We start from the raw sequence: 72,089 nt of genomic DNA, 5'->3' as shown, positions 1-72,089 counted from the left end.
GATGCCGCATCACCGGAACTGACGAGGTCCTGCTTTCTTGCATACAAAACACCTGTGAGTATCCCCCTGCCCAGGTGCAGCACTCACTGCTCCTTTCCCAGAGGGAACAGGCACATTAAATAAGGGCAAAACAGGCTTGGATTTGAGGAATAGGGGGGTCGCACATCAGCTCCCTTACAGGTGAATGGCCCCTAATTAAAGGCTTTTTTCCTATTCACTGGTGACTTGTTAGCTGTGTAAAAATCTGCCAGTTCACCCGCCTGCAATGCTGTTTTGGGCTTGCAATCTAGCTCCCACTCTACTACTGCTGGGCACAGCTGCATAAATTGTTCCTTAACAATTTGTTCTTCCAGGTCCTCCATAGTGGCAATCTTTAGCCCTCTGATCCACTGCTTGAATGCTGTTGTCAGGCTTCCCACAACTACAGTGTTGCCTTCTGATTTTAACCCTCTGCAGAGTATGGCATTTCTTTCTGTGAGATTATACCTCTTCTGCAGTGCAGCCTTAATTGCATTTGTAGTCCTGATCAAACTCTGGAGGCAGTTATGCAAAAGCATCCAGAGCAGGGCCTTCCAGACCAGAGGTGAGATTCTTTGCCCACTGGTCCATTGGCAGCTGATACTGTCTGCAAACCTTTTGTAAAGCTGTACAGGAATACTTCTTTGCAGGGACATCCTCTTCTTCCAACAATCTTCGCGGGACCTTCGCAGACCGCTTGGACCTCTCCATGGTGTAACCTGCAAGACAAAAAACAGGTTAGTGGTTTACTTTCAGTTCTGCAGCTCTAATTATTAGCTCTGAATCTCCACCCTCTCAAGTTCCCCCCTCCCTGCTCTGCAGGGAACACTCCCCTCTTTTAACCCTATACCTGCTTTCCTTCCTTCCAAAAAATTACCCCTTAAGCTGTTACATCCCTAATTAGGTATTCCACTTTCCTAACATTTCTAGATCAGTCTATGCACATGCGCGAAACAGCACTGAAAAATGCAGTTTGCTGATTGGCCGACACTGTCTTTTAATATTATACTTAAAATATTTGCTGATGTTTACTATGTAGTATACTGTGTAGTGTACAATCCAGCCTGTGTACCCCTTGAGTCTAGACAACTGTTACATTTTGCGGATCTACTTGTTTATCTTTCATTGCCCACATTACACTGTACATCAAGTTGTTAAATTGAAGTCCCTCTATGCTGTAAATGTTGCTAATTTTGGCTTCACATAGGTTCTCTGTGGGGGGTTTTAATGGACGGCAGAGCGCGCATGCACACTGAAGGTAACTCGCCTGCAGAAATCTTCAACCCTCTGATCAGCTGATTATGCAATGTTGGCAGAGCCGGCTCAACCATGGAACCAAGTGGGTCCAACGAACCCAGGCAGCACTTCAGTGACTGAGTCAGTCACTGTCAGACTTAGACCCCTCCTGTCCTCTGTCTCTGTGGGAGAAGTGACAGACTCCCAGCAGGATTATATCGTGCACAAAGACACAGAACTGGTCAGGGGCAACATTCAAGGTGCAATTGCATTCTCAGACCCAGGCAGCACAATACCTTGAGCCGGCTCTGGCTGTTGGGCCGTGCGCATGAGCAATGAGTGCCGCACACACCAAACAGCTGATGCCGCATCACCGGAACTGACGAGGTCCTGCTTTCTTGCATACAAAACACCTGTGAGTATCCCCCTGCCCAGGTGCAGCACTCACTGCTCCTTTCCCAGAGGGAACAGGCACATTAAATAAGGGCAAAACAGGCTTGGATTTGAGGAATAGGGGGGTCGCACATCAGCTCCCTTACAGGTGAATGGCCCCTAATTAAAGGCTTTTTTCCTATTCACTGGTGACTTGTTAGCTGTGTAAAAATCTGCCAGTTCACCCGCCTGCAATGCTGTTTTGGGCTTGCAATCTAGCTCCCACTCTACTCCTGCTGGGCACAGCTGCATAAATTGTTCCTTAACAATTTGTTCTTCCAGGTCCTCCATAGTGGCAATCTTTAGCCCTCTGATCCACTGCTTGAATGCTGTTGTCAGGCTTCCCACAACTACAGTGTTGCCTTCTGATTTTAACCCTCTGCAGAGTATGGCATTTCTTTCTGTGAGATTATACCTCTTCTGCAGTGCAGCCTTAATTGCATTTGTAGTCCTGATCAAACTCTGGAGGCAGTTATGCAAAAGCATCCAGAGCAGGGCCTTCCAGACCAGAGGTGAGATTCTTTGCCCACTGGTCCATTGGCAGCTGATACTGTCTGCAAACCTTTTGTAAAGCTGTACAGGAATACATCCCAATCAAGGATAGGAAAATTCTCTGCACCTAGTCTGAGTACTGAAGAGTCTTTAGATTCACCAATATCAGGTGAGGTAGTTCCTCTTTCCAGTCCCATGTGTGCCAGCTATAGCTGATATTCTCGTTCAGCTTGTCTTTCAGCTGCAGCAGCCTCTCTGCTGCTAGAGCCTGGCGTTCAGCTGCAGCATCCTGCTGTTCCTGCATCCTTAAAGGGACAGTATACAGTAAAATAGTTTTTCCCTTAATGTGTTTGCAATTACTTTTTTTTTTACCAACTGCAGAGTTTAAAATGTATGAGAATTTGCTTTTTAAGGTTTATTTGTGTATATGAACTGGCTAATTGCGGGTTTTGAAGAAACAACCTTATAAAATTGATTGAGCTTGTAAGTATAATCAGATCTCATTACTTTATCACGGTAGTTCTTCACTCGAAAATGTAGGATATTACCTCAATATTTTTTCATTTAGACGATACATATCCTGAAAAGGTGAAACAATATTGTCCATTTCAAAAATTAGGCAGGAACTATAAATATATAAAGTTTATTTTTTTCAGCATCGAATTTGTTTCAACAGATCGATATTACTCAACACATTTGATGAAGATGTCACAGAAATGTCTAACCTCACAGTGGATAAGTACATCAGATGCCTTACATAAGTACAAGTTGTTTTCTTTTTATTACTTTCACTATTTGTATATGATTGTCAAATCATTATAGTTACACATATCCATATTATACAATGATACTGTTTCATGGATAATGTTTCCTTCTGACTATGGCATGTTAATGTATGTATAAATTCAGTAAACATTTTAAAATAAATATAATAATGAAAAAAAATGTAGAGGGGCGGAGCCGGCACTGGAAGGAGATGGCCGCACATTAGGTGAGCTCCGGTGCTTCAGCCCACAAAAGTGCATCTACAGTTATTTAAGACCACATGAAATAGCATAAAATCACTGATCCAGTGTTCCGGACCAGGAGCTGAACAGAGGCATATCAGTGGAATGATGTTATTGCGTGATACATGCTAAACCAGGAGCCCTTTGCTTATATCAAGTCTCAAAGATGTGAGTTCCAGCTACAGACAGGCAAAAGACCAGCGCAAGTCACTGTATGTCCGACCTGAACTTACGATCTATGAGGATCGCACACAACTGGTAAGGAGCACTATTGCACGGGGTTCACAGCCTCCGTCACTCACTGGGGAATTTACATGTTGGCAGCGATCGCTATTTTGGAGTGACATACGCACTTCAAATTTAACTGACACACTACATTACCGCTCAGAGTGAAAGCCGAATAGAGAGCAGAGACAGACAGTGTTGAGCTCGGAGGTACACAAACTCACAGGGGACATTATAAAAGAGAGAGTGATTCATGGGCACAACTAATAAAGTAGCGGAATACAGCTGAGTTTAAACGGTCATTTTGCACAAGCAGATTATCTTTAATGGAAGCAGTGGAAACTTCCTGCCATACCGCATGTACAGTATCCTCAAACACAGAAAACTGTTAATTATGCAGAGACAATAAGAGATGATAAAGTGAAAATAATAAAAGCAACAAATCACTCTCCTGGGGAAAAAAAAAAAAGGATGAACATTCCTGCACTACTACTAATGTGAGTAGCAAAAGAGGGGACTAAGTTACAAGAATGTCATAATGAGAGCAAGATCTTCATTATCCCTTAATTAACTAAATATATAGCTGCTCCATTATAGGCATATTATTGGGGCCTAAACCACATCACAAAGCCTGAAGGGGAAAATCCCGGTCATAAGAGGAGTGGCTATATAGTCAGTGATTATTTGTAGTACAGTTCTGGGATTTCAAACGGTATCATAGTACAGAGACTCTCCCCAAACACATGGGATAAATAACCTTTGACACACAACTGTATAACACAATACTGTCAGATAAATAGAGATCTCACTTACGCGACTTCACTCAAGAGTTCAAAGCCTATCACTGGAGATAGTTATCCGTGCTTTTTATTAAACCATACCCAGAGTTAACTAACTACAAGATGTCGCCTAGAAAAAACACGCAGAAAGGAAAACAAAACAAAAGTGGAGGACAAGGGAATCCATCAGTGGATAATTATTTGAAGGCAGCTGCTTTACTGACACCAAAAGAAGCTTCGATAATACCGCAAGGATCACAACACTCATCCAGTTCCTCAGACTCAGGATCAGATGGAGAAGATAATTTGGTTTCTATACCACAGTCAGTGATATCTTCCATTCCCTCAAAACAAGATTTCTCATCACTTATTATACATGTGAAACAGTGCATCAAGGACGAGATTTCTGATCTGAAGAGAGATATCACCGAAATTGGCAACAGGGTGAACACCCTAGAGGAAAATATTCAGGAGCATGATACATGTATAACAAAAGTGAATGACCAGATGGAACATCAAGACCAAGCTATTCGACAGCTGGAAGACAAATTAGAGGACTTAGAGAATAGGTCCAGAAGACATAACATTAGGATACGAGGTATCCCAGAAGAAATAGACGCTTCAGTTTTGCATGAATACCTTCAATCTTTATTCTCACAGCTTAGAAATCCAACAGATACTACTACAGTGGGAAAAGATAGAGCTCATTGAGCTCTGAGGCCAAAACCTCCCGAAACAGCACCCCCCAGAGATGTGATAGTAAAAATTACTAACTACCAGATGAAGGAGCAACTCATGGCGGTGGCAAGAGAAAAACGTCCTATACAAAAAGATGGCATCACTCTTCAATTTTTTGCTGACTTATCAGCTAGAACCCTAGCCAGAAGAAAAGAACTTTCTCCGCTCACAAAACACCTACAAGCTAGAAGTATAAATTATAGATGGGGTCACCCGTTTCAGCTGATAGTTATATGGAAGAACAGGAGGGTGAGTTGTTCCTCAGTTATGGAAATTGAAGATTGCTGTAGGAAATTGGAAATCCCTCCCCCAACATTGGATTTGGAAATAAGGCAAGACTCTAATTCTACACCCAACCCCGGAGCATCCCCTTTGCCACAGCGTAAAGAATGGCAGACTGTCCAAAGTAAAAGAATGAGAAACCCCTCACCCTCGGACTCTAGGGCCCAAACAGGCTGAAAATGAACATTATAAGATATCCTTTTCAGGAACTTGGTAACCAGAGTGAGTAAGTTAACTTAACTGTTGAGATAAGATATTTGTTGACAAATCAACAGGTCAAATAGTATGACATAGGTATGTTATGTACTTAGTGGGCTGAATTAATTCCAAATGGGATTTCTCAGCCATTTCCCTCTGTTATTTTTATAAGTTAAAAGTTACATATGTTAATATTGTTAATATTGTTAGATTGTATTTAGGAGTTTTATTGCAGAGACACTACATCAAGCAAAGGGTAATGTAATCAACAGGCACGGAGCAGGAGTGACAAAGGTAATGAGATAACAGACAATTGTATTCAGTTTGTATCACAAAATGTGAAGGGTTTTAATGCTCCCCACAAGAGGTCGCTAGCTTTAAGAGACATATTGCAAAAAGGGGGGGGGGGGAATAATTGGACTTCAGGAGACCCATTTTAAAAGAGGGTCCATCCCTAAGTATATACACAGCAGCTTTTCTCAACATTATCATAGTGCACACAACAACAAAAAGATTAACGGCGTAAGCATCCTTATAAACAAAACACTTCCATTTAAACTAATAGACCAGAAAAAGGATACAGAGGGCAGGTTCCTAGCTGTTAGTGGTATTCTTTATAACAAACCAGTGACATTGGTGAATATCTATGCACCCAGCCACAGACAAGCAGCCTTTTTTTTCTAATACCTCAAATTCAAGACATACAAAGGGGTCAATTGATAGTCCTGGGAGACTTTAATCTACCCATCAATCCCAAACTTGATAGTTCAAATCCAAACATACAAGTAGCAAAAACTACACTTAAATCTATGTGGAACTTTGTTAGGATATTTGGCCTTCACGACCCCTGGAGAGTTTCGAACCCTGAACGGAGAGACTATACATTTTTCTGCAACCCGAATAAATCATATTCGAGAATTGATTTTATTCTACTAGACCATTTAACTTTGTCACATGCCATTGCCTCAGGTATCACACATACAGCATGGTCAGACCATTCCATGGTCAAGTGTTCCATCAACTGGCCTTCAGCCCCGTTAAGGGAGTTTACGTGGAGACTAGATGAGTCTTTATTACTAGACCCATTGGTGCACGAGACCATGGAATCGTAAATAAGGGAATTCTTTAACAGAAATGTTCAGGAAGACATGGCCCCATCCACAGTCTGGGAAGCACATAAGAGTTATATAAGGGGAATATTGATTAAAATTAGAGCTAATAGAAATAAACGACAGAGAGAAGAGTATCAGCACATAGCCAAGGAAATTGCACAATTAGATTACCTACATAAGCTCCATCCACAAGATGAAAATATCCTGCATCAACTGAAATTTTATAGAACCAAAATGACATCACATCTACATATAAAAGCCCAAACAACAGCATATAAACTTAAACAGAAATTCTATTGCGAGGCCAATAAACCGGGACGCCTATTGGCCAGATCACTAAAAACCAAACAGTCTAAAACTTACATATACTCAATCAATAATCCTAGGGGGGCGAAAGTTGAAGACACAAAGCAAATAGCGGATACTTTTAAAAATTATTACCATGCATTATAGTCTTTCCCCAACAGGTCACAAATAGATCACAAACTCAAATGTATAAAATATCTAGATAGTGTCCAGGTTAGCGAGATGTTACAAGCCCTGATAAATAGCAAAGAAGTTAGCGAGGCAATTAGTTCATTAAAATCTGATAAAGCCCCAGGACCATATGGATTCTCTTGGTCATACTACAAACTATACACCCAGCTTTTAGTGACACATTTACTAAAAACTTTCCACCAGATTGATAATGGAAGCCTACTACCGGATTCCATGCTACAAGTGTACATAACAGTCCTCCCTAAACCGGGTAAGAAACCTGACACACCAGCTAACTTTCGTCCAATATCCTTGTTAAATATAGATCTGAAAGTGTTTGCTAAGGTCTTGGCGACCAGGCTTAATAGACTGTTGCCGACACTGATCTCCCCAGACCAGGTGGGATTTGTACCGCGGAGAGAGGCAAGGGACAACACCGTCAAATTATTAAACATTTTGAATATATAAATAAGAATAGAGTCTCTTTGGTATTATTATCTATGGATGCTGAGAAAGCGTTCGATAGACTAGACTGGACCTTTCTCAAGGCTACACTCACCAAATGTAATCTTCCTCTCCCCTTTATAAACAGAATAATGGCCCTATATTCCTTTCCCACAGCCCAAATTAGAGTAAATGGCACACTCTCCGAACAATTCGAAATACGAAATGGCACGCGACTGGGCTGCCCGCTTTCCCCGCTCCTGTTTATCTTATCACTAGAAGTACTAGCAAGCAAAATTTGGTTAAATGAAAATATAAAGGGTATAGTTATTAACCATAGAGAATATAAATTATCCATGTTCGCGGACAATGTTTTGCTGTCCTTGTCAAGCCCCTTGGGATCTCTCTCCGTGGTGCAATCAGAATTACAAGACTATGGGGGGGGTATCAAACTTTTTGGTAAACACCAACAAATCAGAACTGTTACCACTACACATATCTGCAATTGGCATAACTAATATCTAGAATAAATGCTCATTTGCGGTTTAACAGAAATCCATCAAATACTTGGGTATATATTTATCGAGCAACTTAGACTCAATTCGCACAATTAATTACTCCAAGCTCTTGAATGCCATCTCTAATCAGGCTTCGTCTTGGCTGTCGAAAAATCTATCCTGGATAGGGAGAATAAACACGGTCAAGATGGTGCTATTGCCAAAAATCTTGTACATCTTACAGAGGCTACCCCTCCCAAATACCCACATATATATATATACAGAAATTACAAAAAGTGATATATAATTTTATTTGGAAAAAAAGACCGTCAAGGGTGAATAAATTATCCATGTAAGCCCACAAAGATATGGGGGGACTAGGAGTACCTAATATATCATTATATAAACAGGCTATTTCATTACAAAGAATCCTAGAATGGAGCAGGAATGACCCGACTGAACCAAAACACTGGATACAATTAGAACACGATATATCGGGCATACCGCAACTAGGTGGGGCATGCTGGTTACCCAAATTTTTATCCAAAACTCAGATTAATTCTACTTCCACAATAATTAATACTATATCAGATTGGAAGTTCATACGTGACAACTTTAGGGGCATCTCTAGTGCTCATTCCCCTTTGACACCAATCTTGGCAAACCCCGAATTTTCGGAGGGCAGGGGGCATCACACGGGAGGTGACAACAGTATAAGAGGATATGTTCCTATGGCATCACTAACTAAATTAGGTAAAATGTTACCTAGTACCAAATTGGGAGAGGTGGGAAACAGTTTTTTTGACCAGTGGCTGCGATACCATCAAGTTAGTCATTACGTTACAACACATAGAAATAGGTCAAATCTATTGAGGTCACCAACACCTTTTGAACAGATGTGTAACTCCCAATTCCCACAAAAATTGATCATTTCCATCATCTACAAGCTATTACTCACAGCTACATCCCCCAAACCGCATAACTATGTGAAGGGATGGGAGAGGGAATTGTTGGGGAATCAGGATCCAAATAATTAATTGGGAGGACATTTTTCGTAGTATAGCTCATTCTGCACACACAACATATGCATTAGAGACAAATTACAAACTACTGTTTTGATGGTACCTAACACCAAATAGAATGAAATTCCTTTTCCCAACAGCTAATGAAAAATGCTGGAGATGTAAGCAGGAAGTGGGTAATATGGGCCACATTTGGTGGTCATGTACGACGATAAATGCCTACTGGGCGGAGATAATAGAAGAAATAAAAAGTGCCTTATCCTGTAATATATCTCTCACCCCACAAGTATGTTTATTCAACTTGTTAAAAGAGATTAAGTGTACCATCAAGCAGAATGTTGGGCATATTATGCTAAACACAGCTAAACAACTCATAGCTTCTGCGTGGAGATCCAATAGAGTTCCCACGATTGATACATGGAAAGAGAAGGTGCGGGGAGTTTTGATGCTGGAGAGATTCTTTTATCTTAAAACTAAAAATCCATGCTCGAGATAGGTAATAACATAATAGAGGAGCCGAAATTGATTACATAGACTAAATTACCCCATCACTTCACAATATCATACCCGTTAAAAGTAAAGGAAGACAGGCACTGCAGTAAATGGTTGTTATATTTGTTATTGTTAATGTTTATTCATGTTATTATTATATTGTAGTATTTTTTAATCTGTGATCTCAAGATTCAATATGCATATCATCAGAGTAAGAATGTATTAAATATAAATCCAGAATGCAAAAGTGCAGAGTAGGAAACATTGTGGACTTAAATTTGTTAAGGGAAAAAAAGAAAATACTATGCAATGACATTGTGTAACTACATGGATTATGTGTATTGTACATTTTGAAAATTCAAATAAAGAAATAATAAAGAAAAAAAAAAATGTAAATGTCTGTAATGTGATCTTCCAAGAAACAAAAATCCAGAAAAACAAAACCATAATTATTAGGAGCATTGTAACCCCTTCGTTATAGGGAATTTTAGAGATAAACTTGCTCAAAATACCAGATCATTTTTAGCATTTTAGCTATCACACCATTTAAACAGAAATATAGCCTCATTTTTCATTAGTTTTACTTGTCAAAATAATACATTTATTTTTAGTAGACAACCCACGGTATTGATCTAGGGCCATTTTGGTATATTTCATGCCACCATTTCACCGCCAAATGAGATCAAATAATTTATTTTTTAACTTTTTCACAAACTTTGGTTTTCCCCCTGATATTTTTTACATACCGCTTGTGCAATCATGACACAAATGATTTAAAAGCTTCTCTGGGAGTGGGATCCCCAGAGATTTTATTACAAGGACAGAGACTCCTATTTTGCATAACCTTTCACTTTACTACTCAGGCAGCATTTAAAAGAAAAAACATTTGAATATTAACAGAAAAAATATGATAACAGAGATGAAATGTAAGAGACCAATGAGAACAGTCCTTTAGTGGTCAGGGATAACAAGGACCAATCATATGCATCATAGTAACCATATAATGTCCAGAAAGTAGCAAACCCTCCTCTTTTCTCTTTGCTGCTCAGGAGTTAAGTACAAAGTTATTTATCAACATAAATAATTTTATTAATTTCGTTTTGATCTAATTTTATTGTTATTATTGTTATCTTATTACTTGTATACTAATTTTGTTTATACTATTATTACTTTGCTCTTTGTTTTTTCTATAAATTCTTTTCATTTCTTTCATTCTTTTATTCATATCTATTTTATGATTTCTGTTTTCATTTTAAATTTTTTCATTTCATTTTGCTTTATTATGTTAATTTCCGTTTTTGGGAATTAGCTTTCTTATATTATTTTGCGCTTTTGGTGGCTCTTTATTTATTAGCTTCTATTTTGTGCTTCGCTTTTGTATTCCTTACTGTTTATTTTCCTTTGATTAATCTTCGTCTCCTCTTAGTTTCATCTCTCTGGAGCGTCTGAGCTCCGTGCTGTGCAGGCATCCATCTTGTCCGTGTGGGTTGCTTTCAGGCACGCCTCCATTTTATGACTCATCACGCAGTCATAATTCTCTTTCCGCCCTCACTCGATACTTGCTCTGCTGTCAGTCAGACAAGTACCGCTTTGACCGCTCAGCTGGAAATTTGCAAATATAGCAACATTGTTATATTTACATGTAACATTTCTTTGATTATTTCATTGCATTGTTATTCAACGTTTTACTTAGGCTTTTACATGTATTATTTGTAATCGTTTTGCTCACACAACAATTAGATATTTACAACAGTTATATTATTCACTACTTGAAAAAACTCTTTGGTTTTTTAATTAGTTTATAGCATATTTAAATTAATTAGTTAGATAATATTTTTTGTATTATCCTAGTTTTTTGAAAATGTCAGAGGATCCTAAACAAATGTCAGAGAAATTTGTACAGAACCTTATTAATAATTCCTTTGAGCCTTTGAAACTACAGATGGATCAACTCCAATCTGTAATTTGTAACTTTAATGAATTACATGGTCATATACTTAAAAAGACTTCAAGTAAATCTAAGCAGACAAGCTCTGAGGGAAAACTTTCTTCTGAAAGGAAATGTATGAAAGATATGTCACGTCAGCTCAGTTCTGACATTTCCATACCTGCCCAAAAAGGCAGAAGTGAAAATATTTCTAGTTCTGATACAGATTCAGAGATAATTGCTCCACAAAGTCATAAAATATCCCGAAAAAGAAAATTTAAAATTGTCTCTGATTCCTCAGAAAATAATGATGATGAGGATAATTTTAAAATGGATGTTAATTTTGTGAATTCTGACAATGAATCATCTGAATCTTACAAATCCAATGCTACTGAAATTAATGTGTTTTCCCCTTCTTCCTCTGATGAGTCCCCCAAACCCAAAAGAAGGAAAAAAGTTTTAAAAAATAAAAAACCTTTTTTGGTTGATAATATGGGACTCCCATATACTGATCCTAATGATCTTCATCACCCCAGATCCTCTCAATGGAGACCTTCAAAGAGAGTCTCAAAATTAATTGATTTTTATATTAGAAGACCATTATCTAAGAAAACTAAAAATACCCTTAAAGCTGAATGCCCTAGACCTGAGTTGCCCCACAACACCCATTTAACCCCTGAAATTGACCAAAATCTCTTAAAATTTATTGCCACAAAAAAGTCCAATCTTAGATCTGGCCCAGACAGATTTTTAAAATCCTGCCAAGATAAGCTTTTAGACACCTTAGGACCTGTAACCAAATTGTTTGAACTGTCCGAAAATGCTATTTCGGAAAATGATTTACTAGATCCTATCACAGTAAGAGAATGGTTACAAAGAACCATCTATTTTTTAGGAGATGCTAATACTTCCCTTGCTTCTCAACGTAGAAGACTAGTTTTACGTTGCATAGATCCAAAAATAACAGATTTTGCCTCTACTGAGATGGGTCCTGAAGCAGATGGCCTTCTTTTTGGAGACTCTGGTCTAAAACAACTCAGTAGTTATGTTAACACTTTTAACTCTCTGAATAAAATAAAAAATAATACAAAGAATTTTTTTTACCAAAACCAACCTCAAAGAGTTTTTTCAAGGGCTGGAAAAGGCAGAGACCGCTTTTCCAGCCGCTATTCAGCCTTATCAAGATCTCAATTCCACAATTCAGCTCCGATCTCCACCTCCCATCAAAACTTTTTTCCCTCACGCTCAAGGCAGAGATTTAACAGGGGTTTCAGATCCAGGATCTTCAGAAGACCCTTCCAAGGTAAGTTTAACCACCTTTTCCTCCATTCCTTTTTTCCAACAAAAATGGCAAAAAATATCCTCAGACCCATGGATTTTACAGACAGTCACAGGTCTTCTTTTAGAATTCTTAGAAGTTCCAGTCCAAGTTTCTTTACCCAATCCAATAAAATTTTGTCAAAAAGATCATTTACTCCTAGACAAAGAGATCTCAGACCTAATATCAAAAAATGCGGTAGAACCTGCTCACAATTCTACAAACTCATTCATAAGCAACATGTTTCTAGTACAAAAGAAAGAAGGCAGTTACCGCCCGGTTATAAATCTAAGAGATCTAAATTATTTTCTAGTTTACAATCACTTCAAAATGGAAGGCATTCATTTCCTCAGAGACTGCCTCTACAACAACGACTGGTTGGTAAGGTTAGATCTCAAAGATGCTTACCTTACAATTCCAATTCATCTACATTTCAGAAACTATCTCAGATTCCTTTGGAAAGACAAATTATGGCAATTTACATGTCTTCCTTTCGGCCTTTCCTCGGCTCCATGGGTTTTCACAAAGATTTTAAAACCTGTAGTAGCCTGGCTTCGGAAAAGAGGAATTCGTCTTATCATTTATTTAGACGACATTCTTCTCATCCACCAATCTCCCTCTACTCTACAAGAACATCTTTCTCTAACTATTTCCCTTCTTCAGAATTTAGGTTTCATTATCAACTTCAAGAAATCAGCCTTAGTTCCATCTCAGAATCTGACTTTCTTAGGTTTCAACATAGACACCATCTCAGCATCTTTAAGTCTTCCATTAGACAAAATAAAAAGAATAAAGAAAGAGATTTCTTATGCATTGAACAAGAAATATTTCCCACTTTGTCTTTTAGCCAGAATTATTGGTCTCCTTTCCTCGTCTATTCAAGCAATCTTTCCTGCTCCTCTACACTACAGAGCTCTACAGAGGTTAAAGATTTTCTACCTCAGGAAAGGTTTTTCTTATCAAAATATGATTCATCTTTCAGAAGAAGCTATAGAAGAACTGAACTGGTGGCTTATCAATATAGAAGCTTGGAATGGCAAAGCCATTTTTGGAAGCTCACCAGATATAATCATAGAATCAGATGCGAGCAATTCTGGTTGGGGAGCAAGATGTGGTTCACAAATTTCAGGAGGAAAATGGTCCACTATGGAGAAAAATCTTCATATAAACTGTCGGGAACATTTGGCGGGAGCTTTCGCTGTCAAGAGTTTCATCAAACATTCTCATCCTATTACAGTTCTTCTCCGAATGGACAACATTTCGGCCGTACGATATATCAATCGTTTAGGTGGAACAACTTCAAAAATGTTATCGATTCTAACAAAAGACTTTATTCATTTTTGCCTTTCCCAGAACATATCTATACAAGCAGAATATCTGCCTGGTCTCAACAATCAAATGGCAGACTGGGGTTCCAGGTACCTTACGGATTTCAGCGACTGGATGTTGAATCCTTCTCTTTTTCAACGAATTCTACAGATCAGAGGTCCATTCATAATAGATCTTTTTGCCTCTCGACTGAATCGTCAGATTCTTCCTTTTTTCAGCTGGAAACCAGATCCAGAGGCTCTAGCAATAGATGCTTTCCTACATTAGTGGCCCCCTCAGGGAGCTTATGCATTTCCCCCATTTTCTATGATCCTCCGGACTCTCCTTTTTGTCAAGAGACATCAAATTTCCCTTCTGATCATGACTCCGTTATGGCCGAATCAAGTTTGGTACCCATACCTTCTGGAAATGTCTTTCCTTCCTCCTATTCTTCTTCCCAATATTCCAGATCTTCTTACAGACCCAGGAGGAGAATACCACACCCTAGTGCTTCAAGGCAACCTTCAACTAGTAGCTTGGATGATTTCAGGGGATCCTGGTCTTGCAATGGACTTTCGGAGCACGCTAAACTCCTCCTTCAAGACTCTTGGGCCCCTGGAACCAAAAAGTGTTATATATCCGCTTGGACTAAGTGGTCTAGCTGGTGCTGTAACAAACACTTGGATCCCGTTTCAGCACCTTTAAATGAAATAATCAATTATTTATCATCTCTTTTTATGGAAGGTTTAGCTTATAGATCTGTTAATGTTGCTAGATCAGCCATTTCGGCAAGCCATGAATTTTTTAATAATCTTCCAATTGGCCAAAACCCTATTATTTGCAGGTTATTAAAATCTATTCGTCTTAAAAGACCTCCTTCTTCTAAATACTCCTCCTTTTGGGATGTAGATTTAGTCATTTCTCTTTTTCAGAAATGGCCAAACAACGACAAATTATCCCTTAAACAACTTTCTTTCAAACTTGCAACTCTTTTATGCTTATTATCTTGTAAAAGAGTTTCAGATGTTAGGGCCATTGATTATAATTCAAAAATGTTCTCCCCTCAAGGTGTAATTTTTACCATTACTCGTAGAACTAAAACTCTTTCTTCTACTATCTTTTATCCATATTTCTTTGAACAACCGAAACTATGTATAGTTCTTTGTCTTAAAGAATATGAATTAAGAACTTCTCATCTTAGATCCCCATCATCTAAACAACTTTTAATTTCTTTTGTTCCCCCTCACTTACCAGTTTCTTCACCTACTATTAGTAGATGGGTAAAAACTATTATGCTAGAAGCTGGTGTGGACAATGTTTTTTTCTTCACATTCCATCCGTGGAGCGTCAGCCTCTAAAGCTTTTTCTAAATCTGTTTCTCTACAAGATATTTTAAATGCAGCAGATTGGTCTGATGATAAAACTTTCAGGCAATTTTATTTTAAACCTATTAATTCTATCCCTCAACAGTTGGTTTTGTAATTATTTGTTATGTTAGTATTTTGTTTATTGTATTATTTTGCTTTAAACTTGCAAAATAGGAGTCTCTGTCCTTGTAATAAAATTCCGATTATCCTATTTTATGACGGAATAATCTAGATTTTATTAAAGAGACAGAGACGAGTATTTTCCCACCACTGTTTTTTCTCATGTGTTTCCCTCCCTTTATATATTTATTTAACTTACTTACGTTATTCTAATGACTTTTGTTTGTCTTTCAGTTCCAAATCCTTCCTCAACAGGATTTTAAAAATTCGTCTACAAGTTTGAGTTCGTTGAATGGTTCTCTTCAATCAAGTTTGATTTTATCTTCTAGCAAGTTTTTCGTTACTTCTTTCCGGAAGAAGTTGACAAGTTCCTACAATCAACTGTTTGGTCTATCAAGACTTCTGTTTCCTTTATGGATTATTATCTGCGGACTGTTCCTGATTCTATACTTATCTAATGGTTTTTGTTTCCTTCGCTTCTCTGAGAAAAGAGGAGGGTTTGCTACTTTCTGGACATTATATGGTTACTATGATGCATATGATTGGTCCTTGTTATCCCTGACCACTAAAGGACTGTTCTCATTGGTCTCTTACATTTCATCTCTGTTATCATATTTTTTCTGTTAATATTCAAATGTTTTTTCTTTTAAATGCTGCCTGAGTAGTAAAGTGAAAGGTTATGCAAAATACTCGTCTCTGTCTCTTTAATAAAATCTAGATTATTCCGTCATAAAATAGGATAATCGGAATTTAGAAATAACAGACATGCATGACATTGCCATTGTTTTTGGTATTTAGAAGGCTAACGCTAATTGCAGCTGTACACCACAATTCTGAGATTCCCAGCAGTGAAGTGGTTAATTAGCTGGCAAAGGTAATAGTATTCTAGTGTGTGAAGACTAGCCTCCCACCTGACACCTCCCAGATCCCTCCCAAACAGCTCTCCCCCTTACCCATAGCCCATACTCCTCACCACCATCTTAGGTACTGGCAGATAGTCTGAAGGTTTAGGACTTTAAAAAAAAATAATATATTTATATATATTTTATTTAGTGTATGATCTCCTCTTACCCTCACACCTCCCTGATCCCTCCCAAACAGCTCTCTAATCTCCTCCTCCCAATGATCTCTACCATTACCATCTTAGGTACTGGCAGCTGTCTCCCAGAACCCAGTTTGTATACATTTCTTTTTTTAATTTTTATTTATTTATTAAAGGGACACTGAACCCAAATTTTTTCTTTCGTGATTCAGATAGAACATGCAATTTTAAACAACTTTCTAATTTACTCCTATTATTAATTTTTCTTCGTTCTCTTGCTTTCTTTTTTTGAAAAAGCTATTTTTTTGGTTCAGGACAATGGAAAGCACTTGTTTATTGGTAGGTGAATTTACCCACCAATAAGCAAGAACAACACAGTGTGTTCACCAACAATTGGCCGGAATCTAAACTTACATTATTGCATTTCAAATAAAGATACCAAGAGAATGAAAATAATTTGATAATAGGAGTAAATTAGAAAGTTGCTTAAAATTGCATGCTCTATCTGAATCACAATAGAAAAAATGTGGGTTCAGTGTCCCTTTAATAAAAAAATGTTTTCTGTAGTGCAGCAATCCCCTCACCATTGCCACCTCCCCCATCTAAGTACTCATATTGTGGGGCCCCTACTCATAATCCCCTAGGCCGTAGTGTAGTGTTATCATCCCTCCCAATCTCTTAGTAAAATATTTTCTGTAGCGTAGGGAACCCTCCCCTCCAGTGATGGGTTGCACACCCGCCTCCCTCCCGCACCACCTGTGGCACCATCACAACAGATACAGACAATGACCCTGTCTGTGTCACTATTGAATATACAATCTGACTACATATGGTAAAGGGAGCATGATCAGTGCTTCCTTACCATATGAAGGCAGATGCCTTCTGTCTCCGGCTGCAGTCTTGGTTGTTTAAGCTGACAGCTGGGACCACAGTATGCAGCTCTGTGTTAGACGTAGGTACTACGTGAACACAGTACACTGGGCAAAATACTGTGTGATTTATTACCTATGTCCATTTGGCCCAAGGGGTTAAATTAAAAAAACTACAACACCCTGATTGCTTAAAGGGACACTGTACCCAAATTTTTTCTTTTGTAATTCAGAAAGAGCATGCAATTTTAAGCAACTTTCTAATTTACTCCTATTATCAATTTTTCTTCGTTCTCTTGCTATCATTATTTGAAAAAGAAGGCATCTAAGCTTTTTTCGGTTTCAGTACTCTGGACAGCACTTTTTTTATTGGTGGATGAATTTATCCACCAATCAGCAAGGACAACCCAGGTTGTTCACCAAAAATGGGCCGGCATCTAAACTTACATTCTTGCATTTCAAATAAAGATACCAAGAGAATGAAGAAAAATTGATAATAGGAGTAAATTAGAAAGATGCTTAAAATTTCATGCTCAATCTGAATCACGAAAGAATTTTTTTGGGTACAGTGTCCCTTTAAGTCTGCAAAACTATTTCATTGTGGAAGCACCTTTTGCATTTATTACAGCAACAAGTCTTTGTGGATAAGTCTCAACTTTGCACATCTAGACTTTGGAATTTTATCCCACTCACCTTTGTAGAAAAGTTCCTTCAAATTGCGAAAGATCTCCTGCTTACAGTTCTCTTTTGGTTATTTCACATATTTTCAATGAGCTTCAGATTAAAGGTACAAGCATACACAAGCACAATACACACACAGCCTTTAAAGGGACAGATCACTCCACATGCACACAAAACACAGACTTAACACACACACAGGAACACACACATGAACAGCTCAAACCATATGCACACAGTTCTTAAAGGGACAGTTTATTCAATTTTTTTCTCCCCTTTAATTTGTTCCCAATGATCCACTTTACCTGCTGGAATGTATTTAATGGTTTAAAGTATTTCCATTACCCTTATATTGGCATTTTAAATAGTTTATTTAGCCTGTGGTATCCCCACCCATCCTGAAAGTTTTTGGACTCAAGGCCAAGCTGTGTTAACACAGCCAATAGAAGAAATTACACTCCCAGTCGGTTATAGAAGAGATAAGGTAATAAAATGTTCATTGTCCATTGTTCTCTACAATTATTGGTGATTGGTTTATGGACAAATATAAGATAAAGATGCATGTATATGTACACAATCTGATAAAGTATGAGATCTGATTATACCTATAAGTTAAACCCATTTTATTAGGTTGTGGCTTCAAAACACAAAATCAGCTAATTCATATATATACAAATAAGCCTTAACAAAGCAAATCTCATACATTTTATACTCTGCAGCTGATAAAAAAGTTATTGGAAACACATTAAGGGAAAATCAATTTCATAGTATATTGTTCCTTTAAGACACTGGCACACACACAACTCACATAGCCTTAAAGGGACATTGTACACTAATGTTTTCTTTGCATACATGTTTTGTAGATGATCCATTTATATAGCCCACCTGGGAGTGTTTTTTTGTAACAATGTATAGTTTTGTTATTTTTTAATAACATTGTGCTGATTTTCAGACTCCCCAAGCCCCACAGTGTCAGATGTATACACATGTTTACAGACTCCTGTTTATGTTATCTTTTTTTATATGCAGTGAAGGGAGGAGTGTCTACTCTTATTTTTCCCAGCCCCTTTCACTAACCTCATCAACAGTGCTAAACAGGGAGCTTCTATGTAAATTTTTAAAAGGTTTTATACAGGATATTTAGATCAGTATCTGTGAATAGTCTCCTTTATAGTAGTGTCTATTACATGCAATTATATGAAAATTGGTGCATGCTGTCCCTTCGAAGGGATTGAGGTAGGGAACGCTACATGCACAGCACACAGTCTTAAAGGGACAGATCACGGCACTGTTACACTACACACAGCTTTAAAGTTTTAAAGGGCCAGCTCAGAGCCTGCACACAACACATAAGATGAATGTATTGCAAGTTTAAGTTCAATTAATAAAACTTGCATTATTTGATTTGTTTTGTGCAAAAAAAAATGTTTACAACAACTTAAAGCAAATAGTGCTGTTCTTGTATGTGTTGTGTATGTTTCCTGAATACTGTGACCTGCCCACTTTACGTCTGTGTTAGTGTGCATGTGGAATGATCTTTCCCTTTAATGGCTCTGTGTGTTATATGTGTGTATGCTTGGACCTTTAATACTGTGTGCATGTTGTGTGGATTTTTAAGACTGTGTGTATGTGTGAGAGAGAAAGACTGTAGCTTTAAGACTTGAGGGATGAGCTGTCCCTTTAAGTCTTTGCGTGATGTGGTTGTTTATACGTGGTGTGTTTGGTCCATGTATTTTTTGTGTGTTTTAAAGTTGGGTGTATTGTGTGAGTGCACCAGTCCTTTTAAGTTTGTGTGAGCTGTTGATTTGAGGATATGTGCACTGTGTGTGTTGCTGTACCATTAAGACAGTGTGCAGGTGGTGTGAGACATCCCTTCAAAGCACTGTGTGCTAAGTGCACTGTACAGGGAGTGCAGAATTATTAGGCAAGTTGTATTTTTGAGGATTAATTTTATTATTGAACAACAACCATGTTCTCAATGAACCAAAAAAACTCATTAATATCAAAGCTGAATAGTTTTGCAAGTAGTTTTTAGTTTGTTTTTAGTTATAGCTATTTTAGGGGGATATCTGTGTGTGCAGGTGACTATTACTGTGCATAATTATTAGGCAACTTAACAAAAAACAAATATATACCCATTTCAATTATTTATTTTTACCAGTGAAACCAATATAACATCTCAACATTCACAAATATACATTTCTGACATTCAAAAACAAAACAAAAACAAATCAGTGACCAATATAGCCACCTTTCTTTGCAAGGACACTCAAAAGCCTGCCATCCATGGATTCTGTCAGTGTTTTGATCTGTTCACCATCAACATTGCGTGCAGCAGCAACCACAGCCTCCCAGACACTGTTCAGAGAGGTGTACTGTTTTCCCTCCTTGTAAATCTCACATTTGATGATGGACCACAGGTTCTCAATGGGGTTCAGATCAGGTGAACAAGGAGGCCATGTCATTAGATTTTCTTCTTTTATACCCTTTCTTGCCAGCCACGCTGTGGAGTACTTGGACGCGTGTGATGGAGCATTGTCCTGCATGAAAATCATGTTTTTCTTGAAGGATGCAGACTTCTTCCTGTACCACTGCTTGAAGAAGGTGTCTTCCAGAAACTGGCAGTAGGACTGGGAGTTGAGCTTGACTCCATCCTCAACCCGAAAAGGCCCCACAAGCTCATCTTTGATGATACCAGCCCAAACCAGTACTCCACCTCCACCTTGCTGGCGTCTGAGTCGGACTGGAGCTCTCTGCCCTTTACCAATCCAGCCACGGGCCCATCCATCTGGCCCATCAAGACTCACTCTCATTTCATCAGTCCATAAAACCTTAGAAAAATCAGTTTTGAGATATTTCTTGGCCCAGTCTTGACGTTTCAGCTTGTGTGTCTTGTTCAGTGGTGGTCGTCTTTCAGCCTTTCTTACCTTGGCCATGTCTCTGAGTATTGCACACCTTGTGCTTTTGGGCACTCCAGTGATGTTGCAGCTCTGAAATATGGCCAAACTGGTGGCAAGTGGCATCTTGGCAGCTGCACGCTTGACTTTTCTCAGTTCATGGGCAGTTATTTTGCGCCTTGGCTTTTCCACACGCTTCTTGCGACCCTGTTGACTATTTTGAATGAAACGCTTGATTGTTCGATGATCACGCTTCAGAAGCTTTGCAATTTTAAGAGTGCTGCATCCCTCTGCAAGATATCTCACTATTTTTGACTTTTCTGAGCCTGTCAAGTCCTTCTTTTTACCCATTTTGCCAAAGGAAAGGAAGTTGCCTAATAATTATGCACACCTGATATAGGGTGTTGATGTCATTAGACCACACCCCTTCTCATTACAGAGATGCACATCACCTAATATGCTTAATTGGTAGTAGGCTTTCAAGCCTATACAGCTTGGAGTAAGACAACATGCATAAAGAGGATGATGTGGTCAAAATACTTATTTGCCTAATAATTCTGCACTCCCTGTATATGTTTGTGCATGCTGTGATCTGTCCCTATAAGACTACAGTTTGTTGTGCTTTAAGTTTGTGTGCATTCTGTGAGTGTGTCCATGCCTTTAAGACTTTGCAAGCATACTGTGATCTGTGCTTTTAAGGCTGTGTGTGCTGTGTTTGTGCACCTTTAAAATTAAGACTGTGTGCTTGTGGTGTGAGCTACCCCTTTAAAGGCTGTGTGTGTCTGTCACTTTAAGCCTGAGAGCCCCTTTAAGGCTCTGTGCATTTGGGTGTGCTTAAAAGCCTATGTGCCTGTCCCTTAAAGACTGTACATGGTGTGAGCTGTTCCTTTAAGGCTGTGTGCGTGTGGTGCAAGTTGTCCTTTAAAGGCTATGAGTGCTGTGTGTGTACGTGTCCCGGGACTTTTAAGACAAAGCATCCCTTTAACTCAGTATGCATTGCGTGCGGATGCATACTGTTATCGCTACCTTTAAGACTGCTTGTGGTGTGAGTTTACCGACTAAAGGTTGTGTGTGCCTTCCCCTTTAAGTCTGTGAGCAAATGCCAAGTTGCCTTTAAGGTTGTGCTGTGTGAACATTACTGTGATCTGTCCCTTTAAGACTCTGTGCATGTGGTGGAAGTTGTCCCTTTAAAGGCGGTGAGTGATGTGTTTGTGTGTGTGTGTGTGCACTGCACCTGTTCCTTTAAAACAGAGTGTCCCTTTAAGACTGTGTGCGTTGCGTACAGATGCATAATGTTATCACTCCCTTTAAGACTCTGTATGTGGTGTGAGTTTACCCAAAAAAAGGTTGTGCGTACCTTCCCCTTTACGATGAGCAGGTGCAAAGCTGACCTTTAAGGTTGCGCTGTGTGAACATTACTGTGATCTGTCCCTTTAAGACTGTGTGCGTGTTGTGCAAGTTGTCCCTTTAATGGCTGTGAGTGCTGAGTGTGTGCATGTGCCCCTGTCCCTTTAAGACAGAGTGTCCCTTTAAGGCTGTGTGTGTGTTGCGTGAGGATGCTTACTGCTATTGCTCCCTTTAAAACTGTGAGTGTGGTGTGAGTTTACCCACTAAAGGTTTGTGTGCCTGCCCCTTTAAGACTGTGTGAGCAGGTGCCAAGGCGGTGTGCTGCCTTTGTTCTATAATTTTTCACAACCCATAAGAATGCTGGACCGTGTCACTTCCGGTGACGCAGAATCAGCTGTTGGAGGTGTGTTATATGATGTGATATGATGGGCACTGTAATTCCTCCATCTTCACTATCTTTTTTGCCTCCGCCTCGGGGTTCAATGAGGGTAAAGGTGCACTTGGGTGGATGCCAGAAGATCGGTGGGGGGTGCCCCCCTTGAACCAGTCAGAGGGGAAAAAAAGTGAAGATGGGGGAATTACAGTGCCCATCATATATATATGTGTGGTTAGCAAGCAGTTCCGTTGTAGAAATTAGCTTCTGCGGTGGAGCGCATGCACAGTGATTCAATTTTTGGTCAGACTTGGCTGAACTGACAGACTTGTGGCGATTGGAATGTGGTGATGCCCCAGAGCTCACGAATATGTGGTCCAACATCTGATTCTACATCACCGGAAGTGATGCAGTCCAGCATTCTTATGTGTCGCGGAATATTATAGAACGCTGTTGAAGGCTGTGCTGTGGGAACATTATTTTCTCAGCAGTTTGTACAATTGGTACTGACAGGGCTGCTATAAAGTGATGGTAAATCCTAGCGTTTGTGAAACGCTAGGCTTTACCAATGGAACAAATAATGGGGACTTTCAGTCAAGTTCCTTTATTTGTCTAAAGTGTTTGCCGCACTGAACTCCTCAGGCAGCCCATGGCGGAACACTTTTTTAGTGAGGTGATGTTTCCACCTCTTAGCCAATAGCCGTGCGGACCAACTGGCGCCATGCCGGATAGTAAGCACACTATTGGCTAAGAGATAAAAATGTCACCTCAGAGCAAAATAGTGTTTTGCTGTGGGCTGCATGACCATGACTGAAAGTCCCCTTTATTTTTTCCACTGGTAAATCCTAGTTTCACAAACTGTCACTGTCAAAACTGTCACTCAAACAGCAAAAATGGCGGGCGGACGGAACAATACTGAAAATGAGCGGCTAATAAGGTAAATTTCAGGAAAAACAAAGTAATGCTATGAAAATGATGAATTAAAGTTCATCTATTTTTCAATGACGATTACTGTGGCGTTCCCGTGAGAGACTGACTTTACATGTACAGTAAACAGTTACAAATGTATATATATAGCCAGATATTCAAAGGGGAGGTATATGCACACTCACAAACTTCCAACATCCGCCAGGGTGCTCTGTAGGAATAATCATAAAGTAGATAGGAGAAAGCACTCACTGGACTTCAGCATTCTTAGAACCAACAATACTTTATTTTTAAAGTATTGTTGGTTCTAAGAATGCTGAAGTCCAGTGAGTGCTTTCACCATAGAGCTGGCGGGTATTAAGCCCTGAAGAGCAGCCAGAGTGTCTCCATATTCTCTCTGGTACTAGTCAGCTGTTCGCAGCTTTGACGTGACGTCACCCGACGTGCGTTTGCGCAGTGTGTGCTGGAGTTTAGGGTCCTGGGTACTCTAGGCCTGTTTCTGGTTTTGAGGGGACTGGTCCGTACACACCATGAGCGGGACTCTGGCTAAGATCGCCGAGATAGAGTCCGAGGTGACTGTTTTTATGGGGTATTGATAGTTTTTCTGCTAGCGAGCTATTCGCTGCTCATGATCAGCACGTGGGGAGGATAAGGGGAAACTGCTGGAGAGATAATTGGGGATGACTTTGGACCTAGTCAAATCACTGAAACTGTGAAATGGTTGCCGGGAATCTGATGGGGGCTAGGACTCATCCTTATATGAGGGGAAACGCTGGATTTAAGGGTGGCATGTGGAGGTTCTTGGGGAAACAAAACGTAGAGAATGAATGGTTGGCAGCTGTTCGAATACTGGAGAGTAAGTGCTGGAGTCTAGGGAGATTGGAAACTGTGCCGCTTGAAGACTGGTTATTAGTAATGTCTTAGACAAAATGTATTTTTTAACTAGAGGCATATGGAGACTGCTTAGGAAACTTTAAAGGGACAAAGCAGTAACAACTTTTCTAGTATCTATGAGAGAGATCAGCATGTCAACAACATTTATTATCTGTATAAATGAGGTAAAAGCTATCTTACATAAGGGGCTGTAATTTCACATTTTCATGGGAAAAAACATGATGCTTATATGTTGCTCTTTCACATGGATGAAAGCATTGTTTTGAGTACACTGTCCCTTAAAGGGAATGAATTGCATGATTCATTAGAGATTTGGGAAAAGGTTGAAAGGTAGTGAGTGACGGGCACAAATTTTGTGTGTCGGGTAGACCAGCCTTTTAAAATGAATTGCCATATTACAATTTTTATTTACTTGAAGGTCCTGGGAATATATTAAAACTAGTAATGAAGTAAAAGCAATAATTTATCAAGGTAAGTGTAATAAATATACACACACAAACATATAGAATGCATTCACAAGTTTCTGATGGAGGAAGAAAGACAGAGTTGTGTTTGGTGGACAAGTTGGCATCAAAGCGCACTGGGCCAGAGGGCTTTAGTTTGAACTAGCCTGCTATAGATTGTGAAGTAACTACTAGTGACTGAGGAGAAAGAAGTTTCATGGTGATCTACAGGGTATTGAGACTATGATAACACTCATTTTACACCTGCAGATGGCCCGGACCCAAAAAAATAAAGCAACAGCACATCACCTGGGGCTTCTTAAGGCACGTCTAGCTAAACTAAGGCGGGAGCTCATCACTCCAAAGGGAGGTGGAGGAGGTGGACCTGGAGAAGGTATATATGGTTTCTGCCCATGTTAACTTAGTAATATTACTCTGCTTCTAATGCCTGGCATGACATTTCCCAGAGACCACTTAGTTCACGCAAAGCAGTAACAACTCCTTTGATTTCATTGCACTATAAAAAAGCAGGATCCGTTTTACACCTTGTCCTAAGTTGATTTTTTTTTTTGTTGCTTTAAATTACTTAAAAAGGTCAGGAAAGCCAACTGTTTCTATAACGATTCAGATAGAGCATAACATTTTAAACAACTTTCCAATAATTTACTTCTATTTTTAAATTGGCATATTTCTGCTGGTATACTTTGTTGATGGAGCAGCAATAGGCTACTGGACCTAACTGAACACATCACGTTAGCCAATGACAAGAGGCATATGTGCGCAGCCACCAATTAGCAGCTAGCTCCCAGTAATTTATTACTGCTCCTAAGCTTACCTAGGTAAGCTTTTCAACAACGGATAGTAAGAGAACAAAGCAATTTAGTTAATAGATGTAAATTGGAAAGTTTTTTTTTATTTAAAGGGATACTAAACCCAAATGTTTTCTTTATTGATTCAAACAGAGCATGTGATTTTAAGCAACTATCTAATTTACTTCTATTATCATATTTTCTTCGCTCTCTTGCTATCTTTTATGTAAAAAAAGAAAAGAAGCAGGAATGTAAAACTTAGGAGCTGGCACATTTTTATTTCAGAGGCTAAATGTAGCCACCAATAAGCAAGCGCTATCCAGGGTGCTGAGCCTAAGCTTTACATTCCTACTTTTTAAATAAAGATGGCAAGAGCATGAAGAGAAATTGCTAATAGGAGTAAATTAGAAAGTTGCTTAACATTGCATGCTCTGTCTGATATCTAAAATAAAAACGAGTTTAGTATCCCTTTAAATTGCATGCACTGCCAAAATTGTGAAAAAAAATGTTGGGTTTCATGTCCCTTGACTTTCCAGGAGTCATCGTGCACAAGATGCTTATAAATGGTGCTCAGTAAACCAAAAGCAATTGGCAATATTGAGACTACCTTTAGCATCTATGGTATCTTTCTAAATCTGCATATTATGTACTTTGTTTTTAATTTCTAATAGGATTCTAGCCTATTGCTGCAGGTATATATTTTCCTTAGCAACTATGCCATGCTATCCCTTTTACACTGCTTCTCACTTTACTCCATGTTACACTTATGGAAAACAATGCTATCCTGGCACTGAAACCGCTGCTTTTGCCCTTGTATCACACACCATACTCAGCACACTGGTTTCTTCAGCTATTAATCAAGCTGTACAGCATCAAATAACATGTCTGTTGCTGCACCAGGATGGACCAGTGCAAATAGTTTTATTGGATTCCAGCATTGACAGTGAGAAATATTCAGGAGCAGGACCACAGAGGGAACAAAGGATACTATGCGTTTCATTCCATAAATCTCAGGAACTTTTTTTTTTTTTTTTCTTCAGGTTTTGATGTTGCAAAGACTGGAGATGCTCGCATTGGATTTGTTGGTTTCCCGTCTGTAGGAAAGTCTACACTGCTCAGTAACTTAGCTGGAGTTTACTCTGAAGTAGCAGCCTATGAATTCACAACACTTACCACAGTACCCGGAGTTGTGAGATACAAAGGAGCGAAGATACAGGTGAAGAACCACCTTGCAAAATCTTTTGCAAGCTATATAAAGCATACATCAGTATAGATTTATATTTTTAAATGTAAATTATTAAGGTGGGAAGTTCAAAGCAAGTAAAAAGACCCCTTATTAGTTTTATCAGATAATTAAGAATAATATTCCCTCATACACTACATGATATTAACATATAGATTTGTCCAAATAGAATTAATTATCAATAAATGATTAAAGGGGGTGCTAACTGTCAGTGGTTAATAGAGGCAAATAGAAAAGAAAAGTGACCGTATAATAGCACTCATGAAGTACTCTATAAAGTATGTATAAGTAATTTGACAAGGAAGATCACCCCACATCCACTGAAAATATTCTAAATAGTAAATAGAACCGTAAGCCACAGAGCTCAGTGCAAACAAACCAAAGCTCATGAATTGCAAGGAAAATTACCTAAAAAGGGGGATTGACCCCGCCACAATATAACTGAAAAATGCAATATGGAGCAGAAGTAAGCACGGCTCTGTGTGACTGAGGTATAGATCAGGGTATAACCCAAATATAACCAATTATCACTGTTAAGAAACAATAGAAGTAGATGTTGTCCACAAATACGCCTTAGCGTATTTGGGGACATCTACTTCTATAGTTTCTTAACAGTGATAATTGGTTATATTTGGGTTATACCCTGATAAATTTCAGGAAAAACAAAGTAATGCTATGAAAATGATGAATTAAAGTTCATCTATTTTTCAATGACTATTACTGTGGCGTTCCCGGGAGAGACTGACTTTACATGTACAGTAAACAGTTACAAATGTATAAAAACCTGTAGGCTGAGGGTTTGATACAATGTATCCATGTAGGCGAGCAGAGCTGGCTGAAATCAACTATTTGGGGACAACATCTACTTCTATAGTTTCTTAACAGTGATAATTGGTTATATTTGGGTTATACCCTGATCTATACCTCAGTCACACAGAGCCGTGCTTACTTCTGCTCCATATTGCATTTTTCAGTTATATTGTGGCGGGGTCAATCCCCCTTTTTAGGTAATTTTCCTTGCAATTCATTAGCTTTGGTTTGTTTGCACCGAGCTCTGGGGCTTACGGTTCTATTTAGTATTTAGAATATTTTCAGTGGATGTGGTTACCCTTTGTGTGTGTGTGTATGTATATATATATATATATATATATATATATATATATATATATATATATATATATATATATTCACACCGTATCCACATTATTTTATCTATCCTAATTAAAATGTTAAGTTTTATTAGATCCCTGATTTAGGTGATCTTCCTTGTCACATTACTTATACATACTTTATTGAGTACTTCATGAGTGCTATTATACTGTCACTTTTCTTTTCTCTTTGCCTAGATTTATATTTTACATTGTGCTCTCTAAGCTATATTCTGTTCTGCCCTCAATCTATAGTAATACAAAACAGTCTTGCACAATGTGAAATAGATGTGGTGGGAATCTGTCTGAGGCTCTACACCAAAACCTCCACTTCATACATGTACTGTCCCTTATTGGCCACAGCAGAGAAGATAACCTAAGTTAGAACATGGCAGCTCCCATTATTTTATAGATACTAAAACTTTACACTTATTTTGTCAATATTTAAACAGCTAACTTAAAAAAAAAATCATCTACATGCTATTCTCAGACTAATCTTTTGTTTGAATGCATCATTCTATCTTGGATTCAGTTAGTGTTTAATGTCCCTTTAAGTATAACTTTCTATCACCTCCTCTCCTTAGTGGGCTAATGTGATCAATGATTTGTAACCTAAGCTGACTAATGTTATGTCCAACAAGTAAACCATGCTCAGCAATAGTTTTTTTTTTTTTTTTTTACATTTTTTGGTGCAGATGTTGGACTTATGTTCTGTTATCCTATCACAAACAGTCCTGGTGGTCTTGCCAATATAGCTCCGCCCACATGAGCATTTAATAATATAAATGGAAAATCTGTATTGCTGGTATAAAAACCTTTGATGGCAAATTTCTTCCCAGTCCTGGGATGAAAAAATGTTTGCCCATACTCATGTTATTACAATTAGAACACTCAACACTCCCCTCAATCTATATCTACAGTGCCACTTTACATTTCCTTATTGGTTAGCAGGGGTTCTGACATGTCACGTTTTTAAATAAATCTCTGTTGTAGAAAAGGTGATTCAACAGAATAACTCAAAAGGACATGGCTAGTAGCTTCTGCTCAAATCTAGATTACTTCCAGCATGTAAAGTAGTTTAAGCCCAGAGGGGGAAAAATTTCCATTACAGCAACATAAACCCCAAAGTTTTGATTTATTATTGTCTGTATACTGTTGGCAGGGCCATACAATGTGAAAACCTTTGTTTTATTTTAAATAAAAAAATTAGTTGAAACAATTGTTGTGCTACTTAAATGGATACTGAACCCAATTTTTTTTCTTTCATGATTCAGATAGAGCATGCAGTTTTAAGCAACTTTCTAATTTACTCCTATTAATTTTTTTCTTTGTTCTCTTGGTATCTTTTTATTTGAAAAAGCAGAAATATAAGCTTACGAGCTGGCCTAGTTTTGGTTAAGAACACTGGGTAGCGCTTGCTGATTGGTTGCAAGTGCTACCTAGGGTTCTGAACCAAAAATAAGTCAGCCCTTAAGCTTATATTCCTGCTTTTTCAAATAGATACCAAGAGAACAAACAAAAATTGATAATTGAAGTAAATTAGAAAGTTGCTTAACATTGTATGCTCTGAGTCATTAAAGAAAAAATGTGGGTTCAGTATCCATTTAACAATAAACCAAATAATGAATAAAGAAACACTAAAGTCAAAATGACAGAGCACACAATTGTAAACAACGTTCCAGTTCACTTAAATTATGAAAATCTACAAAATGTTTTTGTATGCATACTATTGTAAGGCGCCAGCTCCTACTGAGTTCACAGTATATCTGCATATGCATTTTGTAATTGGCTACTGGTGAAAATTGTCATAAAAAAATCCACTACTTGTTTGAAATTCAAACTAAGTGCTTTTGCATTGGTTTTTAATTATAGGTTTGTTATTCTACTGCATTGTAATGGTCCTTTAAAGTAAAAGTCAACCCTAGCGTTTTTAAAACACTAGGATTGACTATTGAAATAAATAAAGGGGACTTTAATTCATGAAGTATAAGATACTTCATCCAGAAAGCTCCTTTGTTTCAAGCGATCGCCGTTCTGAGCTGCTAAGGCAGCCCACGCCAGATCGTTTTGCTTTAGAGGTGACGTTTTCACCTCTTAGCCAATAGCCGTGCGGTAAATCCGGCTTGGCACCCTTTGGGAGCCAGATTTCCCGCACGCTATTGGCTAAGAGGTGAAAATGTCACCTCCTTAGCAAAATAAATTTCTGCTGTGGGCTGCCTGAGCATCTCAGAATGTGGATCACTTGAAACAAATAAAGGAGTTTTCTGCATGAATTATGTTATACTTCATGAATGAAAGTCCCCTTTATTTGTTTCAATGCTCAATCCTATTGTTTCACAAACACTAGGGTTGACTTTCACTTTTAAGCATAAGGCTATCAAAAAACAAAAAACGGGAAAAAACAAACAAACCCCAAAAACATTCACAATGTTTTTGAAACATCTACAAGTACTCAGACTTCTAATCAAAAGTTTCAATTTTTGATTTTCTTTGTCAGCTTCTCGACCTGCCTGGAATCATTGAAGGAGCAAAGGACGGAAAGGGCAGAGGTCGTCAGGTCATTGCAGGTGTGTGTTAGTTTATTAGATGTTTGTTTGGTTTACTGTTAGGTACAAGTTGTTGATAGCTGTGGTCCTTCATTTCTGCAGTTGCTCGTACGTGCAATCTAATCCTTATTGTTCTGGATGTGCTTAAGCCTTTGGGACACAAGAAGATTATTGAGAATGAACTGGAGGGTTTCGGTATCCGTCTAAACAAGAAGCCTCCAAATATTGGATTTAAAAAGAAGGACAAAGGAGGAATTAACCTCACTGCTACAGTAAGTTTATAGTAATATTTAAGTATCATCACAAAGGAAGGTTTTCAGATGCAAGGCACAGGGACATTGAATTACTTTTGTGATAGGCTAAAGAAAGCAGGAACAAACACAATAGTATACAAAGGCAAGAGGGTGTTAACATCTAAATCTTGCTTTACTCCAATAATGTGAGCATTTCAAAATATCTAAAATGAAGCTTAGGTGAGCAGGTGGGTTCAGCTAAATTAGTTTTAGTGATAGAGATTTTAGAGAGAGGCCACTTTTTTATTTGTGTTTTTTTTTTTTTAATATACTAGTGTGCTCAGAGTGAATTGGACAATGAAACTGTCAAGAGCATCTTGGCTGAGTACAAAATCCACAATGCTGACATCACCCTGCGTAGTGATGCCACTGCTGATGACCTGATTGATGTTGTGGAGGGAAACCGGTATGTATCAGTATGTGGTCTATCAAAACCTATTCATGCATTTTGGAAAGCTTTTGTTAACATTTCATGTGTGTTGTTTTGTACAACCTAAGTCTATACTTGTTAGCCTTTCTACACTATATGGCCCAATGTAAGTTGACAGCTGAACATCAACCCCCCCCCCCCCCTTTTGCCGCTAGTCTTCTGCCCATTCAGCCAAAAGAGCATTTGTGAGGTCAGGTACTGATGAGAAGGTCTGGCTCGCTATCAGCATCCCAAAGGTGTTCAATGGGGTTGAGGTCTGGGCTCTGTGCCGTCCACTCAAGTTCCTGTACAACAAACTTGTCAAATTATGTCTTCATAGACCTCACTTTGTGCACAGGGATACAGTCATGCTGGAACAGGAAAAGGTCCTTCCCCAAGCTGTTGCTGCAAAGTTGGAAGTACCCAATTGTCTAAAACGACATTTTAATCCTGTAGCATTAAGAAGACCCTTCGTTGGAAGTAAGCGGCCTAGCCCAAACACTGAAAAACAGTCTAGATAGTTATCCCTTCTTCACCAAACTTAGGCACTATGCATACAGTAGGCACTATGCATTCCAGTAGGTAGTGTTCTCCTGGCATCCTTCACACCCTTATTATTCTGTCCGACTGCCATATAGTGAAGTGGGATTTATCACTCTAGAGGAAACTTATCCACTGCTTCAAAGTCCAGTGGTGGCAGCTTTACACCAATCCAGCCGATGTTTGGCATTGTGCATGTGAGGCTTGTGTACAGCTGCTCAGCCATGGAAACCCATTTCATGAATCTCCTGAGGCACACTTCTTAAAGTAATATGGTTCAGCAACAGTATTTGTCTTTGTATTGGTGTGAAAACAAGGGTCTCTGCTTGCCATTAAAGACATCACAAAATATACATTGTCCACAGCACCAATACATTAAAATAATTTTTTTTATTAGACTATCAAGGCACAATGTAAAACTGTAACATATTTGGCTCAGTTCTTCTGCTTCCAGAGGCAGTTTGGAACTCTGTAGTGAGTGATACAAAAGATGGTAGACCATTTTTACACACTATAAGCTTCAGCTCTTGGTGGCCCTGCTCTGTGAATTTGCTTGGTCTTCCACTTCATGGCTGGGCTATTGTTGCTCCTAGATGCTCCTGATTTTAAGGGGGAAAAATCACGATAACCCTGTTTGATCATTACAGAGTTTACATCCCCTGTATCTATGTGCTAAATAAGATTGACCAGATCTCTTTGGAGGAGCTGGATGTAATTTACAAGGTGCCCCACTGCGTGCCAATCTCAGCCCACCATCGCTGGAACTTTGATGACCTTTTAGAGAAGATCTGGGATTACTTGCGGCTGGTGCGAATGTGAGTAGCTTGCTGTTCCAAAACTTGCAGTACTTGGATTTGTACTTTTTAGCCATTTTGCCTTTTTGTCTCCCCTTTTTGCCTCTGAATAAATGTTTTTTTACAGTTACACCAAGCCGAAGGGACAGCTACCAGATTACAGTTCTCCAGTGGTGCTACCAGATTCTCACACTACAGTAGAAGATTTCTGCCTCAAAATTCACAAGAACCTGATGAAGGAGTTTAAATAGTAAGTGACTTCTGTGGGGAGTTTCAGAAAAAGCTTTGCCTGTGGTTACAGGATGTAATGTATTTTTAATTCTATTTTTTTTTCTTTATTGCTTTTTATTTTGGGGGGGGGGGAGTGCACAGAGAAGACACACGTTTAATAATCCAACATACTAAGATAATTTTGATTCTTGCTGTATTTTCACATATTAAACATGCAATAAACATATTGCTACAAATTTGCCAAGTGAGAGATTTTGGTATTGGAAGCAGTTGTATGATCTTTACACTGTTCATGTAACATTTAAAGGTACAGTAAAGTCAAAATGAAACTTTCATGGTTTAGATAGAAAGTAATTTTAAACAACTTTCCAATTTACTCCTGTAATCTATTTTACTTTGCTCAATTGATAAGGTAGGCTTTTCAGAGCTTTGGAGTGTGTATGTGTTTTTTAAAGGGATAAAAAAAGTCAAGATTAAACAGTCAAGAGTATGATAGAGCAAACCATTTTAAGCAACGTTCCCCATTTACATCTATTCTCAGATTGACTTTTGTTCTCTGTGTATCCTTTGTTGAAGAAATAAAATTAAGTAGGCACAGGAGCAGCAATGCACTATTAGGAGTTAGCTGAACACATCTGGTGAACTAATGAGGTATATTTGTGTAGCTACCAATCGGCAGCTAGCTCCAAGTAATTAAAGGGATACTAAACCTATTTTTTTTCTTCTTTTCATGATTCAGATTTTAAGCAACTTTCTAATTTACTCCTATTATCAATTTTTCTTCATTCTTTTGCTATCTTTATTTAAAAAGCAGGAATGTAAAGCTTAGGAGACGGCCTATTTTTGGTTCAGAACCTGGGTTACACCTGCTTATTGGTGGCTAAATGTAGCCACCAATAAAGCAAGTGCTATCCAGGGTGATGAACTTAAAATGGGCTGGTTCCTAAGCTTTACATTCCTGCTTTTTAAATAAAGATAGCAAGAGAATGAAAAAATTGATAATAGGAGTAAATTAGAAAATTGCTTAACCTATCTGAATCATGAGAGAAAAAAATTGGGTTCCTTTTAATTGCTGCTTCTTAGCCTATATAGGTATGCTTTTCAACAAGGGATAGCAAGAGGACAAAGCAAAATAAATAATAGAAGTAAACCAGAAATTTGTTAAAAAAAAAATAAAAAAAAATAAAAAATGAATGCTCTACCTAAATCATAAACTTTTAATTTTAACTTATTTGTCACTTTAACACGGTCTATGACAGCAGTGGTTTCCACAATCTACAACATTGCTGCTAACATTGTGGCAAACGCTGTGCATGTGTTGATATAAAAAGACCTTGTAACAAACTGCTTAAGAATAATCAGTCTTTGTTGAGCTTCTTTACTGACAGCTGCCATTTTACATTAACTGACAGAAAAACTACTAACTGAACAAACATCTGCACCACACATACTCAGTCTTAATATCCAATAAAATAAAAAGTGATTAGATTAAATTACAAACTATATTAACGGAAAATATATATTCCAATTTAAGGATATGTGTAATCCGTGTAATTTCTCCTTCCTCTTGGTGAATTAGGGTTTCCTCCAAAATAAAAACAAATGCAATATAGTGCAATATGTTTGATAAAGATATTATTCACTACAGTGGTCCCTCCCGGGGGCTACTCACACTTTGAAGAGCCAACCAGGCTCTGGGTTCAGACGCACACCTGGTTTTATACTGCCAGGCTTCCAGTATAACTCCAAACGCAGACCGCTGCTTGAGTAAAATATATTTTTATTAAAATACATATAAAATGTTAAAAAGCCACACATAATACTCTCACATTAATAGTTACTCAGGTATCTGTGGAGCGGTATAACAAATTTTGTAATGGATCTGTGGTAAAATAGCCTGCCAAATGTCTTAAAGGGATAGTAAAGTCAAAACTAAACCTTCATGATTCAGATAGGGCATGCAATTTTAAAGAACTTTCCAATTTACTTTTATCATCAAATTTGCTTTGTTCTCTTGGTGGTATTTTTGAAAAGCTAAAGCTGGCTAGGCTCAAACTGATTTCTAAACCGTTGAAAACCGCATCTTAAAGGGACACTACCCAAAATTTTTCTTTCGTGATTGTGCATGAAATTTTAAGCAACTTTCTCATTTACTCCCATTATCAAATTTTCTTCATTCTCTTGGTATCTTTATTTGAAATGCAAGAATGTAAGTTTAGATGCCGGCCCATTTTTGGTGAACAACCTGGGTTGTCCTTGCTGATTGGTGGATAAATCCATCCACCAATAAAAAGTGCTGTCCAGAGTACTGAAACAAAAAAAAAAGCTTAGATGCCTTCTTTTTCAAATAATGATAGCAAGAGAACGAAGAAAAATTGATAATAGGAGTAAATTAGAAAGTTGCTTAAAATTGCATGCTCTTTCTGAATTACAAAAGTAAAAATTTGGGTACAGTGTCCCTTTAACTCAGAGCATTTTGAAAGTTTTTTACAGTTAGACAGTGTTAGTTCATATGTGTCATATAGATAACATTGTGCTCACTCCCATGGAGTTATTTAGGAGTCTTCACTGACTACACTGCATGTCTGTCAAAAGCACTTAGACTGTCTGCAGAGGCTTAGATGCAAGGTAATCACAGAGGTAAAACATATATTAATATAACTGTGTTGGTTATGCAAAACCGTGGAATGGGTAATAAAGGGCTTATCTATCTTTTTAAATAAGAAAAAAATTGGTGTAGACTGTCCCTTTAAGCTTAACCCCAATCCAATAAATGTCAAACCCTCAATACCTGTCCTGGTAACCACATTGTTTTTAGAAGAGTGGTGGCAATAGAGATTCCAAAGTACCAACGTAAGTTTCGCTATATGCGTACGGCTTTTTCAAGGTAGTGGACCAATAATGAAACAGTAAGTTAACACATAACATTTGAAGATCTATTGTGAACATATTGCTGTCTTATATTAATGAGTTTTAATACATAAACATGACAACACATGTTCCTATGCTACAATGAGCCTGAGCATACCTAAATTTATTCTCCAACAAAAGATACCAAGAGAAAAAATATTTGATTATAGGAGTGAATTGTAAAGTTGCTTATTGTATTGTATGCTCAATCTGAATCCTGAAAGTTAAACATGTGCTGTCACTTTAATCTTTCTCTCACGACACTCATACATTTAGAGATATAAATAATATGGTCCTACTTACCAGCTGGTGTGAGACTAGATTACACCTGCACATGCACCTTACCCACCATCACATCTGTCACTTGCATCCTTAGACCCTCACGATCCTCTTTAGCATCTGCTGTTACACACACATCTACACTTACTACAACCTTCAGAATCGCTAGCTTCAAAGTGCTTTCACCTCTTCAGTTAAACACACATTCAGATACACCCTCATAAAGTCACCCCTGTGTATAATAATGCTGTCCACTGCTGATCATAGATCTGTTTCTAGGGCTAATTCTAAACTTCCTCTCTGGCATGATCACAATTGCTTTCATTCACCTTCTCACATATTCTTGCATTCATAGACTTTCTATCCCTTTACTTCAATATAGTAAATACAGCATGTCCCACTCTCCATACATGCACACGTACATCCATACGCACGCCCACGTACATCCATACGCACGCCCACGTACATCCATACGCACGCCCACGTACATCCATACGCACGCCCACGTACATCCATACGCACGCCCACGTACATCCATACGCACGCCCACGTACATCCATACGCACGCCCACGTACATCCATACGCACGCCCACGTACATCCATACGCACGCCCACGTACATCCATACGCACGCCCACGTACATCCATACGCACGCCCACGTACATCCATACGCACGTACACGTACATCCGCGCACACGTACATCCACGCACGCGCACATCCACGCACGCGCACATCCACGCACGCACATCCACGCGCACGCACGCACCTGCACATGCACACATAAATACATACATACACGCACCATGGCTGTATCAGTGGAACATTATACAAATAGTGTAAATGATTTATTTTTCTCCTCAGTGCACTTGTATGGGGATCATCTGTGAAACATAATCCTCAAAAAGTTGGCAAAGACCATTTGATGGAAGACGAGGATGTAATTCAAATTGTGAAGAAATAATCCATTTTATTTTGCACACCCAAGCAAATTATGAACATGTAGCAAGCAGCTCAGCATGTCTTTCATCTGTAAATATTGTTCAGCCTAAAGTTCAATAAATATTCTCATTTCATTATCAAATTTGTGTCCTGGTATTTTGTGTGAAAAGCTATTTAGTTTCCCATAAAAAGGTTCTGTACTATTGTAATGCCAATGAGTGATCCATTCTAACACAATTTCTCAAGTCTTTAATGTACGGCTCAACTTAAAGTGAGAATAAAGTCACTTTTCTTTCTAATGACGCAGTGAGTCCACGGATCATCTTAATTACTGTTGGGAATATCACTCCTGACCAGCAGGAGGAGGCAAAGAGCACCCCAGCAAAAGCTGTTAAATACCACTCCCCCCTACCCACAATCCCCAGTCATTCTCTTTGCTTGTATCAATTGCAAGGAGGGGTAAAGTTAGGTGTCTGATTCTTCAATTAAGAGTTTATTTTTTAAGCAGAGCAAGTTTGCTCTGGTTTTCTTTGGGGTATAGCCGTTGTCCATGTCAGTCTCTTCAGTAGAGCAAGTTGGTGTCTTTTAAGCATTTGGGAACTTGTGGGCCCCACTGGGCCTCCCAAGTAATTTAATGCTGTCCTTGGTTGAATGTTTGAGTAAGTTTACTCAGCCTTTTTTCCACAGGTCCATGTGAGGTTGGAAGCCCCTCTCATACTAAGTGAGCTGTACTGTTGCCGGACAGATTTTTGAGGCAAGTGCCTATTTCTTTCCTTGTTTTGATATAGGAGAATTTGGCACTTTGACAGTTAATTCTATCTAAATATACAATCAGCCTTCTAGGTTAACGGTTTATTGTATGACAATTTTGCAGGCACTGGGGATGTTTGGAGGCTCAGTTTATTATGTTTTCACTTTGGTGTACATGGTTTTTTGTTTGTATATTAATGGCTACCGAGAGGTTTGTTAGGCCACGTCCACAATAGGTGGGCTTATCTGAGATAGCAAGGACGTTTTTGGTGCCCTTTTGGCTGTTTCCTGTTGTTCCTGGATGTTGCAGCTCTGTTGCATAGCTCCTCAGAGGTGGTTCAGCGTTCTCTCCAGTGCGGCTGTATGGGGGTCCGGATCATTTTCTGACTTTGTTTCCGGCAGCAAAGAGGTCAGTTAGGCACCTCAGCAGTTTCTAAAAAAAAAAAAAAGGTCTGTTTAAAATTTAAAGGGACAGTAATGTTTTTCTTTTTTGTTTCATTAAAATTCTGATTTGAATTTTTTATTAATTGTTTTTTCCTTTGGAATAAGATGGACCAAGAGGCCCTGCAAGCTGTTGCTTGTTCTCTATGTTAAAAATACTAATGTTGAGCCTCCTATCCCTTTTTGTTCCTCTTGTATTGAGAGAACATTACATTACAACGATAGACTTTTTTTTGATTCTGAGCCTTCATTGTCTAGGGCGGATGTTGTTCAGGAGTCTCCTGTTCAGGCTAATCTGCAGCTTTCTCCTCATACGTCCCAATCTTCTGCAGTGCCCTGTGTTTAGTCTCAGGTTGATTTTTTTTTTTTTTCCTTGCAGGATATGGCTACCCATATATCCTCGGCAGTATTTGAGGCTTTATCTGCTTTTCCTATGTTGCAGAGGAAGCGCAAGAGGAAGTATAAGGTTTCTGATTCTGTTGCAATTGTGTCTAGTATTTCTTCTAATAAGTCTGAGGAGAAAGATACTTCAGTAGCATCTGAGGGTGAGATCTCAGATTCTGATAGTGTAAATCCTTCTTCTGAACCTGAGGTTGTTTCCTTTAGGTTTAAGCTAGAGCACCTCTATTTGTTACTCAAGGAGGTTTTGGCTACGTTGGATGACTCTGAGGCGTCGGTCATGGTTATTCCTAAGAAATCTAGTAAACGTAATAAGTTTTTTGATGTCCTTTCCTTGGTGGAAATTTTTCCTATACCAGATCATGTTTCAGATATTATTGCATGAGAATGGGAGAAGGCTGGGATTCCTTTTTTCCCTTCTCCAATTTTTTGGAAGATGTTTCCTATTGCTGATTCTATTAAAGGGACACTGAACCCAAAATTTTTCTTTCATGATTCAGATAGAGCATGCAATTTTAAGCCACTTTCTAATTTATTCCTATTATCAATTTTTCTTCGTTCTCTTGCTATCTTTATTTTAAAAAGAAGATATCTAAGCTTTTTTTTAGTCAGAACTCTGGACAGCACTTTTTTATTGGTGGATGAGTTTATCCACCAATCAGCAAGAACAACCCAGGTTGATCACCAAAAATGGGCCGGCATCTAAACTTTCTTGCATTTAAAATAAAAATACCAAGAGAATGAAGAAAATCTGATAATAGGAGTAAATTAGAAAGTTGCTTAAAATGTCATGCCCTATCTGAATCACAAAAGAAAAAAATTTGGGTACAGTGTCCCTTTAAGGAATCTTGGCAGATGGTTCTTAATGTGGAGGGAGCAGTTTCCACTCTGACCAAGAGGACCACTATTCCTATTGAGGACAGCTGTTCCTTTAAAGATCCTATGGATAAGAAGTTGGAAGCTTTTCTTAAAAAGATTATGTTCTCATGGGTTATCAATGGCAACCGGCTGCATGTATTGCTACGGAAACTAGTGCGGCGTCATATTGGTTTGATGCAGGTCATCAAATTGGGAGCTAAAATTTCTGGTTTTGCCATTTAGCTCGCAGAGCTTTATGGTTAAAATCCTGGTCTGCATATGTGTCCCCTAAGTCTAAGCTTTTGTCTATTCCTTACAAGGGTAAGACCTTGTTTGGGCAAGGTTTGGCTGAGATTATTTCTGATATTACGGGAGGGAAGGGACATTCTTTCTCAGGATAAAACAAAAATAAACAGAATAGGCCTAAAGGAAGTTAGAGTAATTTTCGTTCCTTTTGTAACTTCTCTGGTAAATCTTCCTCTTCTTCCTCCAAGCAGGAACAGTCCAAGCCATCTTGGAAGTCAAATCAGTCTTGGAATAAGGAGAAACAGTCCAGGAAGCCTGTTGCTGACTCAAAATCAGCATGAAGGGTCTGCCCCCGATCTGGGAATGTATCTTGCGGGGGCAGACTCTTTCTTTGCTCAAGCTTGGGTTCGAGATGTTCAGGATCCCTGGGTGGTAGATTTTGTGTCCCAGGGTTACAAACTGGAGTTCCAGGATTTTCCTCCCAGAGGCTGGTTTCTTCTTTCCAGGTTATCTGTAAACCAGATAAAAGGAGAGGCGTTCTTCTTTTTTGTTCAGAATCTTTCCAACATGGGAGTGATAGTTCCAGTTACGGTTCAGGAACAGAGTCTGGGTTTTTATTCCAATCTCTTTATCGTTCCCAAAAACGACTTTCAGAGCTATTTTAGATCTCAAGAGTGTAAACAAGTTTCTCAGGGTTCCGACTTTCAAGATGGAAACTATTCGTTCCATTCTTCCTTTGGTTCAGGAAGGTCCGTTCATGACCACAGTGGATCTAAAGGATGTGTATCTGCATATTTCCATTCACAGGCATCATCACAGGTTCCTAAGATTTGCATTTCTAGACAAACATTTTCAGTTTGTAGCTCTTCCTTTTGGTCTGGCGACAGCTCCCAGAATTTTTTCAAAGGTCCTGTGAGGATTGTTGCCGGTGCTTCGATTGAAGGGTGTTGCAGTGGCTCCTTATATGGACAACATTCTAGTTCAGGCTCCATCTTTTCAGCTAGCAAACTCTCACACAGAGTTGTTGTCTTTTCTGCGCTCCCAAGGTTGGAAGTTTAATTTAGGAAAAAGTTTTTAAATTCTGGCTACAAGAGTGGTATTTTTGGGGACCATTATAGATTCTCTAGAGATGAAAATTTTGCTGACAGAACCAAGAAAATGAAAGATTTCCAATACGTGTCTTGCTCTTCAGTCCCTTCCTTGGCCGTCAGTGGCTCAGTGCATGGAGGTTATTGGTCTGATGGTTTCAGTCATGGACATCATTCGGTTTGTTCGGTTACATCTCAGACCACAGCAGTTACGCTTGCTCAGGCAGTGGAACGGGGATTATGTGGATCTATCCCCAAAGATTGTTCTAGATCAGATGTCCAGAGATTCTCTTCCATGGTGGTTGCCTCAGGATCTTCTCTCTCAGGGAACTTGCTTTCGCAGACCTGCCTGGGTGATTGTAAAAACGGATGCCAGTTTGCTAAGCTGGGGTGCTGTCTGGGGTTCATTAAGGGCTCAGGGTCTATGGACTTGGGAGGAGTCGATTCTTCCAATAAATGTTTTAGAACTGAGAGCAATTTTCAATGCTTTTCTAGTCTGGCCTCAGCTAGCTTCAATATAAAATGTGGATAAACAAAGTGCTTAGAGAAATAAAAGTCCTGCTGACCTCTATATAATCCCTCCAATGATATAAATTATTTACAGTGTGAATTTCTTCACCCGATAGAGGGGCCTTTGGCTACTTCTCTTATATAGCTTTGCCCATGGATTTCGAGCCTGGTTAATTCTAGTATGATTGGGATAGACTATAACTATGGACCTTTGCAATGGACACTCTCACCCGGTGGGGTCATGGGTAATTGTATATTGTGGATTGTGGGCAGAGTGCCATTTTGTACTGCTTCCAATTTTCAAAAAAAAAAAAATATTTACAGTGTGTGTTAGAGGTAGCGCTAAAAGCACGGACAATGTGTGATAGATTGATAATATAAGTCAATAGTGTTAAGATTATGACTAAGATGATAAATTGTAGCAATATAAAAACTTTTGAGTTTGTGTGTGTGTGTGTGTGTGTGTGTGTGTGTGTGTATATATATATATATATATATATTATCAATGTATTTATTGAAAGCACTAATAATAACAAAGCAGACTAATTAATTTATAAAGGGATGTCTCCCTGCAATATACATTCCCAGTTAGTAATATAGATAAAAATTAAAATGGCCTGATAAAAAACACAATCTATAAAAAAACAGCATATGCACATATATTAGGTATTGACGTATTATACTATTATATATAGTTTCCACCAATTTTAAACACAGGGCAAGAGAGCAATAGTGTTTTGTCTCTACAGTGATATTAAGCCTATGTGGCAAAGTACCTTACACCCCGGACTGAGGTGTTTAATTAGAAAGTATCAGACTTCCCAGCGGTCACGTTACTTTTGATAGTTTGGGGAATGCTTCTGTTTGTAGTGTGTTTCTCCTCAGTGGTCCTTCCCGCGTCTTCGGGATAGCTTGTTTGCGTACTTGGTGATAGGTGCTGCAATTTCCTTTCGGCAGTTCTTACCGCGTCTAGGAGGAAAAGTGTCTAATATACCCCAGTTGGCGGTTTCCGTTTCTCCTCTCGTCGGTCCTCTCCGCGTCTAGGAGGAGTTGTGTATAGCTGCTCCGGATCGTCTGGTCACGTTACCTCTTTCTATGTCAGTAACTGAGTATCGTGATAGTTTGTTCTTTTGCTGGATCTTCAGTGTATCGCTCAAAAGCAAAGATAGACTGTAGCGCTAGTCTGGGGCAAAACGCGTAGACTTTTAACCTGACTTGTCTATCTAACAGAAATTGGCATATCATTATCCTGTGAAGTCTAATCTTAGATTTCAATATCTGTAGCGCTACAGTCTATCTTTGCTTTTGAACGATATATTGAAGATCCAGCAAAAGAACAAACTATCACGATACTGAGTCACTCTGACGTAGAAAGAGGTAACGTGACCAGACGATCCTGAGCAGCTATACACAACTCCTTCTAGACGCGGAGAGGACCCCTGTGTTTAAAATTGGTGGAAACTATATATAATAGTATAATGCATCAATACCTAATATATGTGCATATGCTGTTTTTTTATCAGGCCATTTTAATTTTTATCTATGTTACTAACTGGGAATGTATATTGCAGGGAGACGTCCCTTTTATAAATTAGTCTGCTTTGTTATTATTAGTGCTTTCAATAAATAAATTTGTGTGTGTGTATGTGTGTGTGTGTATGTATATGTATATATATATATATATATATATATATATATATATATATATATATATATATATACACACATTAACTCAGTTTTTATTTTGCTACAATTTATCATCTTAGTCATGATCTTAACACTATTGACTTATATTATCAATTTATCACACATTGTCTGTGCTTTTAGCGCTACCTCTTTAACACACACTCAGCTAGCTTCAACCCAGTTTATCAGTTTTCAGTCGGACAACATAACGTCAGTGGCTTACATCAATCATCAGGGAGTAACCCGGAGTTCCTTGGCCATGATAGAGGTAGCCAAGATTATTCAGTGCGCAGAGATTTACAACTGTTGTCTGTCTGCTATCCACATTTCAGGGGTGGACGATTGGGAAGCGTATTTTCTGAGCAGACAGACTTTTCATCCGGGGGAGTGGGAACTTTATCCAGAGGTATTTTCCAGCTTGATTCTCAGTTGGGGGCAGCCAGAGTTGGATCTCATGGCATCTCGTCAGAATGCCAAGCTCCCGAGGTACGGGTCGAGGTCAAAGGAACCTCAGTCTGTTCTGATAGATGCTTTGGCAGTTCCTTGGACTTTCAGTCTGGCATATGTGTTCCCTCCGTTTTGCTCTTCCTAGGGTCATTGCTCGGGTCAAACAAGAGAGGGCATTAGTGATTCTCATTGCTCCGGCGTGGCCTTGCAGAATCTGGTTTGCAGATCTGGTGGAGATGTCTTACCTTCCACCTTGGTGTCTTCCATTAAGGAAGGACCTTCTGCAGGGTCCCTTCCTTCATCCAAATCTCGTTTTTCTGAAGCTGACTGCTTGGAGATTGAACAGTCAGTCATTGAGACTATGATTCAGACTCGTAAGCATGTAACTAGGAAGAATTATTTTAAGATTTGACGTAAATATTTGTATTGGTGTGAATCCAAAGGCTACTCATGGAGTAGAGTTAGAATTCCTAGGATTTTGTCTTTTCTCCAGCAGGGTTTGGCGAAAGGTTTATCTGCTAGTACCCTAAAGGGTCAAATTTCTGCTTTATCTATTTTATTGCACAAGGCGGATGTGCCAGATGTTCATTCTTTTTGTAAGGTCTTGGTTAGAATTCGGCCTGTGTTTAAGTCTACTACTCCACCTTGGAGTCTTAATTTGGTTCTTAGAGTCCTTCAACAGGCTCCGTTTGAACTTACGCATTCTTTCGATATTAAGATATCTTGGAAGGTTTTGTTTCTGGTGGCTATTTCTTCTGCTCAAAGAGTTTCGGAGCTTTTAGCTTTACAGTATGAATCGCCTTTTCTTATTTTTCACTTTGATAAGGTAGTTCTGCGTACTGTCTTGGGTTTTCTTCCCAAGGTTGTTTCTGATAAGAATATTAATCAAGAGATTGTTGTTCCTTCTTTGTGTCCTAATCCTTCTTCTCATAAGGAGCATTTGTTGCACAACCTGGATGTGGTTCGTGCATTGAAATATTATTTGCAGGCGACTAAGGATTTTCGCCAGTCTTCTTTATTTGTTTTTTTCTGGGAAGTGTAAGGGTAAGAAAGCTACGGCTACTTCTTTCTTGTTGGTTGAGGAGTGTTATTCGCTTGGCATATGAGACTGCTGGTCAGCGGCGGCCTGAGAGAATCATGGCTCTTTCCACGAGTGCTGTTTCATCTTCTTGGGTTTTCAAAAATGGAGCTTCTGTAGATCAGCTTTACAAGGCTGCGACTTGGTCATCTTTGCATACTTTTTCTAAATTTTACAAATTTGATACTTTTGCTTCAGCAGAGGCTTCTTTTGGGAAAAAGGCTCTTCAAGCAGTGGTGCTTTCTGTTTAGGTTAACTGTCATGTCCCTCCCTTATCATCCATGTCCTCTAGCTTGGGTATTGGTTCCCAACAGTAATTAAGATTATCCGTGGACTCACTGTGTCAAGAAAGAAATACATTTATCAGGTTAGAACAAATTATGTTTTTTCCTTGTTGCAAAATATGCATTTTCTATGAGATTCAAATAAGAGCTTAAAAAAAATATGTTTAAAAAAAGTTATGAGGTGCCGCCAACTGATTATAAAAATTGGACAGGTCTTGATGAACTCTTTCTTTCTTATGAAAGAAAACAAAATGTAGTTGTTTGTGGTTATAAGTCCCTTAAAAAAAAAATCGGAAAATGCACTAAAGAATTTGTTATAAGAAAATACAGCAAAGTATGTAACTCCCACAAAGGTGTTACATTCAGCTCCAGACCAATCCTGGGCTCAACATAGGCCCCTTTAAAGACAATCCAAAGCTATAAATACCTATTAGTTCACTATGCAGTTTATACATTACTGACCCCTACAAAAGGCTGAAACACATAGGTAAAGCCAGCTCAGATGCATCAAGCATTGCATTTTCTTATTGCAGTTTTATATCCCTGGATACTTGATAGTGTGTCCAAATTTTACCATTTATTGTATTATGGTGGATCTGTGTGAGTTAATTTTCTAAAGATTTGGCAAGTTTCATCAGTGAAGCGTGAGATTACCAACAAGTGATGAAGTGAACCATATCTGAGAAAATCACACTGATGTTTTGTGAGTTCTATGCTAAAAAAAAATGCATAAACAGGGTTTATTTTGCTTATAGCTGTGGGAATTAAATATTAAATAAATGAATTAGGGGGGTAGGAATAAAGTACCTTAATTCCAGCATTTTGAACTAACTTATTTGTACCATCAAAATGTAAAAGATTTATGCTTAAATGATGAATTAATTTCTTTCATGGTGGTGAGAGTCCAGGAGCCATCATGTGGGCTTAAACTCTTATCTACTTGGAGAAGGCAAAAAATACTTAACATATGCTCTTATAGTTAAGTAAATGGCATACTAATACTGATCACCAGGAAGCAGCCACTAGCCTCATTTTGTTGAGCTGTTGATGTTAGGGTTCATAGATCTATGTTTCTCTGAACTAATAAATAAATACAGGAATCAAAATAAATGGGAGACCTGCGTAAGTATTATTAACATGTTTTTTTTTTTACTATGCTGTGGATGAGTTTGAATAGGGTAGGAGCATACATTCACCTATCTGCAAAATATATATATATTCTTTTATAGTTTAGATATTTTAGATCTACTCGTTTTCTGCATACATTTCAAAATGGTGTATAGTGACAAATTTTTATTGAATAAAATCTGTATAAAACCCTAAATTTTGATGTTTTAGGAAGGTGAACTGATGTTAAAAGCACCTAGAGTAGCTCATCTTTTAGCATAGGGAGCAGCAGATTCAGATACTAGGTGGAGGAATCTGGGACATGCTTCATTACTTAATATTCTGTTGCAAAACCTATTATGGATTCCCTGGCATATTTGTATAGCAAGTGTAATGACCAACTTTATTAAGTTTAACCTCAAGCTATGGGATAGACTACGTTCGGGACCTGGCGACCTCACACATAACACTATTCATTTCATCAGGGGCCTTCTGGTAGCTTTACAAGACTCATCCAAATCTTTGGCAAGCATTGCTTGTTCACTTGGGGCTTTTTAGGGAGGCCACTCAGAATTCTAAGAAACCCAATTCCCAAAGTGCTAACCATCTCAAACAGAGTCATTACCAGACCTGTTCTCTTAAGGATAGCTTTTATACCCCATTATGAGAGCTCTTTGGCCCTTTTTATCATTGACTTACAGGTGAACTTTGGCGAAAGTGCACTAATGACTCAAGTTACTTATTTAGCTCCAATTAGGGGAGCACTGAGCTTGGCTGCCTATTGGTGTCTCCCAGTAGGTTATTTTGAGGAAATTAGATTACATTTTCCTAAATTAGAGAGTAATGTCTCAGTGGAGTATGCAATATGCATAATTTTTCATAACTTGTTAAAGGGCAAAGCAGGTTAGGCTTGTCTATATGTCTAGCTATATAGGAATGACATTGGTGGTAAGTGTAACATTGCTGTTTCCCAGGTCAGATAACTTGCTGAGAATGTCTTAGATTTAGTAGCAAAATGGAATATCCCCATAGTTTTAACTGTACCCTTCAAAGCTTGCCCAATATAGCTTAAACCTGGAGGGCATGCAGGGTTCATTATTAAAGGGGAGAAGTGTGATTAAACATATAGGGATTCAATTAAAGCTTTTTCGCATATAGAATACGTCCCATTGATAATCACATTACTGGAAGAAAACAATGGGTTCTTACATTTAAATGTCCAACATTGAGCTCCTAGGTGGTGCAAGTGAAGCATGTTATGCTCCAGTTGGACCCACAATTTAGAATTGTAGCTTGTGAACCAATCAAGGATACATTGTAAAAAATATAGCCATCCTATATTTGTTTGGGAACAACGGCCAGGGAGGCTCATAATATGTTTGTTCATTCTGGCTTGTTAATTGTCCCAAATAATAAATGTACAAGTGTCTTTTGGAGTAGAGGTATAAAATTATGTGGAACATGTATTAACACTCATCACAAGAACCCTGGTTATTTCCATCTTAATGGGAGGAGAGTCCACAGCTTCATTCATTACTTGTCGGAATTAAGAGCCTGGCCACCAGGAGAAGGCAAAGACACCCCAGCCAAAGGCTTAAATACCTCCCCCACTTCCCTCATTCCCCAGTCATTCTTAGCCTTTCGTCACTAGAGGTTGGCAGAGAAGTGTCGGAAAATTGGAGTAGTCTCTTATGGAGGATAGTACTCTTCGAAAAGGGACTGGAGTTTTAAGTAGTCCTGTCAGTTTCTCAGTGAGAGCATGGGTAAAAGTTAGAGTCCGGAGATGCAGGTAGAGTCTTTCTGCAAAACCATCCCGACTCATGATTAACAGCTCCTAAAGCAATCAGAGTTGACGAGTTGAGTGAATAAAGCTGCCTGCTTTATTCACTCAAGTCCATGTCAGGAGTGATGCTACTAACCTGTCACACTTGAAGGGCCATGTTCCTGTTCCACGGCATAGATTCTGGTAAGATTGTTTCATTTATACACATATGATAACGCAAAAAGACAGGGTCACAGTGTGTCTCCTTTTATCTGTATAGAATCAAGGGTTAATATCCCTGGAAATGAGATTATTGAACAGGGGGTAATTTATGCATAATATCTTTGTGTTTGATGCTACGTCATGTGTGAGATGAGGCTCTAGCAATGTGTGAACAGTCAGGTCAAGGGCGACATGGCCTCTTGGCACATTTTCTCTATAGTGCAGGGAGGGTCCTGCATGGCACTCCATGTGACCAGGTAAGGCCTCTTCAACTTCCTCTTTCATGATCGGCAATTGCGGGAGACATAACGGTTTCCCTGTGTCCGGGTCATAGGAGGTGGTGAGTGCCCCGGCCATTGGTGTCTAAAGGTGCCATTTATTCTATCTAGTCTGTGTTAAAGCATAAGCTATGGAGGACTCTGGTATGTTAGAGGATACTCCCTCTTTAATTAAAGCTCATATCTGTGTTTATTGTGAGGAGGTTCATGTTGATCTGCCTGCTCAACTTTGTTCCACATTGCAATATCTAAAAAGAACAAGATATTTAGTACTAATGAGCCGTCCACTTCTGAGGGTTCTCCGTCCCATGAGGTGCATTCCCTACATTCATCTCTGATTACACATGTAGCTCCCCAAGGCCCTACTGATCCTCCCTCGGGAGGGGCCTCGTGGTGGCCAGATTTCGCTGCACAGTTGCAAGAAGCGGTTTCTGCGGCCTTCCATGCCCTACCACGCCCTGCGAAAGGAAAGACTTAGCCTTCCGTCCCAGGGGTCATCTACTCTGTTGGAGTTCTCTGAGAGATTATTTGATGATGACGCCTTCGACTCGTCGGAGGGCGACCTCTCTGGGACAGAATCGGCGTCTTCTAAACCTCCGGCTACGGAGGAGTCTGATTTTAAGTTTAAGATGGAGCATTTGCGCTTTTTACTAAAAGAAGTGCTTGCTACGTTGGAGATTACAGAACCAAAACTTCCGGAAGAAACTTCGATCCCTAAAATAGATAAGGTTTACGAGGACAGGGTAGTGCCTCAGACCTTCCCAGTTCCCGTGAAGATGTCTACTATTATTAAGAATGAGTGGGAGAAACTTGGCTCGTCCTTTTCTCCCTCTACCTCTTTTAAGAAGCTGTTCCCCATTCCGGACTCTCAGCTTGAACTATGGGGGGGTCATTCCTAAGGTGGATGGAGCTATCTCCACGCTCACTAAGGGGACGACTATTCCCCTCGAGGATAGTTTGTCGTTCAAAGAGCCCATGGACCAAAAATTTGGAATCCATGTTGAGAAAGATGTTCCACAGGGTTTGTTTTCCAACCGGCAGCGGCGATCGCTGCGGTGGCTGGAGCGGCTACCTACTGGGATATTAACCTCCTGCTAACAGGAAGTGGCAAAGAGCACCACAGCAGAGCTGTATATATAGCCCCTCCCCTTCCCCTCCACCCTCAGTCATTAGGAAGAGAAAAGGAAAGGCTAAAAAGGTGCATAGGTGACTGATGTTTTCAAAAAATAAAATAAACCTGTCTTAAAATAACAGGGAGGGCTATTTCTTCGAGCAGAAGAAATAGCAACCAAAAACAGAACTTTCCAAGATAATAGATTAATATCTATGGAATGCATAGGTTCAAACGGAACCCCTTGCAGAACTCGAAGAAATAAATTCAAACTCCAGGGAGGAGTAATAGGTCTAAATACAGGCTTAATTCTAGATAGAGCCTGACAAAAAGAATGAACATCTGATACATTTGCCAAACGTTTGTGAAACAGAATTGACAAAGCTGAAATTTGTCCCTTTAAGGAACTTGCTGATAACCCTTTCTCCAATCCTTCTTGAAGAAAAGACAAAATCCTAGGAATCCTAACTTTACTCCATGAGTAGCCCTCTTTCTCCAATCCTTCTCTTGATCCAGAATTATCTTTGGAGATAAATCCGCATAATCCCCATTCCACTGACCGAGCATGCACAGTTGCAGTGGTCTGAGATGAAAGCGAGCAAACGAATCTTAGGAACCGGAAAAACATCAGTGTAAGTAGGAACTTCTAAATATTTATCCATTTTACACAATTTCTCTGGAGGAATCACAATAGGATCACAATCATCCAGAGTCGCTAAAACGTCCCTAAGCAACAGGCGGAGGTGTTCAAGCTTAAATTTAAATGAAATAGCATCTGAATCGGTCTGAGGCAAAACATTCAATCAGAAATTTCACCCTCAGACAGTAATTCCCTGATCCCCAACTCAGAGCACTGTGAGGGAACATCGGAAATAGCTAATAAAGCATCAGAGGATTCAGTATTTACATTAATACTTGACCTACTGCGTGTTTACCCTGCAACACTGGTAATTTAGACAATACCTCTGTAAGGGTAGTTGACATAACTGCAGCCATCTCCTGCAGTGTAAAGGAATTAGACGCACTAGAAGTACTAGGCGTCGCTTGTGTGGGCATAAAAGGTTCGTTATTGTAGGCTGCAATGAATAAATATTTTTCACATAAAGGGTTAATTGGAATGAATAGGTGTAATCAATTACTTATTATGTATTGTAACCTATCAGAGGCAGCATATTGTTTTAAATAGTTGTGTTTTTATTGAGAAAGCCAGCAGCTACGAATATGGCAACAGCCGAAACGCGTCAGCTTGTGCTTTCTATTTGCTGACCAATACTTTGTACCTTTTGTGGGTCTGGGTTACAGACCATTTTAAATGAAGCCGAATAAAGACTGATTATGTTTTAACTACAAATGGCTCCCGTTTGGTGCTCCTCAAATACATTAGTGCTTTCTATTGTTCCTGACCTAAGCGAGTGCAGCACATCAGGTTGATGCCAAGGTACCCAGCTCTGTGTCACTTGTGAGTGATAACCTGGTAAACGGAGTGTTCGTGGGACATCTATCCATCCTGTCCGTGAGAATGTCGGATCGGACCAATCGTTGAGAGGAGGCAGACCAAGAGAGGACTTCCGGTTCTGACTTCTAGAGGTCAAGTGTGCTTCCGACCAGGACTTGGCAGAGTATCGTTTCTGGCGCAGCGTTTGAAGGTAGAGGATCCGGTGAGGATATAGCTGGAGAAATCAAAACAGCAAGTGTTTGCAGAGCCCAGCAAGACCGGTACTTACTTTCTTTCACTGCCGCTCCAAACAAATACATCAAGGGTAAGCTAATGTTTGATCAAGATCCCGGTGACTGTCTATGTTAATGAACTTTGCTTTGCCATTTCTGACTATTCTCAAGGGACATTGCTTTTGTGCTCAGAGGGAAATTTTGTGTTACATAAAAGGTTGTGACACTTGGGGAGAATTGGATGGCATATCCTGATTCTCTTCAGACTGAGAATCATTGCTGTGGCGCCTACCTGCCCCCAGGGTACTTTGAATCAAGTTTCCAACCCTTCAGACCAGCTACACCGTCCAGGAGCCACCGAGTTACTGTTTGCTGTCAGCAATGGTCGAGGTGGAGACTCCCCTCGAGGAGATACAGGAAAAGATTACTGCCTTAATGGTTGCAAAATCTTTTATCTGTGATGCAAATATGCAGCTTATTTGCCTGAATGCTAGGACTTCAGGTTTCTCTGTTCTAGCCCGTAGGTCTCTGTGGTTAAAGTCATGGTCTGCTGACAGGATTTCCAAATCTAGATAACTATCCCTCCCATTTCAGGGGAAAGTTCTTTTTGGTCCAGGCCTGGACTCTATTATATCCATGGTCACGGGAGGCAAGGGTGCTTTCCTTCCGCAGTATAAGAAGAATAAGCCTAAGGGTTCTACCTTTCATCCCTTTTGCTCTGACAAGTCTCAATGCCAGCAGCCTGCTGCGAAGACCGAGCAGTCCAAGGGATCTTGGAAGCCGCTCAATTTTGGAACAAGTCCAAGCAGAGCAAGAAGCCTGCTGAGACAAAGTCGGCATGAAGGGATGGCCCCCGATCCGTCTCTGGATCGCGTAGGGGGCAGACTATCTCTGTTCGCAGAGGCTAGGATGGAAGACGTACAGGATCCTTGGGTTCTGGAGGTTATCACCCAGGGTAACAGGATAGGGTTCAAGACTCATCCGCCCAGGGGCAGATTCCTCCTGTCAAATATATCAATAGACTTGAATGATGCTTACCTTCACATGCCAATCCACAGGGACAACTTCAGATTCCTAAGATTTACCTTTCTGGACCAACACTTCCAGTTTGTGGCCCTGCCTTACAGTCTGGCGACTGCCCCAAGAGTCTTTGCGAAAGTTCTGGGAGCTGTGCTTTTAGTAGCAAGAGACAGAGGTATTGCAGTAGCTCCTTATCTGGACGATATCCTGGTTCAGGTTACTTCCTACAGTCTCACGGAGGACCACTCGAGGGCTCTTCTTATTCTTCTTCGATCCCACGGATGGAAGATAAATGAGGGAAAGAGTTCTCTGGTTCCCAGCATCAGCGTGGAGTTCCTAGGCACGATCATCAATTCCATAGCTATGAAAATATTCCTGACAGATCAGAGACGTTCCAAGATCACGTCCAGCTGTCTTGCCCTTCAGACCTCCTCAAGGTGATCGGACTCATGGTTTCCAGCATAAATGTCATTCCTTTCGCCAAGTTCCATCTAAGACCTCTGCAGTTATGCATGTTGAGACAATGGAATGGTGAAAACTCAGATCTTTCCCAACAGATCTCTCTAGACAATCGAGCAAGGGTATCCCTCTCTTGGTGATTCCGTCCGGGGCAGCTGTCCCAGGGGACATCCTTCTTGAGACCATCCTGGGAGATTGTGACCACGGATACGAGTCTATCAGGATGGGGAGCTGTTTGGGGTGCCAGAAGGGCACAGGGCAGGTGGACTCAAGAGGAGTCGACCCTACCGATAAATATCCTGGAACTACGAGCAATATTCAATGCTCTGAGGGCTTGGCCCCTCTTGGGGTCGTCCCGCTTCATCAGATTCCAGTCGAACAACATTACCTTGGTTGCGTATATAAACCATCAAGTGGGAACGAGAAGCTCCCTAGCCATGAGGGAGGTGTCTCAAATTCTGGAATGGGCAGAGACCCACAACTGTTCACTCTCAGCGATCCACATCCTGGGTGTGGACAACTGGGAAGCGTATTTCCTCAGCAGACAACTGTTTCATCCGGGGGAATGGTCTCTCCATCCCGAGGTGTTTGCAGAGATCTGCATCAGATGAAGGACGCTGGAGATAGATCTCATGGCGTCCAGACTCAACTTCCAGCTGCTCAGATACGGATCGTGGTCCAGGGATCCCCAGGCAGAGCTGATAGATGCCTTGGCAGTACTTTGGGAGTTCAACCTAATTTACATATTTCCACCATTGCCACTTCTCCCTCGACTGGTGGGCCGCATCAAACAGGGCAAGTCTCAACCATTCTGATTGCTCCGTTGTGGCCACGGAGGACGTGGTTTGTGGATCTGGTGGGAATGTCATCGTCTCCTCCATGGAGGTTACCCTGTTGCAGAGATCTGCTAGTTCAGGGCCCCATTCTTCACGAAAGTCTAGATTCTCTGAGGCTGACTGCGTGAAGATTGAATGCCTAGTCTTGGCCAAGAGAAGGTTCTCGGAGAGAGTGATTGATACTCTCATTCAGGCTAGGAAACCAGTCACTTGGCGCATCTATCATAAGGTGTGGAGGACTTATTTATCCTGGTGTGAGGAACGTGGATATCCCTGGCACAAGGTTAGGGTATCTAGGTTTCAGGCTTTTCTTCAAGGTGGTTAGGTTAAGGGCCTTGCCTCTAGTTCCTTAAAGGGACAGATTTCGGCCTTATCGGTGCTGCTACACAGGAAGCTAGCGGAGCTTCCTGATATTCAGTCCTTTGTTCAGGCTCTGTCCAGAATCAGACTGGTATTTAGACCTTCTGCTCCTCTTAGGAGCTTGAACTTGGTTCTTAAGGTTTTGCAAAGGGCTCCGTTTGAGCCTATGCATGTGATTGACATTAAGATTCTCTCCTGGAAGGTTCTGTTTCTTCTGGCTATTGCATCGGCTCGCAGAGTCTCTGAGTTAGCGGGCCTTGCAATATGAAACCCCTTACCTGTTTTTTCATGCTGATAAGACTGTGCTTCACACTGGGTTGGGTTTTCTTTCTTTCCTATCAGGAGATAGTAGTTCCTTCTTTGTGTCCTAAACCTTCTTCGCCCAAGGAAAGGTTACTTTATAACTTGGATGTGGTTCGAGCCTTGAAGTTTTACCTTCAGGCCACAAAGGATTTCAGACAGACTTAGTCTTTGTGGTGTATTCAGGGAAGCGTAGGGGCCAAGGGCCCTTTTACACTTCCCTCTCCTTTTGGTTGAGGAGCATTATCAGTATGGCATATGAGGCAGCGGGACATAAGCCCCCTTAGAGGATTAAGGCTCACTCAACTAGAGCTGTGGCCTCTTCTTGGGTCTTTAAGAACGAGGCCTCTGTGGAGCATATTTGTAAGGCGGCTACTTGTTCTTCCTTACATACTTTTGCAAAATTTTACAAATTTTATGTTTTTGCTTCAGCGGAAGCTGTTTTTGGGAGAAAAGTTCTACAGTCTATGGTGCGCTCAGTTTAGGGTCCGCCTACTTTTTCCCTCCCAATTTTTTTTCATTTAGAGTCCTCTAGAGCTTGGGTATTTGTTCCCAAAAGTAATGAATGAAGCAGTGGACTCTCCTCCCATTAAAATGGAAAAAATAAATTATGCTTACCTGATAATTTAATTTCCATCTGTGGGAGGAGAGTCCACTGCTCCCGCCCGTTTGCTCCGGTGGACGGACCTAAATTTAATTTTATTCTTCTGGCACCATTTATACCCTATTTCTCATACTGTTCCTTGTTCCCTTGGCAGAATGACTGGGGGATAAGGGAAGTGGGGGAGGCATTTAAGCCTTTGGCTGGGGTGTCTTTGCCTCCTCCTGGTGGCCAGGTTCTTAATTCCCACAAGGAATGAATGAAGCAGTGGACTCTCCTCCCACAGATGGAAATGAAATTATCAGGTAAGCATAATTTATGTTTTTTGTTTTTTTATTGAGGTTATTAAACATACAGAATAAAGAAAAATATCATTACATACAATTTCAAGGTATGATACAAATATAGTTAGGTGCATAAAATAACTTTTATTCCACATCATGACTTAAATGGTTTGGACACATTTGAAACCTCAAGATTTTTGTCTTTTAAATATACATTTACTTTGCTACATATTGGAACACTCTTGGAGATTTGAATATCCATAAGAAGTATTGTTAGAAGGTAACAAATAATATACCACTATTGGGCCTTTATATAACAGCAATATAAGAATTAAAGGGATACTGAACCCAAATGTTTTCTTTCGTGATTTCAGATAGAGCATCCAATTTTAAGCAACTTTCTAATTTACTCCTATTATCAATTTTTCTTCATTCTTTTGGTATCTCTATTTGAAAAAGAAAGCATCTAAGCTTTTTTTTGGTTGAGTACTCTGGACAGCACTTTTTTTTATTAATAGGAGTAAATTAGAACGTTGCTTAAAATATCATGCTCTATCTGAATCACGAAAGAAAAAAATTGGGTTCAGTGTCCCTTTTAGGGTACAACAGAGTTAGAATTCTATTATAAAACAGAACATTTATTTGAAAGTTCAGACAACTACTAGCTATGAAACTATTACTGGACATTAATAAAATGAGCGCATAGGTATGACAGAGTTGGCTCAGAAACATCAGAAAACTATTAAATAATGACTCATTATTTATCAATAATAATCTGAACAAGTTTATATGTGGGGAAGGGAGTATGAACTACTAAGACAGATAGGGCTTACTAGAAAGTCAGTTAAGCTGCTCCAATATATTATGTTATGTTGTTAGCATGCCCATGACAAAACAAACTTTTATGATTTAAATAGGGCATGCAATTGTAAACAACTTTCCAATTTACTTTTATCACCAATTTTGCTTTGTTGGTATTCTTAGTTGAAAGCTAAGAATAGGTAGGCTCATATGCTAATTTCTTAGACCTTGAAGGCTTGAATGCATTTTGACAGTTTTTAGCCACTAGAGGGCGTTAGTTCACGTGTGTCACATAGATAACATTGAGCTAATGCATGTGAAGTTACCTAGGAGTCAGCACTGATTGGCTAAAATGCAAGTCTGTCAAAAGAACTGAAATAAGGGGGCAGTTTGCAGAGGCTTAGATACAAGGTAATTACAGAGGTAAAACGTGTATTATTATAACTGTTGGTTATGCAAATCTAAGGGAATAGGTAATAAAGGGATTATCTTTCCTTTTTTTTTTATTTATATTTTTATAGAGGACAAAGAAGAGATTGTACATACAGTGTAGGTTAGAAACATTGCATCGCATAATCACATCACTTCTTATAGTCTGAAATATACAAAGGTACAGTCCTCATTATTTTCTCCCACTAACTTATCAATGTAGGTCACTCATGGACCTGTGTAGTTATAAAGATCTCTAAACCAGAGTTTAACATTAAGATGGAAAATAAATAAACATTCAAACAATGCATCTTTAAGGAAGCTATTGCTATATTAGAAAAGTTATTCATATAAAGATGCAAGGGCCAGAACTGGGTAAACAAATAACGTGAGACAACACAGGGATAGGCAAGGTGTCCACACACGGACATTGGTGTCCGTGATTAGCCCTTGCAGTGTCCGCCACAACCTTAGTATAGCTTTTCTTTCTGATTAAATAATAGGAATAAAAAAAATATGTAGCGTGAATAAAGTTAGTGGCTTGTCAAGAGACTGCTAGCGATATTGGGTGAAATAACACCCAGCTCTATACAAAAACACACTAGTGACACTGGCACATGCGTATAGCCAGACAAGGTCTGATTATAGGGTCAGTGGTATCTGCATCAGTATAATAATACCAAGCGCTATATAATGACACAGTAGTGACACTGGCACATGGGTATAGCCAGACAAGGGCTGGTTATAGGATCAGTGGTATCTGCATCAGTATAATAATACCAAGCGCTATATAATGACACAGTAGTGACACTGGCACATGGGTATAGCCATAGGAGGGCTGGTTATAGGATCAGTGGTATCAGCATCAGTATAATAACACCCTACACTATATAATGACACATTAGTGACACTGGCACATGGGTATAGCCAGAGGATGGCTGGTTATAGGATCAGTGGTATCTGCATCAGTATAATAACACCCAGCGCTATATAATGAAACAGTAGTGACACTGGCACATGGGTATAGCCAGAGGATGGCTGGTTATAGGATCAGTGGTATCTGCATCATTATAATAACACCCTACACTATATAATGAAACAGTAGTGACACTGGCACATGGGTATAGCCAGAGGATGGCTGGTTATAGGATCAGTGGTATCTGCATCAGTATAATAACACCCTACACTATATAATGACACATTAGTGACACTGGCACATGGGTATAGCCAGAGGAGGGCTGGTTATAGGGTCAGTGGTATCTGCATCAGTATAATAACACCAAGCACTATACAAAGACACAGTAGTGACACTGGCTCATGGGTATAGCCATAGGAGGGCTGGTTATAGGATCAGTGGTATCAGCATCAGTATAATAACACCCTACACTATATAATGAAACAGTAGTGACACTGGCACATGGGTATAGCCATAGGAGGGCTGGTTATAGGATCAGTGGTATCTGCATCAGTATAATAACACCCAGCGCTATATAATGAAACAGTAGTGACACTGGCACATGGGTATAGCCAGAGGATGGCTGGTTATAGGATCAGTGGTATCTGCATCAGTATAATAACACCCTACACTATATAATGAAACAGTAGTGACACTGGCACATGGGTATAGCCAGAGGATGGCTGGTTATAGGATCAGTGGTATCTGCATCAGTATAATAACACCCTACACTATATAATGAAACAGTAGTGACACTGGCACATGGGTATAGCCAGAGGATGGCTGGTTATAGGGTCAGTGGTATCTGCATCAGTATAATAACACCCTACACTATATAATGACACATTAGTGACACTGGCACATGGGTATAGCCAGAGGAGGGCTGGTTATAGGGTCAGTGGTATCTGCATCAGTATAATAACACCAAGCACTATATAATGACACAGTAGTGACACTGGCACATGGGTATAGCCAGACAAGGGCTGGTTATAGGGTCAGTGGTATCTGCATCAGTATAATAACACCAAGCACTATATAATGACACAGTAGTGACACTGGCACATGCGTATAGCCAGACAAGGGCTGGTTATAGGGTCAGTGGTATCTGCATCAGTATAATAACACCCTACACTATATAATGACACATTAGTGACACTGGCACATGGATATAGCCAGAGGATGGCTGGTTATAGGGTCAGTGGTATCTGCATCAGTATAATAACACCCTACACTATATAATGACACATTAGTGACACTGGCACATGGGTATAGCCAGAGGAGGGCTGGTTATAGGGTCAGTGGTATCTGCATCAGTATAATAACACCAAGCACTATATAATGACACAGTAGTGACACTGGCACATGCGTATAGCCAGAAGAGGGCTAGTTATAGAATCAGTGGTATCTGCATCAGTATAATAACACCCAGCGCTATATAATGACACAGTAGTGACACTGACACATGGGTATAGCCAGAGGAGGGCTGGATATAGGGTCAGTGGTATCTGCATCAGTATAATGACACCCAGTGCTATATAATGACACAGTAGTGACACTGGCACATGGGTATAGCCAGAGGAGGGCTGGTTATAGCATCAGTGATATCTGCATCAGTATAATAACACCAAGAACTATAACATAATTACTTAATTTCAAATGTACCTTGGTGTCCTTCACTAAGGTCTGTACTTTGGAAAATGTCTGCCACAGCCTTTATCTGTGCCTATCCCTGAGACAACACCATGTAAAAGGTAAATAAAGACCTGCTTTCAGATTTAGCTGCTATAAGCACTAGAGACTTGATAGTTAACTTGTAGAGGCTTGAATGTCATGATAGGTACTTTTTGAAAGCTGAGATAGGGGGCTTAGCCTACTACATAAATATATGGTCAGTAAACGGTTTTCATTGTTCTTAATACAATAACAATGTGGCCATCTAGTGGTTAGAAAATAAACCAGTCTTAAAGATAATTGTAATCGGTAAAAGTGTTATTTAGTTGTGAAAAGGGGATGATGTAGATAAAAATGATGGGGATTATTCTTACATTAGTACATAGAAGAGTGGAGTATAGCGATGTGTTATTAAGTAACAGGTGAGTTTGTTAACTGTAAGTTAAATGGACTTCTGTATGAAAAGGAAATATGTATAATGGTGTATAAGGTGTTTGAATTTGCGCGGTTCTCGTTGCATTCTCGGCCGCCAGCCGCAAAGCGGGAACCTGTTGGGTAGCCGGACCCTGAGTTCCAAATTAGGGAGAGGCAGGCTATGTAGAATAATAAACATGTCGCCATGTTTTCCTATATCTTAGCTGTCTCTTTAGGGGAGTGAATTATGTAATATTATTATTGCCTATTTCTGCCATGAAAAACTGATTCTGATGTTACCAGTTTTGTTTTCAACAGCTATTCAAGGTTTAAAATGATTTCTGACCACACTTCCGGACTGATTCACAATTGTGCCTTCCCCACTAGCCCTTCTTGGCTGATTTTTTACTCCCTGGCCTCTTGCTTCAAAAGAATCACCAAATCTGATAGCTCTCAGCCTATCAAAACTGGTTTTCAACAGCTTTTCAAGGGTTAAAATAATTTCTAAACCCACTTCCCCAGTGTTTCACACTCCTGCCTTCCCCACTAGCCCATCTAGGTACTCTCTGGCCTCTTGCTGCACAAGAATCACCAATTCTGATAGGACTTGTGGGTGGTTAGAAATCGGTTTAAAGTGAAAGTCAATCCTAGCGTTTTACAAATATATATATAAAGGGGTTATAGGTAAACTATATATACCTGTGTGTGTATGTATGTAAATATATATATATATATATATATATATATACACACAGTATATTTATATTTCCATGTATAAAATAAGATAAAGTATATTAAACTAAAGGGTTAATATATTAGTACACTACAATATATATATATATATATATATATATATATATATATATATATATATATATATATATATATATATATAGGGTTATAGGTCAACTATATATATATATATTTCCATGTATAAAATAAGATAACGTATATTAAAGTAAAGTAAGGGTCTGTGTGCAGTCACCAATCAACAGCTCCTGAGCCTACCTAGGTATTAAGAACCAGGATTACCAATCATTTTCAGAAGGGGTCGTATTGATACCAAAGTCAAGTTAATTAATTCAATTATCAGTTTATAAAATGTTATATATTTATCGATCATCAATATTACAGATTAAGTCGTGTGAACATTGCTACAGAGCCTTTCTTGTGTTTTTAATTATCTTTTCAGTTTTTAATTATTTTGATGTTATATTTTATTGTGGCCTATCTTTGCATCTAAGATAAATGTGATATAACAGGGAAACAGATGTGTTATTAAGTGCATTATTTTGGTCAGGATTTTTTGACTTTTTTGAAGAGTAGTAATAAATTGTTAACCTGAGTCCCAGGAGAAGATGCAGACAGAAAGAAGCCAGAGTGCTGTACAGATAATCCAGTTAATCTCACCATTCAAGGGATATCAATTAACAAAGCCAAGTTGTAGTTAGACTCATTGTTACAGCAAGCCTGCTGTCGTGTCTTGTGAAATGCTGCTCAAATAGGGCATTCCATCATCCAAAAGGGCCAAATTGTTGGTATTGTCAGCTTCAGCAGGCATTGCGCCCTTCGCATTTGCAACATACCTACAAGGTTTAAAGGGACAGTCTACTCCAGAATTGTTATGTTTAAAAACATAGATAATCCTTTTATTGCCCATTCCCCAGTTTTGCATAATCAACACTTATATACACTTTTTACCTCTGTGATTACCTTGTATCTAAGCCTCTGCAAACTTCCCCTTTATTTCAGTTCTTTTTACAGACTTGCATTTTAGCCAATCAGTGCCCTCTCATAAGTAATCCCACGGGTGTGAGCACAATGTTATCTATATGGCACACACAAACTAATGCCCTCTAGCTGTGAAAAATGTCAAATGCATTCAGATAAGAGGCAGCCTTCAAGGGCTTAAAAAATAGCATAAAACCTAACTAGGTTTAACTTTCAATTAAGAATACCAAGAGAAGAAAGCAAATTTGAAGATCAAAGTAAAGTAAAAAGTTGTTTAAAATTATATACCCTATCTGAATCATGCAAGTTTAATTTTGACTAGACTATCCTATTAAATCACTCATTCATCTTGTGCATTAGGTGATCCTTTAAGGGATATAACCTCAAAAGCCGCATACAACAAACCTGATTTTAGGAAATGATTGTCCAGTAGTTACAGGACTTCCATCAACCAAGTAGTAAGCACCATATAGGTTCTCTCCAAATAAAATATTTTTTTATCAAATATAAGGCAGTTGCTCTCTTGGGATATCAATTACACATACAGGGAGTGCAGAATTATTAGGCAAGTTGTATTTTTGAGGATTAATTTTATTATTGAACAACAACCATGTTCTCAATGAACCCAAAAAACTCATTAATATCAAAGCTGAATAGTAGTAGTTTTTAGTTTGTTTTTAGTTATAGCTATTTTAGGGGGATATCTGTGTGTGCAGGTGACTATTACTGTGCATAATTATTAGGCAACTTAACAAAAAACAAATATATACCCATTTCAATTATTTATTTTTACCAGTGAAACCAATATAACATCTCAACATTCACAAATATACATTTCTGACATTCAAAAACAAAACAAAAACAAATCAGTGACCAATATAGCCACCTTTCTTTGCAAGGACACTCAAAAGCCTGCCATCCATGGATTCTGTCAGTGTTTTGATCTGTTCACCATCAACATTGCGTGCAGCAGCAACCACAGCCTCCCAGACACTGTTCAGAGAGGTGTACTGTTTTCCCTCCTTGTAAATCTCACATTTGATGATGGACCACAGGTTCTCAACGGGGTTCAGATCAGGTGAACAAAGAGGCCATGTCATTAGATTTTCTTCTTTTATACCCTTTCTTGCCAGCCACGCTGTGGAGTACTTGGACGCGTGTGATGGAGCATTGTCCTGCATGAAAATCATGTTTTTCTTGAAGGATGCAGACTTCTTCCTGTACCACTGCTTGAAGAAGGTGTCTTCCAGAAACTGGCAGTAGGACTGGGAGTTGAGCTTGACTCCATCCTCAACCCGAAAAGGCCCCACAAGCTCATCTTTGATGATACCAGCCCAAACCAGTACTCCACCTCCACCTTGCTGGCGTCTGAGTCGGACTGGAGCTCTCTGCCCTTTACCAATCCAGCCACAGGCCCATCCATCTGGCCCATCAAGACTCACTCTCATTTCATCAGTCCATAAAACCTTAGAAAAATCAGTCTTGAGATATTTCTTGGCCCAGTCTTGACGTTTCAGCTTGTGTGTCTTGTTCAGTGGTGGTCGTCTTTCAGCCTTTCTTACCTTGGCCATGTCTCTGAGTATTGCACACCTTGTGCTTTTGGGCACTCCAGTGATGTTGCAGCTCTGAAATATGGCCAAACTGGTGGCAAGTGGCATCTTGGCAGCTGCACGTTTGACTTTTCTCAGTTCATGGACAGTTATTTTGCGCCTTGGTTTTTCCACACGCTTTTTGCGACCCTGTTGACTATTTTGAATGAAACGCTTGATTGTTCGATGATCACGCTTCAGAAGCTTTGCAATTTTAAGAGTGCTGCATCCCTCTGCAAGATATCTCACTATTTTTGACTTTTCTGAGCCTGTCAAGTCCTTCTTTTGACCCATTTTGCCAAAGGAAAGGAAGTTGCCTAATAATTATGCACACCTGATATAGGGTGTTGATGTCATTAGACCACACCCCTTCTCATTACAGAGATGCACATCACCTAATATGCTTAATTGGTAGTAGGCTTTCGAGCCTCTACAGCTTGGAGTAAGACAACATGCATAAAGAGGATGATGTGGTCAAAATACTAATTTGCCTAATAATTCTTCACTCCCTGTATTTGTAGCATTAGACTACACAGTAACCCAGGCTCAATGACAGGAGAGTTTTTTTTACATCGCCATAAGGATAAATCTGCAACAATATTTTTTTTTGTAGGAGGTCATAGTTATATTGAAATAAATTATTAGTTGCAGCAGTTAAATAAATACTTATATATTTAAGTTTTTCAGTTTGCCAGCAACATGGACAAACAGATTTTAGCTTAGTGACTGCTTTGTGAGGAAAATTAACATTTAAAATTTTGGTTTTTGAAAAATGTATACTAAAATTGGATATAGCTTGAAAATCACCAAATAATTTTATTAGTAGTATCCGTTCCAGGGAGAGTAATGAACAACATCACCAGCGTATAGTAACATTTTATGAACAGAATTATCAATCCGTATCCCTTCAATACTAATTTCCATTCTGATCTTTGTGGCTATAGATTAACTCTTATTGACCAGTGCTGTACCCTGTACGACACTGCTGTACTAGGCCACTCTAATCTGGGATCTCGCTAACAGTGGCGAGATTGCGCTATTTCTGCATGCACCACAAGTGGGGCAGTGCAGAAATAGACTTGGAAAGTGACTGATGCAGAGAGAGACACTGTGTCCCTCTCTGTATCAGGTAGTGGTGGTGCCGATCGTTTGTCTTGAAGAAGAATTAGGAAGGAGGCAGGTGGGCAGCCCCTCGCTGGAGAGGAGAGATGGGAACGGGTGGGACCACTACTGGAAAAAAAATACTGAGGGAGGGGGAAAGAGGGAGAGGGGGTTCCTAGAGTCTAGAGGGGGTATAGAGGGTAGGTCAAAAGATCTTGGAGGGGGAGGTGGGGTAAATGAGTGGGGGCAGCTACACTACAGATAATTTAAATAATAATTAAATAAAAATGGATAGAAAACTGGGTACTGGCAGACAGCTGCCAGTACCTAAGATGGTAGAAACTAGTTAAAAAAATAGGATTAAAGTATGTGTTTTAAATGAAGGGGTTTAATGACATAGGGTTGAACTAAGACTATGGCACAACAGCCAAAACACGTCAGCTTATCATGTGATATACCTACAGCTTTAGTGTTTTATTTTATGTCTGAAGTTTAATAAAGGATAATTTTTACCCTTTCTATGTGACATCTCACTGTTTTGCCTTAGATATTATATCACACAAGCAAATAATAATGAGGATAAAGGGCTACCCTGCCTAGTTCCAGTGGTGGTGTGAAATAAGTCAGACAGGGTGCCATTTAATCTAATTTTGGCTGATGAGGAAGCATATAGAGCAAATTTGAAGGGACAGTCTACATGAAAATGTTTATTGTTTTAAAAGATAGATAATCCCTTTATTACTCATTCCCCAGTTTTGCATAACCAACACAGTTATATTAATACACTTTTTACCTCTGTGATTACCTTGTATCTAAGCCTCTGCAGACTGCCCCCTTATCTCAGTGCTTTTGACAGACATGCAGTTTAACATCAGTACAGACTCCTAAATAACTCCATGGTAGTGAGATCAATGTTATCTATATGACACACATGAACTAGTACCGTCTAACTGTGGAAAACTTTCAAAATGCTCTGAGCTAGGAGGTGGTTTTCAATGGTTTAGAAATCAGTTTGAGCCTACCTAGGTTTAGCTTTTCAAAAATACCACCAAGAGAACAAAGCTAATTTGATGATACAAGTAAATAGGAAAAGTTGAATCATGAAAGTTTAATTTTGACTGTCCCTTTAACTAAGGAATGTTTCAAGAAAGGCCAACAGATTCGGTCGAAAGCTTTTTCTGCATCTGCGGACAAGAAAGCAAGGGGTATGTGGTTCACTTTTGCTTATTGAAGCAAAAAAATAACCCTTACAATATTGTCCCGCACCTCTCTAGTTTGTTTGAAACCTACTTAGTCTCTTATGACCCCTTTGTGGGTCTCCCATACCAATCTAAAACTGATCCAAGATTAAAAGCAAAATATTCATAAAATGATTAATCTTTTTTTTGCGTGCAGAGTGGGTCGTCTAATAAGGAATCGTCTAAATGCCAAATATATTTAGAGATGGGCATATTGGGCCACTTTAGTTGGACACTAATAACGGAATGATATGATCAGGTTCTAGGGTATATACTGTACTGGTAGATAGTGAAAGACTAGTGACATCTAAAATGAAATAATCAATTCTAGAATACCCGGCAGGAATAAGAAGTGTAATTTCTAATATTGCTGTGCAGTATTCTCAAGACATAAGGAACTAACAAATCTTTGAGCTGTACTTTATGAATATTTCATAAAATTAGGTTAAATCCTCTCCAAGATTTAATGTGCCTTTGTGATTGTCTAGCAAGTTTTTTTTGGGGTATAGACATTTGCAAAAGTGACCTGCTTATTATATAATATATATGTAACAATGCCTTTTTAATTTTAAATAATATAATGAGGGATTGAAGGGACATTCCTCTTGATTACTATCCCCATACAATTAGTCTTTTTGGAGTTAAAGGCGAAAGTGCAATAACCAACTTCAAATTAAAAAGTTTTTGGTTCTATCCCCACACATTCAGCACGGATAAAAGAAGTTGACCACATATTAGAGCTAGAGAAAATACATTATACATTTATCGGAAAACAAGACTACATATTAGACATCATCTTCATATGGGAACAAAACCCCCAAGTATAAACTACCACACTGAGCTTTAATTTGATATACACCCACATATCGATACATCAGGAGAACACGAAACTGCCTTTATCATTATGTACAATACAATGTTTAGATGAACTGATTACAAGTCAGATGAAATATACTGGAGATTACATTATATCTACCCCCCTCCCTATAAAAAAAAAACCTCCTCCCTTCGTCACTCCCTGTTTTTATTTTTTCCATGGTCTCTGGCATTTATTGAGGGCGAAGTTGAAATGACACAATGTGTAATTAAGCTATATTCCTAGCCACTGTTAACAATGTTACCATGAATGTATACATTGTCACACTGCAAATATGCCCTCTATACCAATGTTGTTATTGTTATATGCAAAAAAAACAATAATTTTTTTTTTTTAAAAAGTAAAAAAAAAGAATTTTTGGTTCCCTACCTCTGACAAAAAGGGATCTCCTGCAGGAAAACAATATCACCATGTTTATTTTTAAAATCCTTTAATGCAATGAAGTGTTTTAAAGAGCTATTTAAACCTTTAGAATTAAAAGACAGCAACGTTAAATGTGGGTTGACTACCTTGGTCATAGTACTTTTGTGTAAGAGGGAGTGCAGCAGAATGTCTGGCACAAAGCTAAAGCAGGCAAAATAGCTAAAGTAGTCATATCTATGGCATATCCATCTACATACATAAAGTTTGAGGGTATCTCTATCCATTGACCAAACAAACACAGAAAGGAAATCTAAATAAACATTCCAATAAACATACACATGAATGAGGACAAATAAAAGCAATAATCCTCAATTGTACTCGGAGGAGTGGGCTACATTCAAATAAAATGTAGCTGAAAGAGAGCAAAACAACATTATCAAATAAACAACAATTTAACCTATTAATGGAGAACATTGTTAGGAGCAATTATTTTAGTGTAATTGACCAATTAAATTAGGAACAAAAATCCAGCCACCATATAACCTATAAGGATGTTCAAGTCACTGAAGGATCCTCCTTCTGGGAGGAATGAGAAGGTATTTGCCTCCTTTTCTGAGAGATAATCCTAGATCTTTCACTAAGCCCTCTATGGTCTCTATAAGTACATGTGGTACCTTCATATGCAACAATCAGGCTGAAGGGATATCCCAAACTATATTTAGTATTTGTTCCTTGTAGCTGCTTTTTGAAATGTCTTGTGGCTTTTCGTCTCTGTATAGCAGCAGGGCTCTAGGAAAATATGTAGCTTGTGATCTAAATAAGAGATGTGTTATGATTGTCTGGCTTTCAACCATATTACATCCCTATGTTTGAAATTTAGAAACATGGGATGACATCTCTCTGAGAATTAGTAGATGGTGGGGGCCTCCGAACCCTGTGAATTATTTCGAGTACTAAGGGTTCTGCTGTTGGGTCCACTAGAAGATGCCGAAAAAATCTTTGGACATAATCTTCCAAATGTTTTGAGTTTATAGATTCAGGAATTCCCCTAGTTCCTAGATTATTTCTTCAACCTCTATTATCAAGGTCTTCCACTTTTAATTGAGGCTCTTCAATCTGGCTATCGTGAATAGATTAAGCATGTGAGATAATTTCAATAATCTCATTAGTTGATTCCTGCGTTTCTTTCAGATCAAGAATTCTGTGGCCAATTTCAGTTTTGTCCTTCTTCATGTTTGCAAGTTCAGATTTAATAAGCTCCATGAGAGAAAGTCCACCTTTGTTGGAAGATTAGCAATATTAGCCTTCAACTGTAAGGCATAATCAGGTGTTGAAGGAACATTATCACCGAAAGATTGCGATTGAGACGCTGTTGAGTTTGAGGTAACACTGGGGGAAGCAGGAAAAGAGGCCTCGTGCAAGTGGAAACAATGCTGACAGAAGCAAGAAGCACAGCTTGCAATTTAGTCGTTTTGTTGACTTTGGAGGCTTTCTTCAATCAGATTTTAGCAAACGTATATAGTTAGATACAACAGTAAGTAGTATAGTATCTTTTAAGGCATTAGATAAAGGCACAAGCATGTAAACATTGTCTTCCTTTATTTCATAGCAAAACATTCCTCAGTATATGAGACCATATTACAGATAGAATTGGGTATATGAATTTCCATTTAAAATGTACCAAGATAAAGATTATAAGGAAGGCAAAAATCTTCAGAAGGCTAAATATTATAGAAGTCTATTAGTATTAAAATCAAATAATTAATAATTGAGAAATAGGTGTAGTGGACTTGTGGACTCTTACCACATTATTAAAGAAAACAAATGTATGCTTATCTGATACATTCATTTTTTTCTGGTGATGAGAGTCCATGAGACCTGCTTATATTTATTTGTTCAATTGGCAGCAGTTCTAGTATGCATCTCATTTACCCTGCTTTGTCATTTTCCTAGTTTCTATATACAGACCTCATGGTAGTTATGGGCTCCTTGATAAGGGGTTACAGAGATAGATTCTCCTAGTGTATTAGGAGTTACTATGGCAGTAGGGACGCAGGCACTGGGGCTTTCCTCTCCCGGCAGCTCTCATGACTAATAGTAGCCAACTGGGAGATTACATATGAGCAACGTTGAGCTGAAATGCAGAGTGCGAACTCAATGTAGTGATTCACTATTAACATTTAATAGATGATGTGCTGTAATGCATGTGAACTCAGTGTGAGGGTGCTTCACTGCTAGATTTACAAACGGACTAAGCAACTACCTAAACCGAGTCTGCTCAATCTGTTATATTTTCCCAGTGGCTCAACTTAATGATAATAAGATTGGCGACCGGGAGATGTCTATTGAAATACCCATGAGGGGCGGAGCTTGTGTGTAATGCAGGGTGTGAGCTCAGTGTGAGGGTGCTTCACTATTAGATTACCAAACGGTGTAAGCAAATACTCAATTTAAGAGACTGCTCAGTCCGTTATTTCTACCGATTGCTCAACTTAATAACTTGATAATGGCGACCGGGAGAGGACTGTAAAACGCCCACGAGGGGCGGAGCTTGTATGGCGCCAATTTAGTTGCTCAGTCCTCTACCAGGCTTCTGGTTATGGGAAGGAACTGGCTATTTTAGTTATAGTGTTTTCAGTTTAGAAGACAGCTCCTTCTTTCCCAGTTCCCAGTCTGGTTATCGGAAGGACCCGTGAAGGAGGGAGATAATCCATTTGTGAATCCCAAGAGACTCTACAAAGTGTTTTCCTTATGTTTTTGGTACATTGTGGAACTGCCAATCCCTTTCTTTGTTCATTATGTTGTAAAGAGAACTTTACTAAAGGCATAAAGAATTTTTTTCCTCAAGTGTCCAATTTTTTTTATAGCCCACACATGTAGTGCCCTGCGTTTCCTTGCAAGCTCCATCTGGAGTTGCTTTGCAAAACATCGCTCTTATAATGTCATTGGCGATATCTGTTACATTGTATGCCTTTCCCATGCTAAGCAGGGAATACGCTTGATGAAGTGTATTTAATTCCGAACGTTTCTTCCCTAAAGCCTGAAGGAGGGAGATACTTCGATGGCATATGGGGGGAAAGATCTCAGATTCTGTCTGGGTATCTCCTTTATCTGTCACTGAAGAAGATATAATTTGTGTAGTCAATCTTAATCAGTATAATAAAACTAAACACTGAAGTGGTTTCTTTCAGTTTAAACTTGCACACCTCTGTTTGCTACCTAAGGAGATTCTAACGTTTCTGATCTACTAAGACATAATTTGTGTAGTCAATCTTAATCAGTATAATAAAACTAAACAAGTGTTGTGGGTACCAGAAGGACAGGATACCCCTCTTTTTCTCCATCTTCTAACTTGAATGGACGCTTCCTACGTCAGACTCTATTGAGGAGTCTTAGTGGACGATTCCCTAGGGGGTAAAAGAAAGTAGTACTCTAAGGTTTTCAATGACTACCTGTAGTGGAAGTCTCACTAGTGTGGAAGCATAACGAATTAAGGTGTTGTCTATTTCTATTGGACAGACACTCCCCTCAAAAATATCCAGGACTGGATAGGGGCATTGAAGTTATCCATCTTCTTTTCTACAGATGCTTGCCTTCAGCGGGAGTTTAGATCAGTCGTATGTTAATGACCTGCAGTGTGTTAGGGTTAAGATCCTGATTTGCGGATGTCTTATTTAAGTCTAAATTTCTAGTAATCCTTACAAGGGTAAGACCTTGTTTGGGCTGGAGTTGTCGGTGATATCTCTGATATTTTGGATATATAAAGCGGATATCAGAGTAATCGTCTTTCCTTTCAAATTTCAGGGAAATCCTTCTACTCCCTCTTCCAAGTGGGAGGGCTCACCTCCGATCTGAGACAGGATCTTGTGGGGGGCAGGTTGTCCTTCTTTGTTCAAACAAGAAGTTTAAGTTTTTTTCCTCCCAGGGGCAGGTTTTGCCTTCAAGATTTTTGGCAGACCAGAGAGAATGAGAGGATGTTTGTTATTCTTGTATGGATCTTCTCCGACCTGGGAGTGATAGTTTCTGTTCCACGACAGGAACGAGGTCTGGTCATTACAAGTGCCTAAGGTTTGCCTTTCTAGTCAAACTTTTCCTATTTGGAGCTCTTCTCTTTGGTCTTGCTACAGCTCACAGAATTTTTTTCAAAGGTTTTGGGATTACTGTTGATAGTGCTTTGGGTTCAAGGTATTGCTGTGGCGCCCTATAGGGACGATATCCTGCTCCAGGTGCCATTCTTTCAACAAGCAAAATTCCTTACGTCAACGTTGTCTTCCTTCCTGCGATCTCTCAGTTGGAAGGTGTATTTGGGGAAGAGCTGTTTAATTCTAAAAAGGGGTATCTTTTTAGGATAATTGTAGTTTTTCTGACAGAAGTCAGGAAACATAGTTTTGGCTTTGGTCTAGCGCTGCAGTCCAGTCCTTGACCATCAGTAGAGACTGCAATGTAAATCAACCCGTTTAGTCGGGTTTACCTCATACTTCTGCAGTTTATCATGCTCAGAGGGATCAGAGTTTATGCGGACTTGTCTCCACAAATATTGATAGGAACAGGAGATAAGGGATCTCTTCTAGAGGGGCTGTCTCTCTGACATAGCTAGTCTCTCGGACATAGCTTAGTGGTTAGCACTCCTTGCTGGGAAGCCATAATTTGGGAGTTGAAATCCACCCCCAGGTGCTGATTCTCTGGAATTGTTTCCAGATCATCTTTCCCAGGGATCCTGCTTTTGCAGACCGCCCTGGGTGATTGTGACAACAATCGCCAGCCTGTTAGAATGGGGGCTGGGGATCTCTAAAAGCTCAGGGGTTTGGACTTAGAGTCTGTTCTTCCTATAAACATTCTAGAGCTGAGAGCAATCTTCAATACTCTTCTGACCTGGCCCCATTGAGACTGTCCAGTTTATCTGGTTCCAAGTGGACATTTACATCAATCATCTGGGAGGAACGAGGAGTTTCTTAGCAATGACCAAAATAATCCAGTGAGGAAGACCCACTCTCGCTGTCTGTCGGCGTTCCTCATCCTAGGAGTGGTCTACGGGGAGGCGTCCTTTTTTGAACGGGCAGACTTTTCATCCGTCTTGGTAGAGTACCAGGTTTTCGTGGTACGAGTCAAGGTCCAGGGATCTTCAGGCGGTACTGAAAGATGTCCTGGCGGCATCTTGGATTTTCATATCTACTTGTTTGTTTTTTCTCTATCGGGTCGTTGCTCAAATAGGGTAGGAGAGGGCCTAGGTAAAGAGGGTTTGGAAAAATCCCTTTTACTCCGGCCTGGCCTTGCAGGATTTGGTATACAGATTCAACGGAAATGTCTTCTCTGCCACCCTGGAGTCTTCCATTGGGGAAGGATGTTCTAATTCAGAGGCCCCTTCTTTTTTCAAAATCTAGTTTCTCTGAAGCTGACTGCTTGGAGATTGAACGCTTAATATTATCCAAGCGAGGGTTTTCTGACTCAGTAATAGAGACCATGATTCAGGCTCGTAAGCCTGTAACTAGAAGAATTTACCATAAGATTTGGCGTAAATATCTCCAAGAGATCCAAGGGATACTCATGGAGTAGAGTTAGGATTCCTAGAATTTTGTCTTTTCTCCAAGAGGGTTTTGAGAAGGGATTGTCGTCAAGTTTTTTAAAGGGTCAAATATCGGCCCTATCTATTTTGTTACACAAGCGTCTGGTGGATGTTCCTGATGTGCAATCTTTTTGTCAGGCCTTGGTCAGGATCAGGCCTGTCTTCAAACCAGTTACTCCTCAATGGAGTCTTAATTTAGTTTTCAAGGTTCTTCAAGGGGCTCCATTTGAGCCCATGCATTCCTTAGATATTAAGTTGTTATCTTGGAAAGTTTTATTTCTTGTTGCTATTTCTTCTGCTGGAGAGTGTCTGAAATCTCGGCATTGCAGTATGAACCTCCTAATCTTATCTTCCATTCGGATAAGGTAGTTTTACGTACTAAGTTAGGTTTTCTTCCTGAGGTTGTTTCTGATCGGAACATTAATCAGTAGATTGTTGTTCCTTATTTGTGCCCTAAT

General features: G+C 39.3%; 1 protein-coding gene across 1 annotated transcript; it reads left to right on the top strand.

The window, feature by feature from the left end:
* The first annotated feature begins 24,037 nt into the window (after nt 1–24,037).
* DRG1 (developmentally regulated GTP binding protein 1) lies at nt 24,038–37,246 on the top strand. Its single transcript, XM_053702024.1, has 9 exons — nt 24,038–24,196; nt 25,232–25,355; nt 26,811–26,986; nt 30,659–30,728; nt 30,810–30,979; nt 31,276–31,406; nt 32,597–32,764; nt 32,871–32,993; nt 37,027–37,246. Exons 1-9 carry the CDS (start codon nt 24,155–24,157, stop codon nt 37,124–37,126), a joined length of 1,104 nt encoding a protein of 367 aa, XP_053557999.1. The 5' UTR covers nt 24,038–24,154; the 3' UTR covers nt 37,127–37,246.
* The last annotated feature ends 34,843 nt before the right edge of the window (nt 37,247–72,089 follow it).

Source organism: Bombina bombina, chromosome 2 (genome assembly GCF_027579735.1).
Source record: "Bombina bombina isolate aBomBom1 chromosome 2, aBomBom1.pri, whole genome shotgun sequence".
NCBI lineage: Eukaryota > Metazoa > Chordata > Amphibia > Anura > Bombinatoridae > Bombina > Bombina bombina.
Note: the sequence above shows the minus strand (reverse complement) of the source record. Positions and strands in the feature narration are given on the sequence as shown.

Excerpts from the sequence above, each read along its gene's own strand:
- DRG1 (XM_053702024.1), top strand. The coding sequence starts at position 24,155 with ATGAGCGGGACTCTGGCTAAGATCGCCGAGATAGAGTCCGAG. Across the intron at positions 30,729-30,809 it reads AGGTCGTCAGGTCATTGCAG|TTGCTCGTACGTGCAATCTA; the intron begins GTGTGTGTTAGT and ends TCATTTCTGCAG. Across the intron at positions 31,407-32,596 it reads GATGTTGTGGAGGGAAACCG|AGTTTACATCCCCTGTATCT; the intron begins GTATGTATCAGT and ends TGATCATTACAG.